Source organism: Takifugu rubripes, unplaced genomic scaffold (genome assembly GCF_901000725.2).
Source record: "Takifugu rubripes unplaced genomic scaffold, fTakRub1.2, whole genome shotgun sequence".
Classification (NCBI taxonomy): domain Eukaryota; kingdom Metazoa; phylum Chordata; class Actinopteri; order Tetraodontiformes; family Tetraodontidae; genus Takifugu; species Takifugu rubripes.
Window position 1 is genome coordinate 403 of NW_021821646.1, and position 70,582 is coordinate 70,984.

A 70,582-nucleotide genomic window follows, 5' to 3' on the forward strand; every position below is an offset into this window, starting at 1 on the left:
TCTTCTCACTCTCTGTCCTGCAGATTGACAGTGTGGCTGACATCTTTGTTCCCCCCTGCTTTTCAACACACACAAAAGGCCTCTGAAACAATTGGAATCTATCTGCGGTGATTTGTTTCCCTCCAAAATATCATCAGATGAATAAAGCGGCGCCGCTCGTGGCCCACAGCGATGGCCAGGCTGTCATAGTGTGTTGGGTCATAAAAGGCTACGCTCTCAACACTGTCCCTTTTCTGCTTGTCACATGTCGACAGTTACGCACCCGGTGTGTGTGTGTGTGTGTGTGATGCCCCTCGGGGCTCTGCAGCAGTATGAAGAGAAGTTTGGGCTCATTGGTGAGCGTCCTCCCAGATCCAGGAGCGACCAGAACGCTACATGTTTCTTTCAATCTTCCCTCTCAACTTGTAGCTTCGGGGGTGCATTTTAGAATATCCTCTTGTCCCATAGCAAACATCTCATCTTTTCTGTCCTTAAATCTAGCTCTTGCATTCAGATACACACTCATCACACACACATGTCTCTTAATTTTGCATGAAAACACACCACATAGGGTGAGGGAACACATGCCACTGACAGCTCTGCTTTATTTTGTGCCCCTTGAAAGGTGCTGGAATACTAACAGTTCCTGTAAAGAGGCCAGAAGGATGGTTTAGAGTTACCCCCCCTCACCTGTCAGTAAAGGTTTTGTCTGGCGGAAGAATACAAGTTCATCTGTCTCTAATTGAAAGGAGACACCACTGGACCTAAAGCGGAAGGATGAGGGACGGAAAAGAAGGCAGACAGAGCTGAAATAAACAATTCCCAGGATGCCGCGGGGCAAACCCGAACGGCCTTCAGGGCTCCGTGGCCTCTCGGGCCGTGGCAGAAGCCAGTCACACACATCACATAGCATTACCCGGGATGGGGTTACAGGAAAATGTCAGCCGACGCATAAGGAGGAACCATCAGCCCATAGGATAATTCGATTGCCCGAGGGAGGCGCGATCTTGCATTCCCACGATTCCTCTCTTTCCACCCACACCCTCTTTTCATTGTATTTCTGAATCTATTTTTCCTTTCTGAGGTTGTTTCATGCTTCCCTTTCTCCCCTTCGCTCTGCATCCCTGTGAACGGAGGCGTCCTCGCGGCGGCGCCTCCTCCTCTCTGCGCGTGGGAATTTTGAGGCCCGTCGTTTTGGAGCGTGACCTCCGATACCTCGGATTACAAGCCGAACCTCATCCAGAATCTCCTGACCCTGCTACAGTGTCTTGGAGCATCGCCCCCCCCCCCCCTTCCCCTTCATGCGGGGTTCCACGGGGCATCTTTTGGTCCAGATGTGGTTAAGATGCAATAATGTAAAAAGGAAGCGATGGCGCAGGAGCGTGCAGCTGCAGCTCTGTGCGTGCGCCGGGCGAAGACAGAGAAATATGGAGAGAGCAAAAGAAGGATAGACAGCGCGCAGATATGTGAGTGCGTCTGACAGAGAGGACAGCCCCGCAGGCAGGTCCCAGCCCTTCAGCACCAAAAATGACACATGACTGCTTTGACTTTTGTCATCCCCCGTCTCCCTCCGCCCCCAAACCCAAGCCTGCAACAAACACCAAGGCCTAGCTCGGGTGCACACACGCACGCACGCACACACACACACACTCTGAGACACACAGTCACACACTGTATACTGCTTAGATTACATTATCTTTATCCCCGGGACATGAGCCCTCCTTGTTGGATGACATTTGGGCTTGTGCAGCACTAAGGTTACCTTTCTTTGCCCCTGAGTTATAGATGGCTGTCTGCAGAATGCATTTGAAATGAAGGCCAGGGGTGGGTGGTGTGTGTGTGTGTGTGTGTGTGGGGGGGGGGGGGGGGGATCAGATGAGAAAGATTTCCAAAAGCACTTTGATCAGAGGCATCAACAGTCACGCACAAACTTGTTAAGCAGTATGTAAATTTGGGCTGATACTGAATAAAGTTGCCAGAATGGCATGAATCCATTGTGCTGCGATGATCAAAATAAAAGAGGGCTTCATACGCTGGGGGGCAAGAAAGTCACAGACATGAAGGTTTTTTTCCCCCCCTTCCCTCTTTTTTCTACAAAGGGGCTGATGGGATGCAGAGAAGAGAGGAGGGGAGGGAAATGAAAGATAGGGGGAAAGCCTGGAAGGATCTCAATCTAAATTAGCGCAGTAGAAGTGAGACTCTGCTGAGTGAGACGTATAATTAAAACCAAAGTGATGAAAACATCAGCGCTCATCCAGCCCTCCACCAGATGAGCTTTTCGGAAATTGCCGGCGCGGTGATGATGGGAGAGCGTTCCGAGGCCGTGGGTATTGTTGGAGAAACGGCGAGCCGCACCTCGGCGCCGTCCCCGTCTCTCTGCCCCGTCTCACCTTGGCGCTGTCTGACACCCTGAGATGAATAGAAGCTGTCACCTAAACTCTTGTAGCCTGTCAGCTTTTAAACAAACAGCAGAAGAAGAAAAAAAAATCACAGGAAGGCATCCGGCGTGAGAACTGGAGGACTCTCGCTGTGATTGAAGACGCGGCCGCGACCCCGAACTTGGTCGGTCACACCTCGCCGCCGTCTAACCAGGACGCTTAATCACGTCCTTCTTCTGCGCCCGTGTTGGAGCCCGTTCCCCCCCTCCAGTGGTGTGTTCCTCCACTAAATCTGTCCATCTGACGACAAATGTACCTGCACCCAACAGACCTTTCAAAAAACCCCCACAAGTCTTACTTAGCGAGGGGTAAAAAAACCGCCAGGCCCCTCAGGTGTGTTCCCTCTCACGCTGCCTGCCTGCACCTGCACAGAGTCTCTCAAGTCCTCCGTGTGTCTCTCCTCACAATGGAGACGTTGCATCGCCTCTGGGTCCTCTCTCCAGCTGAGAGCCACCTCTCTCCAGAGGACAGGGGAGGAACAACCGCCAGCGCCAACAACTGATCCAGGCAGATAAAGGTGCAGGAAGGGAAGGAGGCGGCAGTCTGGGCAGCGCCGACCTTCCCCGATTCCACCGCCATCTGACCTAATCATTCATGACGCATGACAATGATTCACCGCTTCAGTCAAGTGGTGCTAAAACCAGAGCGTTCTGGGAGGTTCTGCCCCAGACCGGATGTCAAAATACCTCAAACTGCCATAAAAAGTGAACCTGCTTTGCATTAAACTGGCTCCGTGAGAAAACACCAGGCTCCCGAGGTCCCTGGAGCCCAGCGGAGCTGGCGGAGGCAGGTGACCCACCCACAGATCGGCGCCCCCTAGGGCGGCTGACTGGAACGGCGGTCGCAGCGGCTGCAGCTGGAGGCCCCCGAGGTTAAAGAGGAGAACGGCGATGCTGATGCAAACCAGACTTCCGGGGTTCCGTATTCACCAGGACTCCGGGTTTGGTTCCTCGGTCATCTCCTCCTGGTCTCAGTCCGGCTCGGGAGTTCTGGGAAAGCCGAGCAGCAGCGTTTGTCCTGACAAAGACCTCGATACGAACGGGGGCCTGAGCGAGAGTGCTTATTTATTCTCTCCCACGCCGCTGCGGGCGATGGCTGTATTAATGCAATGGCAGGGATCTTTGAAGTTGTGACTTTATGAGACAAAAGCTAATTTCCTTTCCTTTGTTCATTATCGAGGGAGACTTCCAGCAGGGCGGAAAGCACGCTGTGCTAATTATTCCGTTCTTGAGTCGTCTTGAAAGTGTGAACTGGATTTTACTGGGCCTCTCACAGGTGAGCGGGAGGATCCGATGCACCAACATGGAGGGACACTGATGGCCGACAGGTCACCTCAAACACGGCGTCCACGCCACCGAGTCGCTTCCCTTCAGCTCCAAACAGAACTTCCCGATAGCAGCACGCTCACAGCCTCCCCGGACCCAAAAACCTGATTTTACCTGAACCCAATCTTGCAAACGAGTTGCAGAGTTTGTGGGGCCAAGTTTGACACGTGACATAATGGGATTTCCACCTTTCCCTCAGCCCGAGCTTGGCAGAGCATGAAGGCGAAGCCGCGCTTCCCGTTCCGTCTTTACGGCGTTCCGAGATGCCGCCCACAACACCTGAGCGCGGCCCAATCACGGAGGTGTTCCGTGGCATCCAGACGGGGTCGCACTGAGCAGGAGAGGAGCCTCCTCCTCCTCCTCCTCCTCCTCCTCCTCATTTGTTTGTGCTCATTTCATTCCGCGTGCAGCCTCCTGGCAGGCAGGTCAAGGTTTACCCTCGCACCACACACCATTTCCCTCACACGCCGCCGGGGGGGAGGAACACTCGGCGCCAGAGGCAAGGGCAAAGCCGCGCGGCTCACACAGCACCGCCGCCATCCCCACCTCCACGGTCGCTGATAGAGAGGCAGCTTCCACACAATCAGCGGCCGCCCTGTCTTTATTTCCCCCATTTCCCCTCCCCCGTCCCTCCTCTGCCCCCTGCCCTTTATCTGGCTGTATATTATTGATTTCTGTCAGTGGTAAGGTATATGTCTATTAACCGACAGATTTAATAGAGCGACAATAGAAAGCTACTCATTTGTTCCCCCTGTAGTGTAAGTGTTCATATTGAGAGTGTGATACTAACCCTGGCTAGGAGCTAGTGCTGGATTTTTAGCTGTAAATTGAAAACGCCTGTGGGCTTTTCATTTTCTGGGCCCAGACGTTCCCTTCATGGTGTCGGAGCCCTTGTGTTCACAGAGTTCATGTTTTGCTGCAGGGCTTCTCTCTTTTTTTATTTTTTTTTATTTTGTTTTATCTCATAGCTTAGACTAGCAGGGCTTTAACTCCCAGAGGACTCCTGCGTAGCAACCGCACAGATCAACAAAGTAAGTTTGTTTATGTTGGCTGTGTCCGTATGTTGTCGACTTATACGTTTCTCAGTCTCCATTTCCTGCCTCTCCTTGCCCCAGGGGAAAAGAGCCCTCTAATTGGATCTTGTTCTAATTGAGCCTAATACTGGAGCTAACCGGAGTTGGGCCCTGTGGCTAACGAAGAGCTGAATCAAAACTAGGCACTAAAACTTTGACTGTGCCTGTGTGTGTGTGTGTGTGTGTGTGTGGTGTGTGTGTGTGTGTGTGTGTCCCTGCTTTTTGCTCTATATTTTAACATGAATGCATCACACTGTTCTACAGAGTAACACATGCCTTGCTGCTGACTTGGGATTGATCAGCGGTGCGTCTCCGGGTTCCTCCGTCATTTCTAATCAGTTCTGATCCAACGGTGGTCAGTGGGTGGGCACCACATTCTTGTCAGTCAATCTGTGAACATCAAAAAGGAATGAATCATCTTCAGCTGTGTTCCTGTCATAAAGATACTCCACAGCTTTACCGTATTTTGCATGTTTGGGCCTGTTTAGTCGCTCCGGATTTGTATGCTAACCTCGCTACACGTCTCACTGGCAGCTGCTCACATTACTCACGCAGCCTTTGAAGCTTGTAGTGTTAGCGAAGCTAATCATCCAAGTTTCACTTTCACCTCTGTGATCAACGTGGTTGGTGGGTTTCACTGTGTCCTGGAGGATTAATTTTGACTTGTATAACATGAAATTGGTCTGTATGTCAGGCTCGTCCTACATTTAGCTGTGCTAGCATGTCGGCTATTCTTTCGTAGACTTTTTTTTGCCTGGACTTTGTTGTCCGTCCACTTCTGGTAACTTCTTTTGGTCCATTTTCAAAGTTAAATTTTGAACTTCAGTAAATTATTGTTCTTCGGCACATGTTGGGGGAATGTTTGGGGTTCGTGGAAAGTTTTTTCCTTGAGTAGTTTTTGGTGGAAGTGGATTTTAAACAAATGCTGAAATTTCTTGCAGTGGAAAGAGGCCATTGGCAGAGATGCTTGATCCTGGGTTCTTCCCACATCTCCCCCCCCCCCACCAGAGTCTGAAGACCTGCTCACAGCACATTTCCTGACTGAATCTGCTTATTATTCTTACTTTGCTTGGCTAAACATTGAAATAGACAGAAAGAAATGGAAAATGAAGGCCACCAAGTTTACTGCCGGGGGGGCTGGGGACCAGAATGACTTCTCCAGGTCCCTCGGGCTAAAATCATTTGTTTGTGTGTATTTATTTTATCTTTCTGCTGTATATCTCAGAAATGCCCAGGTGTACAGACACGCTGCACATCCTCACAGTTGAATGTACGGATATCTAGCTACCCCCCCCCCCCCCCCCCCCCCCCCCCCTAGGTTTGAGGCTACTTTCTATCTCCACGTCAAAACTCAAAGACAAAACGATCATTTTGCCACATCTTATTTAGAGTCAACGAGGTGGCCAGTGGGCAGCTGTTTCCATGAAACGACACATAAGTCAGAACTACAGTCGCAGTTTCAAAGTCAAGTTAAACTTTGCTGTTTACATTTAATAGATTTCATGCCAACCTTGGCACTTGCAGACAGCCCTAACACATGGCTCATCTAACCTCTCACTTCTTTAACTGGGAGTCTTCTTCTCTGGCTCGTTATGACTACGAATCAATTTTGCACCGTCTTTGCGTGGATCCTCCAGGTTATTTTAGGGAGTATTAACTGGCAAGAGTTGTTAGCTTCAGGTGTTGCTGCTATGAAGCCATTAGCCAGTTAGTTCTATGAATAAATGCAGCAATAGTACGGTATGAACTTAGTTCCACAGCTTTTTTTGTTTGTTTTTCCACCCAGCATCTCTTCTCTGCTCTTAAAAACATGATTTTAATAAATAAAGATGACTGAAGTAGCTGGGGTCCCACTTTGAGCCACACAAACTGGCTGCAAACTGGACTTTCTGAGGAGTCGCTGGGATGCAGGCGGTCGGGGGCGGGGCTTGGGACGGGGATTCGTGGGCGGGGCTTGAGGGGGGTGGAGTCAATCGATTGCACCCGGAGCGTCACAGATGGAGGCTCAGGTAGCTCCAAGTTGCAACTCGCCCCGGGCGGCTCTGCCGCGTCGAGAGGGTGACACGTTGTTCCAGAGCAAATTTGGTTTTCCAAACGTCCTGCCCCGGGATGCAGCCTGGAGCGGACTGGGAAGATCGGAAAATGTTGATACTGGGAAACTTTGCCGCGGCTCATGTTTGCAGAAGCCGCGGATCAGAATGTTCTCGTCGTTGCAGGCCAGAACAATTTTGAGGAAAAATCTTCTTTCTTGACGAGTGTTCGCGCACCTGTTGGGAGCTGAGCCCCCACACGTGTCCAGCGCTCCTTTAACCCCCCCCAGCTCTCGTTTGTCGACACTCTTCATTAGTCCTCCGTTGCTCAGGAGGGGCTGGAGTGAAACCGTGCGTGCCCCCTCCTCCCTTTCGTCCTTGAGCCCTGCAGGATTCTCGGGGGTTCCTCGTCGCCCCCCCCCCCCCCCCCCATGTCTCGGAGGTGAGAGGGCGGGTGATAATTGAACGCTCGCTGGTACTTAACAAATGCACCGAAAGACGGAATCGAAAAACCTGTTAATGAGATTTCCCTCCCCAGGCCCCGCTCGGGGATATTATTCTTATAATTTCTTAATCTAACGAATTACTCAAAGTTTATTTTCAGCTCTATTTCTTCTTCTCACCCTATAGGACTCATTTTATTGTCAGTTTCTGCTATTGACACAGCATCAAACCGGTCTTAGCGGAGCAAAACTGGGGGAGCGCCGGCCAACCTGGGCCAAACGACGGCGCAGACGCTCGTGTTTAGGTTTGTTTACCCCACAAGATGGCTCCTGGCTCGCCGAATGGACCATGAAAATGGCTGCTCTCCGGTGCCTCCGGCGCTCTTTATAGATTGAGGTTCTTCATGTGGCAGTTACAGGCTGCTGGGAAAGACACCCCAGGGGTCGCACTCTCATTAAGGGCAGCGGCTCCGGGCGCTTTCTGCATCGCTTCCTGTGGCCACTGACCTCCATTTCACCTGTGGGCTCGCAGCTCCTCTCCTCGGTCTCCCTGTCGCTCGCAGCGGCGCCCTGAGGGTCCTCACGCGGCCGGCGTGGCTCTTGACCGGCCCGGCCCGGCCCGCCGACACCCCTCCCTCCCTGGAACGATCACAAGGGTCACGCCTGCCCCCGCCAAAATGGCAGCCATGTCCTTGGGCTTTTAGAGGAGGCATTTTCCGAGGCGAGGAGCTAGGATAGCGCTGAAAGTCTGACGGTGAAAACACCAACAAGCCATCCGTCATTTGACCGCGTCCCCGAACTCCTTCAGCCGTTTCTGCGGCCGCCTCCTCGCCGCTTCGTTCTGGCCTGGGCGCGCACGAGGAGCACCTAAAGGTGATCTCCACCAGGTAGTTAATCATTGATCAAAAAAATAAACATTACTCTGGACTTGCGGCGCCATTGTGCCTGAAGAGCGCGGAGAAATATCAATAAACACCCCCTGATCTTTTTTTTTTTAATTAAAAGCCAAAGGCTCGATGCCCCCTCGCTCTTGTACTTTAATCGACTTTAAAGCGCTTCGGCTCTCCGGCTCCAATTTTGGGAAAACACGACCAACAAAGAGCCGAATGTTTGCCGAGATGCTAACGTGTTAGCACGCCAGCCAACGTCGGCTGAGGAGACGCTGAAGGGCGGCCCCCCGCACGTCTTACTGGGGGATTGAGATATCAGACCGGTTCCCATCAGCGAGACTTTCACCCGCGGGCGAAACAATTTTGTCCTCCATTAGTAAACAATTAGATTATATCCAAATGCACGTGCACAGTCTCCACAAACTGTAGGTCCTCTGCCTGCACTTGTGTGCGTGTGCTGACATTAGGATGCAAACAGGCACGTGCATAGGTATAAAAACACACACACACACACACACATGCCCTGCAGGTATAAGGTTCCAGTTGGTGTATCTCTGTCTCTAAGCTCCAGTTTGATGCCCTAGTCTCATGGTATCCAACCCCCACTCTTCCTGCTCCCCCCAGGGCTCCTGAGTGTGTAAGATGGCTACTGAACCAAGAGGGCATTGTTTCTCTCCACTGGGGTTTCATAATTGAACGTTCACATTTATGCACTCCTGCACCAAAAGTAGAATCCGAGCACGTAACCAGATTAAACACATGAATTATCACGAGTGAAAAGTCCGACCTGAGATCGCACTCGCGATTACTGACGCGCGGCAGCAGCGGCGGCGGCGGCGCGTGACTCCAAAATGTCGGACGCTTCCGCGGCGGCTAATTACATTTGCGAGGACTGGCGTCTTTCTGCGGGAGGTGAAAACAGCAGTCAGCCCGCATCAGGTTGTGTGCTTCTTGGGCACACGTGTGAGCGGAGCGGGGAGGAGAAAAGACGGCGGGCAGCAGGGACAAACCCGTCAGCCACTCAGATCGCATCAGGTCTGTCGGGACACATTGGAGCACAGCGAGCCTGATGGGATGTGCCCCCCGGGGTTGCAAAGCAGGCCAGATGACATACAGACGCAGGGGCAGGCAAAGAAGGAAGGAAGAATGGAGGACGCCACATCCTGCCTTTAATGCGCAATATGCTCCATTAGCGGGCACGCAATTACGAGCGCTAACCCCGACTAAATAATGTACTGTCATACAGTAAAGCAGCCGCTGCGGATGTGCACGTGGGCGCCTTTCAAGGCGGCGTCACCGCCAACACACGGCGTGGGGCGACGGCCCCGGCTGCAGCTACGTAAACACACGCTCAGGGATGTAGCCGCTAACGCGTAGCCGCGATCTCACACCAGATAACCTACATGTTAAACAACATGGCACATATGCTAATGTGAAGACATCGTGTTTATGAGGCGCGCACAATGCGTATGCCCGCGCGCGGGTAAATGCACAGACACGCTTGGGTACATATGTCTGCAGGGGCACAACAGGAAATAGACACTTTTCTTCATGCCTGTTCTTTAATTGGGGCATTTATTGTTTTGCCGTGGTGTTTACTTCATTAAACGAAGGCGGTCTTTTTGGGGGGGAATGTCTCAAGGTTTATATAAGCAAAACGATGCTTTCAGCCATTAAGTTGCAAATGAACGTATCCTTATGGCTGAGGGATATGCCCGTCCAAGCTGCGTTTATATTTCACACTAATCAACTTGACTTTAACGTGTTGGATTTCAGTTTGATTTTCTTTCACAAATATCGCTTCCCCCCCAAGGCTGTGCATGTGTGTCTGCATCCGCCAGCGTTGAGTGCGCATGTGGGTGTGTGTATAGCCTTGTGTTAGCTGTCCATGGCACCTTCATGTCTTCCACCTCTCCCTCTCTTTGTGTGTGTGAGGTGGGGGTGTCACAAGGACAAAATGAACTAATGTTGAATATTCCGTATTGGTTTTACTGTAATTCTTTTCTAATTCTTAGTTTATTCAATTTCATCTCCTTGAGGCTGGTAGGTATGGAAATGAGGCCTGTTCTTTTTTCTTCTTCTTTTTTGCCTGTGTAAATTGCAGCTATCACCTCGAGCCGTTCGAACAAGATTACCCAGATGGCCTTGCGTGGTGCGCCTGAAGTTTTATTTTCCTCCTCTGCCTGCTTTTCCTTCTTGGCTCCAGGGAAGAGGCCAGGGAGCTGGGAAGCCTCCTGAAGGCTCTGGGCGAAGCCACGAGGCAGCAGCTGTGGCAAAGAGAGATCTGGGGGAGGAAGAAGAGGAGGGTGTATTAGCGGGGGGGGGGTGGAGGGGACTGGTGTGTGTGTGTGTGTGCACATCTGCAGGGAGGAAGGCAGTAAAATCTGAGAACACCAGCAGTTAAGAATGCTACCCCTACTGTACCTGGCCTGGCAGTCAAGGGGGGGGGTGACTCTGAGGGGGGCTGAGGGGGTGGGAGGGGGGTGAAGCCTTTCCTAGATACAGGAACGTGTCTCCAGGTTTAATCATCTCAGATGGTGACACGAGAAACACGGCAATGACCTTAACGTGACCTTCTCTGACCCCCTGTAAGAACAGGCTTCCATGTGTTCCCCACATCCTGCATCCTAGTTCAGTACCAGTGCACCACCACGTGCACCACCATGTGCACCACCACGTGCACCCCACGTGCACGTGCTGCCTCCTGATGGGACACAGGGCTTGGGTGGGGAGCACTACTCTTCACAGTTCATTATGGGACACCTCGAGAGCACTAAGTAGGGAGCAGGAGTCAGACTCCGCCCACCCTCGTTAGTGCACTATATAGGGAATAGGGGGTAATTTCATACCTGGCTGTGACTGCTGCGTTCCATCTGTGCCCGTTTGTCAGAAGTTTCAACTGGAACCTCCCCCCCGGGGTCAGTTTCCTAATCAGAAAGTTGGAGGTTCCTCAGAAGCCCTGAGTTGACTTTGAACGATGGCTGCACCCCCCCCCCCCGAAGAGCGAGGAGCTTCTGTCTGTTGGGGCTGTTGCCTGACTTGTTCTGAGGCACCAAATCAGCCGCCTGCGTCGTCTCGTTCCCTCTATGTGTGGAAATGCTGCTTCAGTACAGGCTAAGCTAACGCAAATCCCAATTTCCTGGTGTGGTGGTCATGTGACTGAGACAGGAAGTGACCTCACTAAACTTGTAGCCTCCCCTGTATACTAAAGTAAAAGTTCTGTCATGCTGTGTATTATATTGAAGCTGTTCTTTCCAGACACATTGATGGGGATGAATAGAAAACAAATAAAATAACTGTAACATGTGGGTAAATCCTGAAATCCCAAATTTCAGCTTCCGACTCACGTCGCGTTCATCGTCGTGCCAGGTTTGTCGTTGGGTTTCCACTCGCCCTGGACATAATCTGCTGCTGGTTTTCTGCCCGGAGGAGGAATATATTTTTAATACATTAAGGTGGCCCAGAGATAGGGAATTATGCATAGTTAGGATGTTCACCTGTTTATTATTCCAACACGCAACAGCCTCTATCCGCACTAATCTCCAAAAGAACACACCCAACTCCCAGATTGCTGATCTTGGCTTGCAGGCGAGGGTGAAAGGAGATTCTCTTCTGAGATACGTGGAGTGGAGGAGCGGAGACAGGAGCTGCATAAGGAGCCTAAAGAGTCCAGACGTCGACAGACGCCCACCTTAAACACACATCTAATTTACTCCTATTACAATATCGGACAATGCAGCAAATGCCCCCAGAATGCCCCCCTCCCTTCCCCCGGGGTGACTTCACTGACGCCCTGTCAGGTGCTGCAGCCAGCCAGTCAATGCTAAGCTATCCCTGTTTGTTTCCACTCCCTCCATTTGTTTGTTTTGTTAAAGTTTTGCTCTCCATCATAATGAACCACTTTTTTTTTTTTTCATCTCGTTCTTATTTATTCTCATGGCTGGAGGTGGAGCGCAGTGGTTGATGAGGGGCTGAAATGAACTGAGCCTTAGCCTTAGCCCCGGGGCCGGTGCATATCTTAGCATAAGTGATGGCCGACCGGAGGGCTAGAGCCTCGCTGAGAGCGCCCCTAGGACAGCAACTCTGACAGATCGTGTATTTATAGGTCTGTTGAAAGACCTCTATTGTGTCCCACATAGCCCCAGAGCATGTCTGTCCTCTGTATTATAATAAAGCCGCCGGCCTTACCGCGATGATGGATGGGTGGCCCTCGAATGGCAAGCTCCAGAATCATTAGAGTACTCCCAACATTCAGGTCCACTGATGTAAAAGACCGCTACGAGGAGCGCCGCTGCCAGTGAGCAATGCGGCGCTGAGGAGCTTTTAATCAAGGAAAGGTAACTGTTATTAATTATCTGCTCACGGTGAGGGAACGGGGCGAGGGAGCTCTTCTTAGGGAACGCCTTTGCATTGGGTTGGCTTTTAACTGAGGCTTAACACCTTCTGACAGTTAGCATTGCCGATAAATGCTAGCATTCCGCTGCACTAACTCGGCCCAGAGTGGCTGAAAGTTTAATTGAGCTCAGCCTATTTGTTAGGAGATTGTTGAAGAAACTATTTCCGGGGCGGGGGGTGGTAAGCAGAAGTTGCTCAGAAATGTTCTACAGACCCTCTCCCCTGAAACAGCTTGACTTTTCTGTGCCTAAAGCCTCACGAGCAGAGTGGTGTTTGAGCTGTTTCCCAATCTCGTGTTCTTCTGTTACCTCTGGAGTAGAATATAAATGATTCCCTCTCCGTGTACAGTGTCTGCCAAGGGGCCTGCAGCCACCACGGTCCGGTCTAAAATTCCTCACTGCAAGAGCTCCATAACTCAAGGCCCCACTGATAAATAAGCAATGGAAAGCCTGGCGAGTTGTGGGGGCAGTACCTGGAATCCTCCACTTGGAGCGATGTCACGTACTGCATCATGATTATATCACCACAGAACCGGTCCAAATCTGGAGCAAACAAAGAAAATGCCTCAACCGTTGAGATATCTGACGTTTTTTATTCTGTAAAATGGGCTTTGATCAGCCTATCTGACCGATGATTTGTTCTGTATCTCGGCGTTGTTTTCATTTAGCATGCTAACGTGCTAAAATTCGACATTTACTCGCGCTCTGCGGCGCCCAAACTGATGTTTGCGGGGCTTTTCTCACTCACTAAAATGTGATATACATAAATCTTCAAGGAGAAAAAGTGCTGCCTTTTTAATGCTCCCAAAACTTCCTTTCTGGCTGAACTGACAAAGTCGTCAGCCTATCGCAGCTTACTGGGTTAAAGCGCGCCTCGGGCCTTTACAGAGGTGGCAAACCTGTGGAAAAATGAAGGCGCACACGTTACTATGATACCAAAATAACAACAACTTCTCCACTTCGCCCAGTCCTCCTCCCTTTGGGTGCCGAGCTTCCCTTTCGACCTCCTCAGCAACGGCGTCGGGGTGACACATTACTCCACCGGTGAATATCCATATATTGAGTTATTAGCCGTCTCCGGATTGTCCGTCCAACAATGCTCGGAGAGCCCGAAGAGCGCGGCGGCATTCATCACGCGGATGAACTAATTTTCCACTCGAAATAATTGCTGGAAATATGGGGGCCATTATATTAGAATAAAGGTATTTATGAGCCTTCAATCTCATAGTCTCACTGCGAGATATCTTTGAAAATTTGAAATCAGCTCCAGAGGCTGAGAGCGAGGGAGAGAGCGAGAGAGAACAAGAGAAATGGCAAGGGAGGGATGTGGGAGTTGTGTTTTGCTTTTTCGCCACGGGTTACATTTATAATTATCTTGCTGGCATAGAATGGCCAGGAGGCTTTTTCAATAAAGGTAGGAGGCACATACAGAGCAGAGCGTTACCTACAGATCAACACAAGAGAACCGGAGAACGGGTGCAAAGTATGTCCACTAATAAGTGGATTCGTTAGGACACCCATTAGCCACCGCTTGCATGGCGCCGATGATTTGAAGAGGAGGCGAACGAGTCCGTCGGCCGACCTTCAGCGGTGGTGAGCCAGCGGGGCCCGAGGAGGGAGAGGGGAAGATGGCCACGCTCGTGTCCTCCGGGGCTTCCTTCTGCCTTTTGATGAGTGGAGATAATCAGCAGAGAGCGCCGCGATGAGCGACGCGATCACAGACGCGCCACAGAGCAGGATCTCCAGCCGCTTTCATTCTCCTCCAAACCCCCTTTTGTCCTCTAAGTCGCTCGCTCGATGCCATTCATCTCCGCACCAACAGGCTGTGTCCGGAGAGGAGGATATCTGCCATTCCTTTTCAAGTCGCTGCCAACGCAGGGGAGTGGGAGGAGAGGGCGTGATGGGGTCTCATTAAACTCACGCAGCCCCCACAGGTTATCTCCAAAATCACCTCGTTTGCACAAAAACGGCTGCTGATTTGAAGCTCAACACGCCGCCGCCGCCGCCGCTCTCGCCTAGCAACCTCGCTCACTGGAGTTCAGGAGAATAACTCCGTGAAGATGTGAGGCCGTTTCTGTTCTAAACATTAATGCCGCGAATGTTCGGCGAGGGTGAAGAGCTGAGAAGAGGAGGTCAAAGTGGAGCTGCTCCTCAGGGAGAGGAACCGAGAGGAGCAGGACCATCTGCCACGCCCGGGTTTACCTTCCTCATGTAGCTGTGGAGCAGCCCACGGGGGTGGGGGGCGCTCAGGTCTGACATCATCAGAGGATGATTATTGTGATCTGATACCGTCGCATCCAGGATGCAACAAGATGGTATCTTCCACGTCCTGATGTCTCCACTTTAGCAGAAATAAACGTTTTATTGATCTTTGTCCAGTGTCAGAGGCGCTGGACTATAGCTTAGCACAGCCTAGCTTAGCGCAACTTAGCTTACCTTAGCGAATCTTAGCGCAGCACAGTTTAGCTTAGCGCAATTTAGCTTAGGGGTAAAACTAGCTGTGGTTGAAATATGACGTCCCTGGTCTTTCTCACCTGTAGTTTTTTTGAAGGGCTTATTTCTACTTCACAATAACAATTTGAACATGTGACCGGGAGCAGCTCGTGCGTGGTGCACCTCCGCACGGCGTCAGTCAAAACAGAAATCGAGGGCAAGGAGGCCTGAAGGGAGAAATATAGCATAAACCGCAGATAGCCGACGAAAAGTGGAGATTCTGCCAAAAGGGATGAAGACAAGACGACAAGGCTCTGTTGTGGGCTTTCACTTTGGATTTGGCCCTCCAGGGGTATGTGGAAGCACAACTGACAGGACTTGCGTGGAGAAGTCGGCTCTATTCAATATAACTAAGTAAAAAAATGCCCCCATGCAGCTGCTGATGCACCAGCATAAACCCTGCGAGGGCCAGCGCCGCCCTGGAGTTGGCTGCTACCTCTGTGGTGGCAGGGAGGCGGAACACGAACCCGTCACCTCCTCGTTTGACAGTAAACACGCGGACAATGTCGGAAAAGGATAATATTCAGCGATTACGGCTTCAAAAAGCCCATCGGAGCTGTAAATGTGCTGTCAACCGCGGCCCCTCCGGCAGCTAACACAGTGAACCAACACCACGGCAACTTGAGTTGAAATTTATTTCACATTTTTCTGCTACATTCCTCTTTGACTCAAATCTGGGGAGCGTAGGTGGGTCCGTCCTCTCCGAAACACTCTCTATCCAACTTCATATCAGCGCGTGACTACAACTAAAAGTGATCCTGGATCGGGGTGGTACCATAAGCTTTAATCTGTTCAGTCATGTCGGCGGCGACACATTTGCTTTAAAAGATTAAATGTGAAAAATGAAACACAAACACTTATACAATGAAAGGAAGTTACAGGTCATGACTCGGAGGAATATTCTGATCTAATTTCATGATTTCCCAGGGTGGAACGGGAAGGGGGGGGGGGGGGGGGGGGGGGGGGTTAAGTTCCCCACTCAGCCAGAAATGTGTGACATAATAATTTACTAAACTGTGAAAATGGGCAAAAAAGTTTGATTTTGACCCCACTAATGTCAGTCGTACAACATGACACGATGGATCAAACCATAAAAACACGTCGTCTGGATCACAATGTTCAAGATCAGGTGGATCAGAAGCTGCTTTGTTGAATGTGTTTATGACAACTCAGACATTCAGAAGGTTAAGCGTGATCTTTTTACAGGGTGGGACTGGAATAACTTAATCAGATTAGCAGTGAGATGTCAAAATAGGTAGGGTATCAGCGTCAAAAGCCTTTTTATAAAATTCATACGGATGGAAAAGAACTCATATTTAACCTAATGTAGGCTCTAAGTTTTAAAACAAACTTTTTGGGGGGGGGGGGGGGGGGGGGGGGGATCCAGCACATATAAATCTGTTTTCAAATTGGTTTGTGGGGGTTAGACAATCAGACACGTCCGTGTATCTCAAACTGAATCGTCTTGTATCTTCTTGTGGCAAAATAAAAAAAAAAAGAAAAATCTGGTTGATGGTTTTTTGAGTTTAAGAAAACTAAAAACATCAACAAACAGACTCAGAGTCCAAAAGAGCTCTGCAGCATTCGACCTTTGGCTGCCACAGGAAAGTCTAGCGCCCCCTACTGCCCGGGAGGCCTCTAGTCCAGCTGCTCCTGCTTTATCCTGTTGGAGTTGGAGCCTCGTTGGCTCGGCCTCCTCAGCTCCCTCCTCAGGACGTACTCGCTGAACTGGGAGGAGTCCACGCCTCCGCCGCAGGAGCCGGCGATCTCGAAGCCGCGCTGCTGCAGGCGCTCCAGGACCTGCAAGAGAGGGCGGGTCAGAGTCACCCCGCTGACCAGCAGCTCCATCAGCGCCCTCGCTCGACCCGCTAAACCCGAACGTCTCTTTAAAAACTGGGGAAATCTGAATCCAAAGAGCCTCCTCCCAGCAATCTGCTGGCTCGCCTGCGTAAAGTGGAGCATTGGAAACAGATTTGGGGGCTGCTGTGATGGGAGTTTCCATTGTTTTCTGCTGTTTATGTGTGGTGGTGCCTGATCTGGAGGCCCTGCAGACATCTCCTGACGTGTCCAGGAGCTCTGTGGGATCACATTCCATCGAAGAGGCCCCCCGGGGAGCGTGGCGGCTTTCTCACCGCCACTTGGCTCGGCGGCGTCTGCTCAGCGAAAACGCCCCTCGCCCCCCCCCCCCCCCCCCCCCCCTCGCTTCCAGCCCCGAGCCTCCACCAAAACTACAAAGGTCCCCCTACTTGCTGGCAGCTCTCTCTGCCCCCTCCTTCCTTCTCACAAACCCCCCCGTCCTGCCTCCATTAGACGCAGATACAGCATCCACCGCCGGCGTGCTTTAATAACCAAACAGGATTATGGGCCCTGCCCGGGGACAACCTGCCAGGGAGCATGCTCACTCGCTCTCTTGCTCGCTCGCTCGCTCTTTGCACAGCTCACACACTTCAGAGACGAGCTTGTTTGTGTGTTTTGTGGAAAAGGAGGTGCAGGGTTGACTTTCTCGGATGGAGACACAAATAATTGTGAAATCTTTTCAAACGTGTCCCCCCCCACCGCCTCATGAGTTATTGATGCGTCTCTCAAGGCTCTGGCAGCACTAACTCAGGGGAACGTCACAGGCTGCTTCCAAAACACACATTTAAGTCCTACAGACACACTCCGTGCACATGTTGTCTCTTTACATGGAGTTAGCATGTATCTCCCCACGAGAGCTAGCGTCGCTAAGCTAACGAACACGCAGGCTAACGAGAAAATTGCTCCTACACGATAAGATGTGAGGAGGGTGTCAGTCAGCACGTGCACGAACCCCAAACACCGAAGGAGAGGAAGACCAGTCTCATACTGTGTTTTTGTGGGCGCTCATCTCATACTGGTGGTGAACCAGGCAGCTGTGTGTGATGTGTCACTCGGATCTAGTTTATAAGCCACAAATAAATGAATAAATTAACCCTAAACAAACTCAGCATGTTCAGTTAAGTCAGCAAAAAACCTGAACCCAATCTCCCATTTTCCCTCGGCTCCTGGAGGATGGAAATGATGGTTTTTATCTTCACTGACAATTTCAGAGGTTTGTTCAAAGACTAAAACTGGAATGTGAAATAAATCCCTCCGCAGGAGTGACAGATGTCTGGTGAGGAGAAATAACAACTTTTATATCATCGTCACGTAAAATCGTTAAATGTTTAACGAGATTTCTGGAAACAGATGATTAAAAGGGAGGAAGAGGAGGAGTTGATGAGTGCTTCCTCATCCTGCCACCAGAGGGCAATCCAGACCAACTGAGTCTGAGTTTTCAGCTCTTCATTTGTTATTCTGTCATCGGTGACGTTTGGAGAGCGGAACTGTCGTTTAAACATCACGTGACCGAAGCAAATCAGGAAAAACCTCAACTGGGATGATTTTATACGCTGGATTTCACTCCTGTGAAGGAGGTGAGATTATTAGTTAATGTATTGACTCCTCCTAATCTGTTTCTATGGGATTCTCCTTTTCCTTTAGAGGACTTTTCCACCTCTGGAGTCCTGGTTGGAATCAGTATTCCGTTGAGATGCAGTAAAGGAGGCGATAAGCTTGAGTAATCAGGCCTTATTAAACTGACTCTTTGCTCTTTTGAACTCATCAAAGGAGCCATTTTCTGCCAGGCGGTTCTTTTGATTCCGCTAGATCTCAGAGCGAGATGAAGTCAGACTAGAAGTGCATTAGCTGAGAGGACACCGGCTCGGCGTTCCCGTTACCTGGACGGAGTTCAGATGGCAGTAGCCGTTGAGCGGGAAGCGGATGACGTGCGTGGAGTCGTGGTTCCAGCCGGCGTTGACCGAGTTGCACATGACGTCGCCGATCTCCGGGAACACGTCCTCGATCAGGGCCTTGTCGCCGCTGAGCGTGATCCTCTCGCCCAGTTCGGGGGCCACGCGCACCACCAGGCACTCGCAGGGGCGCAGCACCCGGCCCAGCTCCTGGTCCTGGCGCCAGCGCTCCAGCTCGGCCAGCATGGGCTGCAGCTGGAAGTAGCGCGCCTCCTCGTACAGCAGGCTGTAGTCCTGGAGGAGGCAAGGAACAGTTTAAATCTGGGGGGGGGGGGCAGCACAGCGTCTAGGTCTGACTGTGGCGGCGGAAACGCAGCCTGGAGGCGCCCAAAGACGCCGACCACGCGGTTCCTCATTTCCTGTCGGCGCTTCATGATAATCCAGTGACATTCCTGACAAGAGATCAGATTCGCTGATATTCCGACTCCCAAAAAGTTCCTCCCCAAACTAGCGTGAGCTTTGTGAGTGAGCTCATGTGGAGAATGGCGTAATCGCAGCTGTCTGGCTGATTTTTATCTATTTACTAAAGCAGCAACAGCACATACGCCCGCTTCTGTTTCAGCCATAAAGCTCATGTATCCCCTCCGGCAGAACCAGGGAAAAACTTCTCCCTTTTCTGAGCCGATATGAAAGCAGCTGGTGACTTAAACGTGGCCAACAGTGCGTCGGGATACTGCAGATCAAAATAGCTATAAACGCAAAGGGCTAATCGCCTCGCGCTCCTATTGGGGGGTTGTTTTTTTCTTTCTAATTTGGAGCCGACCCAAGAGTGCAAAACAGGAAGAAGTTTGGAAAAGCGACGTTTCTACCCGAGTGAGCAGCGAGCCGAGCGGAGGAGGAGGAGGAGGAGATGCGGAGGGACGGGCAGCACAGGGCTGTGTGGGGTAGAGCGGCGGATCTGTTCCTTGCAGGACTGCAGGGCCTGAAAGGCATCACAACGCAGTTTTCTCAGGCTCCTCTCGCCATGTGAACGTGGCCCGGGCCTGAACCGGGATCTGTCTTGCGTCTTTGCTTATTTTAGCTGACATACTTTCCACTGATTGAGTCACTGTGGACAGTCCATCAGATAATACGCTTATTTGTTTTCTCCTGAGGCGAGTTAAGTAATTACAGACTAAATGACACATAAGAATTTTTTGAAGAATAGGTGGGGGGGGATGCTAACGTGTCACATGCACGGAGCCTCAGCCTGCGTGGACGCTTGGCACGAGAACATAGAGGAGGCTCAGCCAATGTCGCCCGCTGTTTATTTATGGGCGAGCGCGATGGTTTTTCCTTTATTGTAATCTCAGGATCGGGAGGGAGGCTCTGGTTTTGCTCCAGGTCTCCAGCGTGGGAGCCCAGGCAGAGGTCTGGTGACCAAAGGCGCGGCACTCAGCGTGCACGCCGCCTTCGCCGCCGCTGGACGTCCACTCACTTTGAAGTCGTCCGGGATGAGGAGCTTGGACGTCCTGAGGAAGTTGAGGATGTAGCGGAACATGTGTCCATCCCTGTCAATGAAGTAGTGCTGCTTCAGGCTGTCCAGGACTATGGGCTCCGTACCATCAAAGAGACGGCCGATTCTGCCCACAGAGAGGGGAGGGGGAGAGATGGAAGGGGGGGGGGGCAAATGGGGACAATACGTCAAGAACAGTTCACACAGCAGAATTCCTGCTCAACATTTAGAGACGACACAAGACCTCAGCGCTAAAGAAAGCTGGAAAACAGAGGTGGTATGAAAGGGTGAGGCCAGCTGGTTGCCGGTTGCCCGGGGCGACCAGCCAGCCGGCCTCAGGCCGCGGCCTGGGAGCGTGGCTGCGGCCTCTCGGTCTCCAGATGGCCCAGGCCCTTTGGTCCTCCGCTGCTGCTGTGACATCTGTCATAATAACCAAGTTGCTTTTGTCTGCACGCTGCACTTGTTTACGCCCCGAAACGACTGTGGGGAAGGATGGCGACGGGAAGGCGGCTGAATCCGGAGCGTTTCGGAGCGTTTCGGAGCACTCCGTACACCGGCTACTGTCCTGTCCACCAGACGCACGTATGGGACGCTTTAGTGATGTGATGGGATGTGACATTTGGCTGTTTAATGTCACAGGATGACATTAAACATTAAACAGGCTGACATTTTGATACTGATAAATCTGGCATGAAAGCTTTAAGAAATGTCTCCCCCGGTTTGGGGAAGCCACTTCACACACACACACACACACACACACACAGATCTGTGCTCACCGGGATTCTGGGAATTTGGTTAAGGTGGCCAGGCTGCTGGTGTACATGTGTCCGCCCACGTCGATGTGCACGGGGGCGTTGGACTTGGTGAGCTGTGCAGGAGTCGGGATGCCCTGGTTACTCAACGGAGACACCGGTGACCGTGTGATCATGGGTCTGGACATGCTGGAGCGATTATCCTGTAAAACACAGCGAAGCCGAGGTAAGTCAGACAGGACGAGGAGGCTCCTTCCTGATCCAGATGTGCCGATAACGCTTTGGAAAGCCAGCCTGGGGGGGTCTGTAATTAGGATTTAGATGATTTTCATTCCAAAGATTAAACAACAGTCTGGTTAACAAACAGCAGGAGTGAGGGGGGGGTTTTCTTCTCTGCGTGCTGGAGCCGCCTGACCTTGACCTGAATGTTGCCACATCCACAAGCACCCATTCCTGTGGGCCATAATCTCCCAAAACCAAATTAATTTTCCGGCATCAATCTGAGAGTCTTGGAAACGAGCAGTAATGAGTCTTGATTGGAATTCTGTAATAGGATTTGGAGAAACCGTCTCCGGTTAACCTACAAACACCATTAACGGGCAGATCTCCTTGGAAATATTACTCAAAAGTTTCAGACACTTTGTGGAAATTGGAAACACTCGAGGACGCCCGTGCGTCGCGTCTGTCGGCGGGAGACCCCGCTCAGGTTCCACGCGAGTAAAACAAGACCGAAAAAAAAAACCACGTTAAAAGATTTGAAACATTTATAATGGTGAAGCAGGACGCGGAAGAATAACGCGCCGCCGGTGCGCATTCGACGAACACGCAAAGCTTCCAGAGAAGCTCCGCGCGTGTGTCACGTAAACGCGCGCAGTCGGAGCCCGACCCGAAGCCCCGAACCCGCTTTGTTTCCCAAAACGAGCGGATGAAATGTTGGCGTTTACCTGCGCCGGCATCACTGAGTTGGGAGACGAATTCACCGGGTGGTCATTCTGCTTGAGAGACGCTGCGGGGACCGGCTCTCCCCGGACCGCGTACATGAGCGAGGACTCCCTGCACTCCGCCGCTCGCATCGGGAGCCGTTTGAGGGACGCGTGCACGGACTCGTCCGCGGAACTGATTGGACGCGGTCGTTTTCTCGCCTTCTGATGCGTTAAGTCCATGATGTCCGTCTCGTCCATGGCCGCGCTCACTTTAAAGGTGCTCGGATCGACGCGCTCGCCTTCGCTTCCTTCCTTCCGATGCCTCCGCAACACGCTGGTGCCAAATGTGGAGCTGGGCAGGAGCGCCGTGGCTGTCAGACGGAGCGGCTTCCTTCGGAATGGCTGGGAGAAGTCAAAGCCCCGACAACATTAGCATCGCGGCGCCCGCGGCTCTTCTGGGCTGTCGCTGCTGCCGCGGCAGGTATGAGTGTCGCATTTTTATATAATGAAATAAATCGCGCCTCGCACGGCTCGATGCCCCCACTGCACGGCAGCGGCGCGCATCTGGACACGCCGCAGCTGGCCTTTGCCCTTTCGGGGCAGCTTTTCTGCCCCCCCTTCCCCATATAGAGGTTGCATTAAATGTCCAGACCCAAAGGGTCCTTAGCTTCTGGGATGGTGACCAGCCCACTCACACACCTGGACAAAGGTGTCCCTTTAAACGCCCCCCCCCACCCACAAACACACGTCACTCCTCCCATCAACTTTTTAAAAAAGCCTTTTGCTTTTTTTCCTTTTAATTAGAATCTCGACTGAGTGATTTAAAGCCGTGCACAGGCCACATGCACAGATGTGCCTCCACTGTCAGCACCGCAGAGACGACTCCAGTGTTTGAACTTAAAGTCGGGTGCTCTCCTCAGCTGCACCTTTTTTTTTCATACAGAGAAAAAGCAGGGAATCCACAAATTTTAATAACATTCAGATTAAAATTAATTAGTTCAACCGCTGGCCTTAAAACATCCACCCTTCTGCTTCTCATTGGCAGCGCGGGTTTCACACCTAGCTACCCAATTAGCAATTAAGCTTGCCTTTGAGTGCAGGCCTCCAATGCGGTGTGTGATCCTGCTCTGATTTGCATGCCGCTTGTGCATGCGCTGATAAGCGCAGGCAGCAGCCATACATAGTTTTAAAATTCAACTCCAGAAATCCCTCGCAGAAGGCAAAAGGACCCGCGGGGCACGAGGGAGAGAAATCACATGGCTGCTCTTCAAAAGGGGACCTGTGTAAGGCAGCCGGCAAAGTGCGTGGGATCACACTCAGAATGCAGGTAATTTGTTCCCTGACTAATTTGTGGAGATGGTGGTGGTGGTGGTGGTGTGTGTGTGTGTGTGTGTGTGTATGGGAGCCTGTAGAGAGCAAGTTCTGAAAACAGCTTGGTGGAATTGGATTTCCTCAAAGCCTTGTCATCGCAAAGGTGGATTGGGTGTAAAATCTGTGAGGCATTATGGAAAATTGCAGGGGAGACAGAGGAGAGGGTGAAAGAGCGGGTAGGTGGGAAGTGGAAGGGGGTTACAGGCACGCCGCCGCTATCACCCGCCGCTATCTGGAGGTACACAAGCACACCTGCAGCTCGCTGCTTCACACTGGGAGCTGATCTATCAAGCCCCAGGTGCTCGTCACCTGTTGCCCGTTGACGGAAGATCCTGAAGTTTCCAGCACGACTAGAACAGAAAAAAGCCTCAGACTCTGAGAGCGGGCCCGTTTGGCCCGCCTGTGTTGTGCCACAGTATGCAAAAACAAATCAGAAACAGGCACGCCGCACCGGAGCCCGCAGCCATTTGGCTGCTGCGCGTTACTCCACCGTTTTCCATCTGAAGCCTTTAAAGCCTGACGTGCAAAATCATCACTTCGCCGTCTTTGCAACTTCAAAAAAGCAAAGAAAACAATCCGGGAAGGAGGCACCTGCCGGCCGCGGCCGCAGTCGAGGGCCCCATCCAGGGTTTCGGGTTCGCGTCCCACAGTGCAGCTCTTTAGAGCTTCGACGTATCGGAGAAGATGCAATTAGCATTTCAGACCGGAGCATTAGCATTCAGTTGGGGGACCCGTATTTACATAATCTGGAAGGGCCGGCGCTACGCCGCTGCCCTCGGGCGTTTGCTTCAAACGTCCGCATGGAGACAAATCTACAGATTCTGGGTGAACTTTAGTCAAAGCCTGCAGGGCAGAAAACAGGTAGCGAGACTCCAGGAGCAGAACATCACGTCCGCTGACGTGTGCAGCTTTAAGGTTTCGGACTTTTGGCTTTAATCGATGTCACAAAACTCTGTTTTAGAAGAGCTGCGTATAAGTTGGTTGACACCGCCTAAAAGAGCTAAAAGACCCAAAGGAATCAACCTTCCCTCCTCTGTTGTGTGTCAAAATCCTCAAAACTGACAACCTGCAGTGACACAAAAGGCCACAAAAGTGATACAGGTTTCCCACCAGCGACTTCCTTTAGAGACGGTGGTGCCGGGTCACTGGAGACCACGATGGGGCCAGTAAATGTCACGATGGGGCCAGTAAATGTAACGGACCCGCTCTGAAAAGTTCGACTTGTGTGTCTTTTGTTCGGTGCAGTTTGTGTGTAAACGCCGGCGCGCAGCGGTTTTGTTAGTAGAGCGCCATCTAGTGATCGTCCCTGACAACTCCACCCCTTTCGGTTTATCCCCTCACTTTTGTGGAACTCGGTTAAATTCGGCAAACTTGAAGAAAACGTGAATTATTTGTTCACAGTGTCACCAAAAATAAATAAATCGAAGTTTGAGTTGTTAAGGTATTTTAGTCGATTCCCACTCGGACTTTGGAGTTGGTTAGGCACCGAGGGGGAAACATTTCCTCGATATCTTCCTTCATTTACATTGGAATTTATATGTGGAGAAGGCTAAATGTTGGGTTTGGTGGCGCTTCATCTCTCCTACATTCACGTTTGCGAGGATTCGCCGCCCCGAACAGAAACACAAATAACGCCCGCGGCCAAATGACTCCACAATGGCGTCTTTCATTAAAGGATCTGGGGCAGTCAGGAAATGGAGCGCTCGCACGACAAAATAACGCTCGGGACCACCTTTGGGGAGACGACGGAACGCAGGTCCGACTAAGTTGGGCGCAAGTTACAAAGCAACAGCGGCGCGGAGACGGTAACGCGTCCGCCACCGAAATGCGCCAGCAGCGAATTCACGCGGCGGAAAAAACCCGATCAGAGCGACCGGATCGAATTCCAGTGCGATTTTTTGCTCAGATCAGAGGTGGCCAAGGTGCGTGTGATGCACGCGCACCCACCCGTGCCGCGACTATAGAACAATAGCAGGAAATGGTTAAATATTTCTTTAAAGAACTGCGCCGCTCGAATCGTTTGGCACATGCGTAAAAGCGGCTGCGCCTCGTCGTCCCGGTCCACCCAGCCACGGAAACAACAAACCAAATAAAAATCCCCGCTTACCTGAAACATAGAGCAGCATAAAGTATCTGTTGTGCACCTTTTCTCTCCGTTTTGGCCCCCTGTCTGCCTCGCTTCCTACACCAGCGAGAAATGCAATAGCTTGGCTAAGGTAGACAGAACAAAATACAGAGAATACTTGCTCCGGGGCTCCGAAACCCCTCAAGGCAAAGATCAGGATACAATTAGCTCATGTCTCTGCCCCAGTCTAAACCAGTCTGCAAAATAAAACTCCGAGCAGTGGAACAGATCACAGGACCGCTTCAGCCTTTTGTTCAGTTTATGTTTTTATAAAATCAAATAAAGAAATCTGCCTTTTGAATTTATTTTTTTTTCCACAACACCCTCACTCCTTGTGCCTCCAACTTGCCTCTTCGCTCTCTCTCCCTCGCAGAGGAGCTGATTTTAATCGTTATGATTAGTTTTGATGTAACGCTCCCCGGGGCCATTGCTACAAATGGATGGAGTGTTTCTTTGCCAGGGAGGAAAAGCAGCAGATGATGATAATTATATAGATTGTTGGTGGAGTCCTTAGATTCTCCCCTTCTTCTCCCTCTCGGTCTCCCAGTCCAAGACACGGCTCCGTCTACTACATTTTTAAAAACACTCCTCGTGCGTGAGACAACTTGTTGATTAGTCCGCGGTCGACGTAATAATTGCCGAGATGTGATTAATGAAGGTCTCTCTCTGGACGTTGTAATTCTTTTCCTCCCTTTGGACCCCCCCACCCCCCTTCCCAATGACGTATTGTATAAATAAGCACTTGAAGCTTGCCTCTATGCCCAAATCAAGTCTGAATCAGCGCCTGCGGCTGATGTGCGAGCTCATTTCAGATGTTCAACCATGCATGGATTTGGAAAGATGGAAGCTTTAAGATTTCAGCACTGGGCAAAGGAATTCCATGTTTGGAAAATTCTTCACGTGGACGCGGGTTATTATTAGAGGGTGCTTTTAAATCTAAAAATCTCGCCAATTAAAATCATTTTAAGTAGTTATTCTTGAATAAAGATGGCACCGCCCCCTTTGGCGCCCCCTACCGCCCGCACCACGAACTTCACTCGTTCCAGAGGAAGAAGTTTTGTCCTCTTTGTTGTAACTCTGCACAACATCAAAAAGGAGATCTCACAACACAAACAGGGCGCACACAAAACCAGCCTTTGACTAAATATTTACACACAGTCTGTGTACCAAAATCCTCATCCGAGGAGAAGCTCCCCCCCCCCGCCCACCCACCCGATCCAGGACCGTTCTCAAGCTCAGGCCGCGGCGGAACGTGTGTCATCGCTGATGGAAACAAAAGATTTTTCCTAATTGTCTGCATCAAAGGAGCATCCTCCGCGGATGACAAACAGGACCGCTTCATCCCGGCTGATCCAGGAACCATTAAACTTTCCACTTTTTGTTTTTTTGGAGCAACAGGAAAAACAAACACCGGATTAAAGTGTTACCATGAAGTGATTTTTCCCCTCAGAGGTTACCAGGCTCGCGCACGCTGAACCTTGACTACACACGATTTGCACACACATGCGTGCGTTTTTATACCATTATTCTGACAACAAAATGGCGAGCAACCCCCTCCCCGGGCCTCAGAGTCCCATACGTTATCCATTTTCCACACAAATGGAGCCTATTCCCACTGGAACTCTCTTCCCTTCGGTATTCACGATACGAGTCGGACGCTTTTGAAGCGCTACCGACACACGTGCAGTTTGACAGAGAGATCGAGCGGTTCTTCTGGGACCTGCGGCGGTTTCCCCTCAACGCAACGGCTCCGGCGCCGGCGGCGGGCACGTCGCCGCCTGGCTGCACCGTGTTCTGGCGGACAAACGATCCAGATTGGTTGCAGATGTGAGCTAGCACGACCCCGATGACATCATGGGCTTCCCGAAAAGGAGCCGTCTCTGTCTGAAACTGCAGCCTTTTAGCGGCGTTCTAGCTCCACTTGAGCTTTTGTCAGTCCAGAACCGGAATGTTCTGCTCCATTTGGATCATTTTAACAATCTGTGACAGCCTGAGACAAAGACTCGATGATGATTTCCACACAATCAGTCATTCCCGGACGGTTCCCTGCTCCCCAGCCACTGCAGCAGATCCATGTAGCACATGCTAAGCTAGCCTCCCACCGAGATACGAGCGGTTGCTGCTGCCGCCGCCCTCGCCGCGCTCGCCGCGCTCGCCGCGCCCCTCTCATGGCCCGTGGGCATGCGAAGGAGTGGGTTAGATAAAAGGAAAACACTGAGGCTGCTCCAGAGCCTGACTCACTTCTGCCCTGCGGGGTCGCACCGTTTTAGGCCAGACTGTTCATCAAATATTATCTTTGGCAGCGGAGAAGATGGCGGCGGAGCGTCGCCCCGTCGCTGCCACGCAGCCCTGCCACACGAGCGGGTTCGGCTCGGGGACGTTAGGGCAGCCTCTCTGCCCGCTCTTAATATGAAATTTGGGCCCGTTTTTCCTCGCGGGGGCACACGCGGCCCCCTCAGCGTGCCGAATCTGGCTAATTCACTCCTGAAGAGTTTCTCAGTGCGACAACAAGTGTGTGGCAAAGGTCAGGATCGGCCCCAGATGCCCCCTTCCCACCCACACTGGACACAGGAGTCAGTGACACTACTGTAAGTGGGGGGAGACAAGGTGTGTGTTGTGGGGGAGGGGGGGGGGCTGCTTGGGTAACGCTGGGAGGCTCTAATAAAATGTAATCCTATTATATGGTTCCCACTAGAGGGCAACAATAATAAAGGTTTCCCTAATAACAGCAGCACACCAAACCCAAATGGAAAACAGCTCCTCGGGTCACATCCCGCACTTGTACATATATCCTCTCATTAACCCGATCGCTGTTGGGCCACATTACACCGACGGGCCTCCGAGATTTAAGCCGCGATGGCGCAGCAAGAGTTAAGTCAAACAAATGTGTTTCATCAAACTGCAGTTTGGGCTGCTCTGCATAAAGGAATTGAGGCAGGGAGGAGGAGGAGGAGGAGGAGGAGGACTAACGGAATGTGTGCGGGTGGAAAGTTGGAAGCAGAGCCCCGAGGAATCCAATCAGAACCTCCCCACCCGCCCTCCGCCTGTCCAAGCCACCGGGGTCTCAGGTGTGCGCTCCATGAGCTAATACCTCCCAAACCGGATTGTTTGTGTTGGAGTAATCAGGGTTCTGTAATGACGGTCCCGGAGTCACGGGGCGCTCGCACCCAACCGCCCCTGACGGTTCATTTACCTCGCCGGCCAGTCCAGGCGACACAAGAACAGAGCTTCTGATTCCACCAGATGAGCCTCCTCCCAGAGCAGCTCTGCTCCGGGTCAGCGGAGGCGTCCGGCGGAAGCGGCGGGAAGGCGGCCGCGTTCGGGCGAGGAAGCGGCGCCTCCACTTCCTGCCGCCGTACGCAAACGCCCTCCAATATTCATCATAAGTGACAAGGTGAGTGAGGAGATCCATCACATTCTCAAGACAGCCGAGTTATTAAGTGCGCCGGTGTAACAGCATTACGGAAGCCGGAATAACAAAGTTATTCCTCCCTCTCCGTCTCCGTCTGTCCCCGCACACGCGTGTGCACGTGTGTCTGACAGCATCAGATGGCGGGAGAGCGTCGCACGCCTTCCTGTTCCTGCACCACCCTCCGAGCCCAGAGCGGCTCACTCAAGGCTCTTTCCAGAATCAAACAATTTCACGCAGCTACTGGAGGAGGAAATGAACTGAGCCCAGAGCAATAATAAAATTATACAAATGTTATTACAGACTCGCCTGCTACTGTCCTACTTTAATTCAAATTTGGACACTCCAGGCGCCGCTGGTGGCAGAGACCTTCCTGAATAAATCAACATTAGCTTACGTCTAAATTATTAAGGAAGTGGGAGACTTTCTTGTTTATAGTATGAATTATTAAACAAGTGTTTAACGCTGTTTTTCCCCTCACGAATCCCCAAATATTATTTGCTAATGATCTTAAAGGTGTGTGTTTTATCTTTCGCCCCTTCTGTCGAGTGCTGGGAATTGAGATTTGAGTTTGCTAGCTGCAAGAAGCCCGCCTGCTGTCGGCGCCATGAGGGCGAGGAGCGGCGGCGGCGTCGCTCGTTGGCGTCGTTATGATGTGCAAATGAGACGCGATTCCCATCGCCGGCGATGTCGGCGTCTGCTCCGCATCTGTACGTACATTCATCAATTATGGAGGCGCCGCTTGCGTTTCAGCCTCCTAAACGGACAAACGCGCGGGTTAAAAGTGTTTTGCTGCAACCTTGTTGCTACGCGAGTGTCACAACTGAAACTTCGAGGGGTCGATTCCAGCATCCTTCAGCCTGCAGATTTATCACTCCATCCCCATCTGAAACCCAAACCGGCCCAAGATCCCCCCCCCCCCCAACTGGGACCGTTCTCCTCACTTTCCCTCCACCGTTTAATCTTGCGATGGCCCGTTGTTGATAAATCTGAGCCCAGGGAGTCCATTTCCCATCATCCCGAAACATCAGATTTATGTGCTCGTTTATTTTGGCTGTAAAGATGATGAAGGGGAGCTGAGGGGGCGCTGGCCTCCAGCCACTGAGCCCTTCAGGAGCCCAGGCAGCGAGCCTGCAGGTAAAAGATAACGCTGCAGGAATCCAACATAAGGAGACCTGGAAGGAGAACATCAGTAGGTTTTAGAGTGGAAGGACAGCAGACATTATTTTGATGCATGTTAATGGGGGGCAGAGTTGCACCGAATATAAGGCTCTGACCAATTTCAAAATCCAGTGGTGCTCAGACTTTAAAGACAAACCCCTGCTGCCCCCTGACATTAGTGCAACCTTCACGTGCAAGGCTCTTGGCTGCCCTCCCCTGGAGAACAACAGATGGGACCGCGATCGCCCGTAAAGCGGTTCTCAATATGGCCGCTAGATGGTGCTGTTGGGACGCAGCACAGCGAGAGGCGGACGTGGGAGGTTAAAATAAATACGGTCGGCCCTGCAAACGTAGCCGCAGACCAGGAGGTTGGGATCATTTCCTCCACGCTGCAAACCGAGATCGACTTTTTCCTCTGTTTCTTAGTGCCGGAGACAAAAATACAAAAAAGCTCAGGTCTCTGGCGTTCCGGAGTGGGGGCCATTTCCTTTGCTGATGGGATGAGATTATGTGAAGCCACTCTCTGAGGTCTACCTCAATGTTGTCGGGAGATTAAAGGTAGATGAGACCATCCATCATTGATCCGCAGTTTTAACCCCCCCCCCCCCCCCCCTTCCCCCCAGAGGCGCAGAAACGAGTGCACGCAGTGAAAGGCATTTTATTTCAAAACAACTACGACAATCATCACAGAGGACTGAAAGCCTGAACCAAAACGCTTCATTATCTCAGCAGTTGTTCAGCTGGGATCAGCCCCCAAAAGGTCAATCATTTAAATTCTCATAGCCTGTTGCATCAAACACGATGGGAAGAAGAGACGCCGGCATGACGGATGCACTGGAAACAGAGAGCGACAGGACGCAGCTGGGAGGACTTTCTCCCAACTGTCCCGTATTAATTATCAGGGGAAAATGTCGCCCATTATCACGCAGCCAATACACGGAGCAAACAAACGCGGAGGCCACTGCGGCGACCCCGGCGTAATTGGCTGCCCGTCCACATATTTCTGGTGGCCGTTTAGCAGCGTTGAAAGGAACCTCTGTCTAAATGGTGGTGGGGGGGCCCCCGGAGGAGCGGCGGCCGTTCCCAGACGATTCTGAGTCCAAGTGATGAGATTCACATTAGCTCGGTGACAATGAGGGGAACTGGGGTTCGCCGTGGAGCCCGGCGGGCAGGAATTTCACTTTTCTCCGAGGTCCTGGACCAAGATGGAGTCGCCAAACTTTGACCGCCCCTTCTACAGATTGGTCTCTACTTCCAGCGCACGTGATAGTCATACGGAGGACAGCACTTCTCCCGCCGTGTCCTGGAAACACTCCTTTTTCTCGGCTTTCTCCAGATGGGAGACGGTGTGGACAGAGCCTGGTTTGATGGCGACGTCTTCCGCCTCCACCTCCCGGTACCTTCCCGCCGAGTCCTTGTGAAAGACCGTCTCCAGCCTCTTCTTGAGCTCCGGGTCGGGGCAGTACAGGTACTCGTAGAGCCCGGCAGCCAGGATGGCCCCCAGGATGGGTCCCACCCAGTAGACCTGCCAGGAGCAGCAAGAAACCCCCCATTAGTTGGCTGGACATGTGTCCACTCTGGCCCTGCCCCTTCCTGTAGGCTCCCCGGAGCTTCATCTGACACCACAGAGACAAACGTTACACAAACGTTATTAGCACAGCACCAACAACACGACGCCGCGGTTTAACACCCCGTCCGGCCACATTCCATCAGCGTTCCACGCTAACATGCTGCATTTCCTTTATTTCCTGGAAACAGGATGTGAACTGATCCATCCCTAACCGATGGAAATGCATGGACTTTTCCAGGGATCTCAGCTTCCATCCACGGCTGCCTCAGCACTCCTGGCAGCGGCGCTGGAAATGTGACCTTCTCTTATTTCACGGTGGTGCTGCGCTCCAGTCCACCCTCTCCCAGCCTCGGCCACAGCTCATCATTGACGATGCATCCACAGGTTCAACCAGGCCACATATGCATGTATACATCCCCAGCTGGACGCGTCTCTTACCCAGTGGCTGCTGAAGTTGAGTGTGATCAGGGCCGGTCCAAAGGAGCGAGCCGGGTTCATGCTAGCTCCGGTATAGTTGATCTAAGAGATAACAAACAGTTTCACACAATATCGTCATCAACTGTTTTCCATAGGATGCCGACTGCCTGTAAAGTGGGATCAACGGGACTCCTGATGTATATATGTACATGCATTGGTAAGACAGATGCAGGGGGAAGACAACATCCATTTCCCCGAGCGGCGGTGCGCTCGGCAGGTTCAGGGAAGCCCCAGAGATCGGTTGCTATGCGATGGCAGCCTCCAAATGAATGTGCACGTAGGTGTGAATCAGTGAGAAAGTGCACGGTGCGACACACAGAACAACACTTGCTTTTACAGCCGCGCCGCTGCGGCTCCAGAGGCCAGGGCGAGGTTCTGGTTCCGGGGTGTTGTAGAAGAGGGCGGAGGGATATTTAAATCACCGCTGTTGGGTCGGGGGCACGAGAGGTGTCAGCTGATGTGAGGTGGGAGAACATTTGGGGCGATAAATTTATGAATCAGAAGGTTTTTCTGAGGGTGGTTTAGAAGAGGAGGAATTTCCTCTGGGACGAACTTACGGCAAACAAGTGTCCGATGGCAACGGAGAAGCCGATGGCGAGGCTGGCGGAGCCCCCGAGGTCGGTGCGTTTGGGATCACAGGTGGCGAAGATGGTGAAGACCAGCTGGAACGTGATGAGGAGCTCCACCAGGAGGCCGTGTCCGACCGAGATCTGAGAGTTCACCTGGGGAAGAGACTCCCAGTGAGACGAGCTGCACGGAAGTGCGTCAGCGAACGGGAAGAGCGGCGGACCCGTACCTCCGTGACGCCCAGGGAGCCTCTAGCGGCCGCAGGCGTGACGAGGTGCAGGACCCCAGCGCCGGTCACAGCTCCCAGGCACTGAGCCAGCACGTAGAACAGCGCCTTGGCCAGGCTCAGCTTCCTGGTCACCACCATCGCCGCGGTGACGGCCGGGTTGATGTGTCCGCCGCTGATGTGGCCGAAGCACTGCACCATGGTGGCGATGCTCAGGCCGAAGCACAGGGAGATGAGCACCAGGTCGGCCGGGGGAGGAGAAGCCTCCCCCGCTTTCCAGCTGATGGTGGAGCCCAGGCTGAGGAGGACGAAGATGAAGGTGGCCAGGAATTCCCCGGACACGGCCCTCCAGAACTCCTTGGTCCAGATGCCTTTGAAAGCCGCCATGATGTCACAACGACGCAGGAACCTCCTGGCAGAGATAGAACACAACACGGACCAACGTCAGGGCTTCAACCTTCAACCTTTTCTTCCGAAGCTAACGATCAGGCTCGGAATTCCTTCAAGTATCCGCGTCCGTGGCTGCGGCCGCTCGGCTAATTCCGTCATCTCTCTCGGAGACTCACCAGAAACGTGAGCACGCTCCCCCTCCCTGTGTCCCTGACCAGCCCGATGTGCTCTCACTCATGAGTCCGGCTACGCACCCGGCGGAGACAGCTCTCCCCTCATGACAGCTAAAGGCTGGAACGGTTGCCGGGGTACTTACGGGAGCGCGTCGGGCCACGGGAGCGCACGAGCGGAGCAGGGGGCAGGTCTGTCAGAGGGACGCCAGCCACACATAGTGGAGCTGGATCGAGTACAGCAGCTTTATTAAGTCACTAACTGGGCATCACCTCTCAGGAGTTAGGCTGCCTGCAGGGGGGGGAGGGGGCGGAGCCATGAGATTTGCCTGCGGGGCAATTAGAGGCGCAGTTGCACTCGGCAACGCAGCAACTCAGGCAACCTCAGTGTTGCAGTTGGAGCAGAGCTAACGGAGAGCAAGAAAAGACGGGCTGAGTCTTTATTTTACTGTCCCCACGTCCCCCACGTCCCCCACGTCCCCCACGTCCCCCATCCCAGAGACAGGATGGACACATGTGGCAACATCTGTGCTAAGCCAGCAAATAATAGATGGATTGTATTACGAGAGGACGGGAAATGGGCCAGCAAAGAGCCATAAAGAGGCAGGAGACGTGCTGGTTGTATTCTGGGCGGTATGAAGACGCTCTTCTTCTTCTTCTTCTTCTGGTGTTCTCATCTTCTGCCCTGGTGATCATCCAAGGTTCTCCAGGAAATGTCCTGTGTCTAATACAGTGGTGGAAGCTAAAAATAAAGGCACAACCACGAAGGCCGACTGGGGGTCCATGTTTTCATTGGACACACGTTTAGCATGGTTGCTGATGGCGACGAGCTAATGTGCTACGATCGAGTTTTTAATCCACTTCCTGTCTCCACTGACGCGTGCAGTGTTCCACCAGCACGTTGATCCAGCCGTCCGGCACTAAATCACCATAAAAACAAATGAAAAGGTTCAATTAACTCGGAACTAAGATCCTAAGTCGGTGCTGATTCAGTCATAAAAGAAGAGAAAGTGCAGCGTCGCCCTACAGCTGCTCATGAATCAGCAGATAAACACGCCGTTCTGAGGGGAACAGGCAGTTTTTGGGGACAGGCTGTGGGCGCCACAGTTGCACCTCAGCCTGCTGAGCCCAAACGTGCGCAACGTGCGCTGTTTTCCCTTTAATATCAGCATGCACGGCATGCCTGCACCACCTGTACGGTCCTTCCTGCCAACATGTGACTGACCTTGTTGTGAAAGAGCCATTCCAGGGCTTTTCATGTGCTATCGTTTAGTCATTACACATTATTTTGAAGGCTCCTTCACGCTCCTTTAGGCAAACACAACGGGGCAACATGTGGAGCGACACGAGTGGAGGCATTCAGATTTGGAGATAATGAGGCCTGATAAACTCCAAAGTGCTTTTGGGGACCTTACTCTCGCTAATTCATGCCCCAGCTCTTTACCCCATCGCTAACAATCACAACTACCAGATTTTCTGGACTATAAGTCGCACTTTTTTCATAGTTTGTCAGGGGGTGCGACTTGTACTCCGGAGTGACTTATATGTTAAATAAATACATTACAGAATTTCACATGTTTGTTATTTTAACACTGACGACCACAAGAGGGCGCTCTAGGCGTGTGTACCTGAGGAACGAGTTCCTTTAGCAACGCAGAAGAAGAAGCGATGCTTCGTCTCTGGAGTTGGACTTGATTGTTTGGTAAACTTGCTCGGATGTTCTTTATGCTATAGTTATCTAAATTAGCTGAATTTGTGACGTTAGCATACCGTAACCCTATTGCTAATCCATGCTAATTGCCTTTCAAGATGAAATGTATGTTCTTGGTCTCGGATTTTATCAAATAAATTTTCCCCCAAAATGCGACTTATAGTCCAGTGCGACTTCTATCTATTTTTCTTCTTTATTATGCATTTTTTGGCTGGTGCGACTTAAACTCCGGAGCGACATTTAGTCCAGAAAATACGGTAAATGCCCCATAAACACCAAACTGAATGTCTTCGCTTTGCCAGTGAAATATCAGTCCTGATCCTTGTTCTGCAACATGTGCGAACACACACACACACACACACACACACACACAGAGTTAAATATATGCTATCACCAGAAGTTACTGAGACCGTAACCTTTGCTTTAACCTTTGACCTTAAGTGCCCTGCTGCTCTCCGCTCTGGGCTGGAACGTACGTAACGTCTCGCGTTTCCTCCCGTCGACGCGCTCGGAGGTTAATGAGCGTGCACGTCGGCAACAAGTGCACGTCTAATTTTTCGAGGAAGGCGTGCTGAAGCGCCACAGTCTTTATTTTTAGTGCTTCCTCGTGTTAAAGGTGATTATTATCGCTCCGCAGGTGCACGTGCACGTGCATGCACAGCGTGAGATAATCACTTACACACCCTGATAATTATGCACGCGCTGCGGCTTTGTTTACAGTGGTAAATATGACCACTAGGCTTGTTTATTTTACAGCAACATTAAAATCCCGCACACTGTATCAACTCGGAATCATAATGAGAGACATGAAACGGAGAATCTTGTGCTTCCTCCAGGCAGTGAATGCATCACAGCAGTTCCTCCTTCACTAATTAAAAGGTTGCCTTCATTTTTCATTGGTGCCCGTGTTTAATTTACAGTCAATTAATATTTGTGGACAAGACAGGAATCCTGTTGTGTTAGACGAGGCTGTTCGGTGTCATGCTAGCTCAGTCGTGAGCTAGCATTAGCTCTAAAGGACGTTTGTGTTGCTCAGAAAGAGCAGCTCCAGCTCTAGCGAACATTTCCTACGTTGCTACGCTTCGTTAGCCAGCCCGCTCTGCGCAGCGCCAAGTTTTCGGCATTCCACAGTGAAGAGAATCCCGAGGCCGTTATTTAGGCCTGATTTAGCCTCTTCCTGAAAAAAAGGGACGTGCGAAAAGGGTTTGATGCTTATTGGAGTAAATGAAGCAAACGGGAATGACCTGCTTGTGACAGCACGGTTAACCTCTGACACAGAAAAACAAGCGTCTGACACTACTCCACCCCCAACACGGGCCGTTCGGGGGGTGGGGGGGGGGTGCGGGGGGGGGGGGGGGGGGGGTATGCAGCATGAGAGGACGCTGATCCGCAGATCTGGATGTTCTGGAGTGCTTTTAACCTACGCTATCTGTGTCAGCGAATGCAACAGCTGCACATCGCAGATTTGGACTGAGTGTAGACGGAAAACATTCCCGGTTATTCCGTTTACGGCCACTGGAGGCGATAGAGGACCGCTTCCTCCTGTTTTCCTCTGCTGAGCCTGATGTGAATCAGTTTCTGTTGACAGTCAACAATAAAATCACCCAAAAACTGGTGATTATCGTCTCGTTAAAGAGACGCATCCGGAACACCCGGTCCGGGGTCATCGCGCCCCTCCTCCCCTTTGCCCCAGATCGTCTTTCAGGCCTCGGTTCCGGATGTAGCGGAGGAGAAAATTTTACAGGAGTCCAATCTGTGGATTTCACGGCTGAGGGCAGGAGTGTGTTGAAATGTGATGAAATCACAGCTCAACTATTAAATATTAAACACACTGGCTGTTTTCACATATCAATAAAGCTTCTGACCGAAATGTCATTAGTTCCAGTAGCTGCCTGCCTGTGCTAACGCTACGCTCAAATGAACAGGAACACACACACACACACACACACACACACACACACACACACACACACACACACACACACACACACATACACACTCCGAAGCACCCAGAAGACCTTGAGATTATACTGCTGCAAAAACAACTTGACGAGGTCCCGATGTTTTCTGGTGTGTGTGTGTGAATGTGTGTGTGTGTGTGGGGGGCACATTCCATGTAAGCTTCATTGCTCCTATTCAATCATCTACAGAGAATAGTGACATTTTTCATTTCTCCCCCTCTCTGCCGAAAACACGCCGCTGTAGAACCCAACAATAAAAGTGCACTTTATAATTACTTTTTATCGATTTCTTTCGGCACACGTGGGGGGGGGACTACAGCAAATACAGCAACTGATTATCTCATTTGAGCCACGCCGACGCACAGCGCAGCGTCCGGCCGCGCGTTAGCTACGAGCATCTTTCAGCGCCACCCTCGTTACTCCCGGGAGTCGCGGAGCGTCCACGCTGTGGTCAACCCCGGCAAAATGGGTAGCAGCCGTTAGCTTCAATACAATATGCCACCGGCAGAAGCTAACGGCTTTTACGTGCAAGCACGCGTTAGCAACCGGCTGTTGCTACAAAGCCTGGCTTCGTGCCTCCGTTTGAGCTGGTCTGCAGCCAAAGACACGGACGAGTTCTTCCACTGCTGCCGCGTTGCTATTTTTAGCAGCGCTCCGCGGGCAGTCCGTATCGATTTTTCTTGTCTTAAAGTTCCGCAACTGGCTGCTGGACTTCAGTTAAAGATTTTGAAGATAGTTTTATTTCAACATTTGCGGGCGAGCTAGCAAGAAGCGGCGGGTTGCGTTAGCGACCGCGTCCGCGGGCCTCACGACCCCTCGTGTCTGCGCGCACTTGCCTAAAACGGAGCTTTGGGGTTGAGTCTTAAGGAGGGAAAAGAGGATTGGGCCTGTTTTCATCTGGATCCTGGTGCCAGAGAGTCTGTCTCTCCTCCTAATCATCACTGGAAGAGAAACAGGGCGGCTATTGTGAGTAATTAGAGATGAAGCCGAGTGTGAACGTTCTTTATCGGGAGGCTGTGCAGGACAGAGAAGCTCCGGGTTGTAGCTCCAGTCCTGTTGGACCGTCCCAACGTGTCCCTAAAGGACGCCCCGCTGTTCCAGTGAGCCGTCCTACGTGACCACAGGAACCGGAGCCAGCAGCTCCTTCCCTGGTCTATCTGCCCTGGTTATGTTCAGCGTGCAGGACTTAAGGCGTCACATGACAACACCTCGTGTTCCAGACCCCCCTTTTTGAGGAAAATCCCGCCAGTGGCGTAAGTCATCACCTGCCTGGGATTTACGGCGCACGTCGCTCTCTTCCCTGCTCCTGTCTCATCCCTGTGGACTTCAAAGAGCTTCAGCGTTCCACCGCTGACACTGAGAATTACCGCAGGAAAGTGACGCACACGAACGTTACGGCAACACACGGAGCCTCCAGACGGGGGCATGGCGGCCCCGTGTCGGACCGACGGGGGTCGGGGTCGTCTGAAACGGCCCGCTCGTAAACAGGAACAAACGTCCGTTCCCGTTCCCTCCAGATGGGAACGGCTCATAAATATCTGGCCTCCGCAGCAACGCGGCACTGCCCAGCAACTCCGAGGACATCGGAGAGACGCTGGAGGGGACGGAGCACAGCAGCGCCGTCACGGAGCAGCAACCAGCAGCTCGCCATCAGCGTTCAGAGCCTGAATTCAACCGTTGACCTTCAGCCAAGGTTAAAGGTCGTGGGACCGAGCGGCGCCGCTTGTTGCCGCACCTGTGTTGCCTCCCACAGGTGAACAGCAGAGGTGTGGTGAGGTAGCAGCGGCGGGGACGCGCGTGGACAGGACGGGGACAGAGCGTCTCATTACCGAGCCGTCGCGGAGACGAGCTGTCAGGTTAAAGCCCCCAGGAAGCGGCGCCCGCAGATGCTGCCAACGATCGCACGCCAGCCTCTCCACCAACAACAGAGGACGTTTGCGAGCATTAGAGAGGAATCATTGAGGGAAGGGGGGGGGGGGGGGCTCTCAGGCTGCCTCCGCTTGGCTGCAGGTTCACCAGGACGGCGGCGCTTCGCCGCTGGTTGACCCACGCCGGCGCCGGCGTGGACCGATGCGATCAATACCTTCTTATTATGACTAATAGGGCGTTTCTGGGATACGTATGGATCCCACTGTCAAGGTCCCGTTAGCAGGACGCGCCTCATCCTCGCCTGTTCTTCCCTGTGAAATCAGGTTAATCCACCAGGATGGAGAAGAAGGGCTTTTCTTGTTGTTACCCCCCCCCCCCCCCCCCCTTCCTGGGGGGCAGGTCACGTCCACGTTTACACCAGAAGAACCGAGAGCTCGACCTCCTTAAATCCAAACTTTATTCCAAAAGGCCCCAAAGCCCAAAGATAGAAGGAAAGAACCCCTGAATCCTCTGTGGGGGGGTGGTGGGGGGGGGGTTCCTTTAGTCGGACTGGTCCCTTCAGAAAACATCAGCCTCTTCTTCAGAGACGGCGGCGCTGCGGCCGTGACGCCGTTCCGAGGGAGCGCGTGTTGACAGAACAAGGTCAATCGCTGGAAACGTGAAAGAAGGCCGCGTGTTTGGGAATATGGCCCCCAACACCCCCAACTACACCTGACTACTGCCTCCAGGGCTCCGGGTCTGGGGCAGTATTCTTCGAGAAGAGTCCATCACACCCACTGGGAGCTCTGGGGGAACCTGGAGGAACCTTCTCTGGTCACACTTTCCTCATCAGGAGGCGTCTGAGCCGCAGAGGGAAACGGAGGCTTCAGCCCCCGGAAAGGTTCGATTATTTACCCCAGCGGGGCAAATCTGACTGGAGCTGCTGCTGCTGCGGACCTGCAGGACGGGAGGTTCAGACCCTGGATGGTCAATCTGACCCAAACAGGTTGTAGTAGTCACATTTAAAATATGAATATAGCAACATTTCTACCGGGGAGGGTGATGTTTCTATACGCTAAGAAGAAAGGATGCTTCTGAAAGGAAAGAAAATAAACTCTTATTTATAAGCTAAGATAAGATAAGATAAGATGAACCTGGAACCTGGAACTATCCTGGAACTATTTTCTAAATGATTTGTGAATCAGAGGCGTGTTACGTAATCACACACTGAAAATAAAATGTGCGTGGAACAGACTCGCGCCGGCCTTTGCGTGAGATATTATAATTCGTTTATATATATAGGTTTAAAAGATCCCGGAGGTGTAATGCTGCGTGCCGCCACCGGGTGGTGCTAGTGCGCTTTGAAACGCAGAGCTGAAGCGCCCGCAGATCCCCGCACAAACCCGCAGATTTCACCGTGAGTGGCAGCTCTGCAATATTAATGTGATGGTGGATGCACCGAGCACTCTCTCCCATCCTTATATCTGCATTAATGTCAGGATTTCCACATCACGACAAAAAAAGAGAACAAAAACATAATGTTACAGAAGCGGCGCACATGCATTTTAATGAATCCCATCATAAAATATGGATCAGAAGGCACTTAAGATTCACGTGTTTATGTAGTTCCAGCATGTTAGTTGAGTTTTTAGTTTATTTTAAATCTGTGACTCGGTGCAGACATGCAGCGTTTCTGAGGTCAGAGGAACATCTGGTGTTTGCCAAGAGGGGAGATTACAAGATCGATAGCAGAAGGTAAATACAAGACTAGAGCCAGTAGCTCGTTGTTGAGGGGGGGGGGGGGGCACGACCTGATCTGCCCAAGGGTAACAAAACCCACCTGCAACAATATGCTGAGATGTTACAGGACGGGAACCGGATCCTTCCCTGCAGCCCCCAGTTACGGAGATGAATAATCCAGGTTTTTCTTGTTATTATAATCAATATCTTCCTTCTTCAGTATGACGGATTAGATCACAGAATCTGTAGGATCACATACGTCCTGTAGGATCGTATAGGTCCTGTAGGATCACATACGTCCTGTAGGATCACATACGTCCTGTAGGATCGTATAGGTCCTGTAGGATCACATACGTCCTGTCGGATCGTATAGGTCCTGTAGGATCACATACGTCCTGTCGGATCGTATAGGTCCTGTAGGATCGTATAGGTCCTGTAGGATCGTATAGGTCCCGGGATCTGGCGCCTATTGGAGCTAAAACAAATGAATTCCTCTCCTTCCAAACATGGTTTAAGGATAAAGAGCAGAAAATAACTCTTCCCCACGGAGCCTCGGAACCCCCCCAGCAGAAAAAGGTCTTCGCACTTCTCGTGTGTTGCCGGCTATTTCTTGCTCTGCGCGCGCGTGTGTTCGCACGCACGGGATGTGCGCGCATTTATTGTGAAAAGCCCAACCATCCCCCGGGCATCCAGGCAGAGACGTATATTCCTGTGTTATTCCTCCAGTATATTTCAACACTCCAGGAAACCGGTATTGATATTTCATACTCATAAAATTGGAGGGTTTTTTTTTTCTTCTTCTTGCACGTGCACGCGCATGCTGACAGAAAGGCTGCGAATTCACAGAAATGGAACCTCAGAAATGCGTGTTTTATTTTTTGTTCAGGAAAGTGGGAGCTGTGGAGCTCAGGAGTCGCTCCCCGGTGTAAGTGGATGTGACAGCTCCTCGCCCAGGAGAGCGCTTGTTCTGAGCACACACTGGGGGCCAGCGGGGCCACCTGTCACGCGCATCTGGGACGGAAGAACTCTATTAAGCAACAAACGCCCCGCGGTGGCAAACACGCACACCCGCGCGCCCCAGATCGATGTGCGGGCGAATGACCGCGCGGGGTGATTAGGTGGGGGGGTCATAAATATGGCGGCGGGTAAGAAAAGCCGGGATTGATGGTTGTTTCCCAATATAAGTGCACGTTTTAATGAGATTATTTCCTGCCTGTCACTGCTGGGTGTGTGTGTGTGTGTGTGTGTGTGTGTGTGTGTGTGTGTGTGTGTGTGTGTGTGTGTGTCTGGGGGGGGGGGCATCACTTTAAAAGGGCACTTTGATTTACAGTCGACAGCTGAGTGATGAGGGAGCTCATTTTTTAGTTTTCAACCACATTAGCTGCTTCTGTCTGCACGTGCACGGCGACCGCGGTCAGCAAGGACCAGCAGGGCCCTGAAAAGCTGCACGGCCCTCGCTCGCACGCACGCTCGCACGCACACGTGCGCTCGCCTCCTCCTCTCCGGATTTAAAGGAAATGCTGTCAAACACTGTTTGTGCGATATAGGTTCCTTAATGTGTGGAGATCCTTCTAGAATGAGATAGCCGGAGGAATTTTCCACACTGTCACTCTGCTTCGGTCAGGAAAATAATCATATTTGACACTTCCGCATCCTCTGGAAAACCACGACAAGTCGGGCTGTCGGGGCTCTTTTGTCCCCGAAGCCTTTGGCGCCTTTTCATCTTATTGCTCGCTGCCCCTGGCTGCTGTGGCAACGTTTGATTCTTCCAACCAAACGGCCGTTGGAAAAACACCCGTGAAATCAAGGATGATCTCTGCTGTCCCCCCCACCGCAGGCGGTCACGTGGCGCTCTCGCTGATCCAAGGGGAGAAATTCGTGGGAACAGGTGGAGCGTATCCCATTAGCGAGCCTGCTAACGGATGGTCCCCACAGGAGGAGACCCTCGTCCCCGTGCACCACGGGCTCAGGCCTCAGATCAGGGCTGAAATCTGCCTCCAAGGGCGGCCGGACCGGCACAGAGATCCCACCTTATCCTGATAAATAGGTACAACGCACAGCGATGCACTTGGAGCTAAAACTCCCCCAGCCTGGATCTGCAGCAGGACGGGGCGGGGGGCGGGGGGGGTGGGGGCTGGCATGTGCGGGGGGAGCATGTGAAGGGCACGCGGCTCTTCCTCCGGCTCCCACTGGCTGTGATGCTCGCCTCTGGCGTCATGACGCTACCGACATGCTAACACATGACGGCAACACCCTCCCCTCCCTCTATATATAGGCCAGACACAAGCGATGGGAGACGGTTACTTTTAATCAGCCGGGACGCGTGTGGCGGCGATGAGACGTGGCTGGCGTGCACGTCCGGGCGCATGACTGAGACAGTAATGGCTGTTGCGACAACCTTTCCTGCAGACATCCCTCATACGGCCTTTCAACCAGTGGAAATGGAGGGAAGCTAATGGGCAAACACCCTCACGACACGCTCTGCATCCGCGCGCTCATCCTGGGGGCGAAGGCGCCGCTCGGCCTGGACGTCGCCCGCGCAGGATGGTAAACGCCGGAGTTTTCTCCGGGCATGCTGACAGCAAACTCCAGCTCAATCAGGAATGTGCAAACAGGCGGCAGGGTTTAACACACGCGGAGAATTTCAAACAGGAGCTGTCAGAACGCCGACTTTCCGGGCAGTCGATCCTAACGAGCCTGCGTAGGTGCGTGGAAAAATATACGTTAGCGCTGGCGCAGCTGCGTCCGTCAGGCCTGATTGTCCAAAAACCCCTTTGTGCTCCCGTGTCCTCTGTCAGGAACGTGGTTTGACTGTGGCGGAAACACACACACACACACACACACACCCACACACACACACACACACACACACACACACACACACCGCTGGATCGGGTGTATTTACTGAAGGTTGGCAGTAGAAAAGCAGCAATTGACAACACAGAGGACGTCCACGGCGAGGACACGACGGGTCTGTGGACGTCATAGAACAGGAGGGAGGTGGAGGTGATTGTGTGATGGGTCGCAGGTGTGCAGAGGGAAGGATGGGGGCGGACCAGGAAGCAGCGACGCCCATCTTGGGAAGAGACAAACAGGGAAAAGACTGAGACACTAGAGAGGACTCCTAATGACTGGAGAACGCTGCGATGTTTCCTTCACTGGAATTTTATTCAAAAATGGGAACGTGGGAGCATCAAGCAGCTGTCCAGCTCCGAGCCACATCAAAGCAAGGCGGCCGTTCGGCGCCGCTCACATCTGGATGCATTTCAGCCAGCTGTCTGATCAGCTGAAATGATCACTCCTGGCACGGGAGGTGTGGGATAGGATGGGAACGTTTTTACTGCTGCGGTCGTCCTGCAGATACGGACGGATGCAGCCGAGGGGAGGGAGAGCAGAGCCGCACGTTGCCATGGAGCGCGCAAGTTAGGGAGTGTAGCATCCCCGCCGCTCCAGGAAAACAACATCAGAGGGCTGCAGAGTCCTGCGAGGAGCCGCACAATAGCACCATTTATCAGGGGCGGGGAGCTCTTCCAGCTCCGGCAACAGGTTGCTCTTGTTCCACCGGCGGCGGGAAGTGACTGCTGCCGAAAAAGCTAGCAAAACTGGGCGTGAGGGAGATGCCCCCCCCCCCCCCCTCCCCCGATGGGATGGGAAAGCATAATTAATGCTTTGTTTTAATATGGAAGAGGTAATTGACATCCTCACATACACACACATTCTCGTATTTGTGTCTTTGCGGGGACGTACGTAGACAAAATACATTATCCTGCTTCCAAGCCCAACACACACACACACACACACACACACACACACACACACACACACACACACACACACACACAGGGAGTAATCTGTATCATAACTGCAATTAGAACGTCTGGAATGGCTCAGCTTATTAAGCGGGAGCGTTTGCGGCCCGTCGATGGGCGCCGTTCTCGCGTCCCCGCATAATGAGGCGTGTTGGTGGTGCGCTGGGAAAGTTCAAGCTCATTGCTTGACCTTTTGTCTGAATACTCCCCCCGAGTGTGTTGCTAAAATCGATACCTCACGAGGCGCCGCTTGTTTCCCCGCAACAACGATGCCCGGTGGCTGTACATATTGTGCACTTGACATAAAAGGAGGTGGGGGGAGCGGACGCCGCTGCGACGGTGGCGGCGATGCAAACCAGGGTTTTATGGGATTTTAATCGCAAACAGACTCTTTTCTTTATAAGTGAATCGATAAACGCTACAAAAGTTCAGCCGTCTTGACAAGTTGATGGAAATGGTTTTATGGCTCGCAGCTTGTTGGCCTAATTAGAACCAGCGGTACGAAAAAAAAAGCTGTCAGTGATTCATTTCTTTTAATAATTCATGCCTTTCGTCTGCGGGCTTCTGCTGTTGCTATTGGTGATACACATAAAAGACCAGAGACGCCTCAACGTTCTTCAACCAACACATATTTTACCCATAATTCCTGCGGGGAGGCACCTCCGCAGTAACGGTGAGGAACTGGGCGGGGCCTCAACTCTTCCTGGACTTTAAATATTTGGCCAGGGGCCCAGGAGAAGGACCATAGTTCAACCAGAAATACAACTCAGACAGCTGCACCGGCCTCTGCCCCCCCCGACCGCTCGGCCTTGAGCCACAGCACAGATTTGTGCTTGCAGGCTGTTTTAATGTGCATCCTCATCCGTCTGCAGACCGTCGGACCGTCACCGAGGCGGACCTGTTAGCAGGCAGCAACAGCTGCTCCCCCCCGGGGAGTTAAACTGTTGGCCCCCACGTGCTCATCGCCCCTTACTGAGCACAAGCTCGAGTTAGGTCACCAGGACCTCCACGTCCAGGTGGAGCCGCTAACAAGTGGTTAGCGTCGATTCCTCATAGCAAGGAGGGTCTGTGTGCATGTTGTCCTTCTCTTCATGGGGTAACTTCCATCCAGCCCCACGAGGGGAGAAGAAGAGGAGCTCCACGCTGATGAGCTTCGTTATCTGCTGGTGTGGGCCTGCGTGGCCCCGCCCCCTCTTCAACAACCTAATACCAGGTGACTCTGATTACAGGTGGTTATTTATGGGAACTTTACCGTGGTAATTCTCATCTCTGAGGCGGTCTACCTTGACTGTTTGGTAGTTTATAGAAGAGCTAGCCTGACCAGCTAGGCTGGTGGAACCCTGCTGGGTCATGGAAACTTTCAGCACCCTCCTCTCGTGCTCGTGTCACGTTAGAAACACGCCACGGCACATTTCGCCCGGGTCGAGCATCGTCGCCATGAATCTTGCAGGACGGCCGCCGAGAGTCGCCGTGCTCGGGGCCGGGGAGACGATGGCTGTGCAACCAAAAATATGACCTGTTCTACACGAGTGTGTTCATTTCTGTGTCGGCGGATCCCTGGGAAATCAAAGCCGTGGTTTTATGGGCTGTGTGATGAGGCCTCCACCTGCTGGAGGTGTCCCGGGTGTCCGCGGAGAGCCGGGAGGAAGGAGGAAGGACACCAACAACCCCCCCCCCCCCCCGTGGCTGCACCTCTTCAGCATTTTGAGTGACCGTAAAATGTAAATGTGCACTTAAAAGCGCAGCGCGCCTCCCGACCTGCTCTCAGTACTTTAATAAAACAGAATTACATGAGTCTAAATGGGCGCTCGGTTACGTGTAAAAGTTGGAGGGGGGGGTCTGATAGCAGCAAGTATTGGGGGGAATTTCATTTAATTAGTTCCTGAACGAGCCATTTGCAGCCAAATCAGAGACTCGATAAGCTCCTCTGCCTCCGTACTGTCCAGTTTGGAGGTTACACATCATAGATTTGATTTATTCCGTCTCCGTTTCTCCTGCGACACACTTACGGCGTCATAATACAAAATATTGCTGCTCTTAAAGGCCACAAACGGCGGAATGTCGCATGAATAATGTCTGGTTGATATTTCCTGAGTGAAAGAGGAAGTTGTCTTAAATAGAAATAGCAGTTTACTCTGGGTTAATGTGACTCAAATGAGGCTGGAGGAGGTGCTGCGTCAGCAGGTCTCAGCCGCCATTTGAGTGCCATCAGGCCGGTGGCGGTGGACTCTCTGCTGACGACCTAATGATAGGAATCGATAGACGAACGCACGTGCAGTTAATCCCAGCGGGGCTGGAGCTCAGCACGGGATTATTCACACAGAAACAGCCGCTCGCCGTGTATCAAGCTAGTGATTTTAGCCATTAGCAGGTAAACTGGTGGGAATAGGAACTCTTTGTTTCTCTGGCGTTGTGTTGCAGGATATCAGCCGTCATGTTTGGCTTCGCCGGGAGTGTTTCCAGTCCGCCGCTGTCACACTGATGGAAATACCGCCCTCGTTTGCATTGCATTAAGCCGTGGCATCTTTTCAGGCCCGTTAATTGAGTCTGATGGACGCACTTGGAATTAGCCGGCGAGCTAAAAGGACTGACGTGGCTCGAAGGCGCCCGGTCTGGCCTCAGTCCAGCACAAATATACGGTGTTTATGTGCAGAGTCGAGTCCACGGCGGCGTTCTCCAGCGCTGAAAGGGAGCGCGGCGGGCGGATCTGACGTGCTCCGACTCGGGTGGTGAAGCACGAGGACCTTGACGCCCAAGACGGACGCGCTGCTGTTATTGGGTAAGACAGGACGCGTTCACTCCCATTTTCCCAGTCCTTTGTCAGGAGATGCAAGGCGACGTCCACGAGATATGTTTTTCTTCCCTTTTACTTCCCTTTCAGGATTGAGAATAATTTATTGGCTCCTGTTGAGGAAATCAGTTTGTCGGTGAAAAATAGCCAGGACACACTGATAAGGGAGATTGATGACTGAAGGGTGTAATAAAGCAGCGGCGGATCTGGGCGATTAAGAACTTCCCTCCTCCCATCACACCTGTTACCGCTCTCATTAGAGCAGCCTTCAACGAGCTGGGATGAACCATTCGGTACCACCCACAATTCATTTACTAATAGAGCCTAGCATTAGCGTTAGCGCAGGTATGATGTCAGTAATACATTTCAAGCTTTTTTTTTTAATTTTAAATTTAATAAGACTATGACCACGGCAGGATCCAGCCTTGTGGGACTCTGGAGTATTTGATGTTTGCCAGTATTCCGGAGCCCTTTCTGCCCACTTTTCCTGTATTCTGCCGGATGCTTTGTCTTTATAATCCCGGCACAGATCCCCGCCTGGATACGAGCCAAGATTACACCAACTGTGGGGAATTTGAGGACAGGAGCATTAGTTTAGCATCCAGGAGTAATGTGATTTTATTCTGTGACAGGATGGGATCACGTCAGGACCAGCGCCATGGCAACGCAGCATGGTGCGTTTTTTGAAACTTGGAATCTTTATTTTCTAAGTGCTTGTCAAATAACTGAGAATATCATATTTTGAAGCACCATCATCTAATGCTAATGAAGCTTCGCTTCCACAGTTGAGACAGATGAGGAAGCACTTTGGACCGAACAAGTAAACTCTTAAAACGCCTTCGGAAGCCTTTGGTCTTATTTGCAAGTGACCCCTGGTGCACTTCGCTTACAGTGGGAATGCAAAGAGACGAGCAACCGAAGAGGATGTGAGGTGGCAGAAAAGAGGGAAAATGCCTTCTGAACATGAGCGCGTTGGCGGCTACATGAGCGTTTAATACGGCTGGCTACAGAAGGGCACCCGTGCTCCAGTTGGGATCCCTGCACAGACACTTTGGCCCAACACGCTGATCCTGGGCCCGTTTGAAAGACCCGGCTGGACTGGATCGACACTAATGGAGATTAGTCAGATCATGACCGACGATTAATGCAAGCTAACATAATATTCTCATGCTACCTCAGCTTTATAGGAACAGAACTGTATGAACCAGGAGGATAAATGCAGTGAGGAACAACCGTCTTACAGCCTGGTGGGGGCCAACGGGGAGAGATGAACCCGTCCCTCTAACTCTGCGTTGAGCTCTTGGCCTGGGACCACTGGGGGACCAGTGGAGGACCACTGGGGGACCACTGGGGGACCACTGCAGGACCACTGGGGGACCACTGCGGGACCACTGCAGTACCACTGGGGGACCACTGCAGGACCACTGGGGGACCACTGCGGGACCACTGCAGTACCACTGGGGGACCACTGCGGGACCACTGGAGGACCACTGCAGTACCACTGGAGGACCACTGGGGGACCACTGGAGGACTACTGGAGGACCACTGGGGGACCACTGCAGTACCACTGGAGGACCACTGGGGGACCACTGGGGGACCACTGGAGGACCACTGGAGGACCACTGCAGGACCACTGCAGGACCACTGGAGGACCACTGGGGGACCACTGGAGGACCACTGCAGGACCACTGCAGGACCACTGGAGGACCACTGGGGGACCACTGCAGGACCACTGCAGTACCACTGGAGGACCACTGGGGGACTACTGCAGTACCACTGGAGGACCACTGCAGGACCACTGGGGGACTCAAAGAAGGACTCTTCCAGCCCAGCAGCACCTCTGATACAGGTGAATACTAGTGGAGAAAAATCCGGTTTCACATCGTGCGTCATGGATCCGGCTGAATCTGGTTTCCTCTGTTAACGTCTATTAACGTCGCACTGATTTGACAGCTGACGTCTTTATCGCTTGTGTTCTTTTCACAAACGTAAACAGGAAACATTAAATTGGTGAATTACAGCAGTAAAATTGTCAGTCAAATCGCTTCCTAACATCGTTAAAAGGTTCTAATAGAATAACAGAAGGAAAACAGACAGAAGTCCGTGGAATGGCGGCGACGGGCCCGGCAGCTCGCCGTGCTGCTGGAAGGCCCCGGCGACCTGTGGAGCCCCCGTGCACGTCAACATGGCAGCGCACGGCGTAGCGACAGAGAGCTGATGGCAGGAGGACGGGAGACGCACCGACTCAGCCGCTGACATCAAAACAAACACAGGAAACAAGCTGTGGCGTCGCGTCAGCAAACGGCTGTCGACCGTCGCCACGGCGGCGAGGACAGAGGAGCGGGGGAGGAGGGGGGCGGAGCTCGGGGGTGTCGGGGAGGGAGGGGACACATCGGCAGCAGGAATGACGGAGCCCCGGGATCGTACCTTATCTCCAGGCAACGCTCGGCGGGTTCTGCTGGCGGGCACATCGGCGTCCTCACGCACACGTCCTCAATCTCAGCGTTTCCTCCTCCGCCTCCCCGGTTATTGATTACGGAGCGGGAAGAGCTCGACGTTCCCGTTATCGCCCAGAAAGTTAAATTCTCATTCCCCGATTCCATCTTTATTTATTTTAATCTTTTGGGGGGAGGGAACAACGCAGCCTCTGCTTCCGACAACATTCCCGCTCCGAAACGGATGCAGGGACGTAATTCCCCGTCAGGTTTGCTGACTCTTGATTCTGCTCAGGCCCTTTTTGGTCCGGGACGGGGCCACCGGCCCCCCGCTCTGCCACCAGAACCTTGTGGAAGGACGTGCAACCGGGCCGCCGCCGCTCAGCAGCTGGTCTGGGACCAGCGTTGAGATGATGTAAGGCGTGTGTGTGTGGGGGGGGGGGGGGGGTCGCTGCGATGGCGTGAGGATGCAGACGCTGCGGCCGTTAGCGGCCTCACACGTGATGCAACCAGACTCTGATCGATGGCTCCTTTACATCAAGTCCTGCCGCTCTTCGGCCGGCGCCGCCGTCGATCGGACCGCAGGGATGGCGAGTAAACACTAACGTTAGCTGATGGGCTAATCCCGCAGCCCGTCCGTCTCAGATTAAAGGCACATCAAAGGTAAGAGGGAGATCGCCGAGGAAGCTTTGATTAGCTGAAGGTGCTAAAAGCCACAGCGGCTACAACCCTTCATGGCACATCGACCACCAAGCCTCTTTCCGTCACACCGCAGACGCCGTTTGGACGTCATTGATCTCCACAAAAGCACCGTGAACCATCCCGGCGACAGCGTCACGCCGGGGGGGGCGTTCCAGGGCGGGAGCGGGACGGATCCTGGAGAAGAGGCTGATCCCACGTGCAGGGAATTCTGATTTCAAACTCACTCCTTCCTCGCCGGCTTCCTTTCACTCTCTCGTCGTGCAGCAGTATTGACGTCCAGTGAATTCTATTACGGCTGGTTCCTCGGGGGGGGGGGGGGGCAGAGGCGGGTGGGGGTGGGTGATTTCCACCGCTTCCACAGTGGCGTCACTTCACCGTCAACCTGCTCGCTCACATCAACAGCAGCTGAAATGTCTCCCCGACCGACCATTAAAACCTGCTGACCCCCCCCGACTGTTTGTGGTTGATTCAGCTAAGGTGGATCTGGGGGGGGGGGTTCTGATCATTGCCAGTCAAATAAGAACCAGGATCACCAGCACCGCTCTCATTTTGTGCTTAAGCAGCGTAATCCTGGTCGCAGCTCATCCCTCCATATTCATCATATTAATCCCCCCCCCACTTCACCCCCCCACCCTGGTCAGCTGACTGTGTCCCGACAGTCGTAACCTTAATTTAACTCATGAGACGTCTCAGAAAGTCCACATCTGATTGGTTCTGAGAGCTTGTTTCCATCCACCCTCCCAGTAGAAGATGTGATAACCCCCCCCCCCCACAGATTCCCTCGCCCCAAAGTGTAATGGAGGAGTTATAAGAGAGGCTGCATTAAAATATGGGGGGGGGGGGGGGGGTGGTTAATGATGCTTCTCCTGCTTTTTCATCTGTTTTTAATGGGTCCGAAAAGGTCCCTCCCATTTAGGATGACACTGGCCCACGGGAGAGAATGTTAAGGTGGAATTCCGGAGCTCTTCAGAAGGCCAGTGTTTCCGCGTCTTTTGCTTCATCCTCGGAACGCCGCTAACAGCAGTTTAATGGGGGCTCCAGCCGTCCGCTCTGATCATCCTCGTGGCGCTCGCTGCCATCTGATCTTCCACAGGAACGCAGACGGAGGTCCTGGAAGTGCGTAAAATCCTGAAGGAGCCGGGCCTCTTCAGGGATGGAAGCTTAACGAGCTCAACAGCCTTTGAGTTGCCTGGGGACGGCGGAAGGGTTGTAAAGCAGCGAGGACGGGACGAGAGGAGAGCCGCCGATGCTCCGTCTAATCTGTGGGCGCCATGGCGGCGTCTCCGGGGAAAAGCGGCGAGGAGCCCTGAAGAGGAGGCGCGATTTGGGATCAATAGCAGCTCCGCGGAAGCGTTGACATTTAGATAAAGCCCGTTTAATGCCGTTCCCTGGCTTAAATCTTTAAGAGGCGATCCTTCATGAGATACTATTGGAGGGGCTGAGGAGTGACATTTAAAAGTGCACGAGGCACTCGAGTTCTTTAATTACAGCGTGGATCCCACCAGACTTCCAGGATGGACAGTGTCAAATCCCGGGAAGAGGCACCGTGTTGATGGAATTCAGCATTTATGACTTCCCAATAAGTCCTGAGAGCAAAGATGAGAAACCTGCTGGGCTGGACTGCACGGATGGATGGATGATGGATGGATGGATGGATGATGGGTGGATGGATGGATGGATGATGGGTGGATGGATGGATGGATGGATGGATGATGGACAGATGGATGGATGGATGGATAATGGACGGACGGACGGATGGATGGATGGGCGGATGGATGGATGGATGGATGACGGACGGATGGATGGATGGATAATGGATGGATGGATGGATGGATGGATGATGGACAGATGGATGGATGGATGGATGGATGGACGGATGGATGGATAATGGACGGACGGACGGACGGATGGATGGATGGGCGGATGGATGATGGATGGATGACGGACAGATGGATGGATGATGGATGGATGGATGGATGATGGATGGATGATGGACAGATGGATGGATGACGGACGGATGGATGGATGATGGACGGATGGACGGATGATGGGTGGATGATGGACGGATAGATGGATGACGGACGGATGGATGATGGATGGATGATGGGTGGATGATGGACGGATAGATGGATGACGGACGGATGGACGGATGATGGACGGACAGGTGGATGGATGGATGGATGACGGACGGACAGGTGGATGGATGATGGATGACGGACGGATGGATGGATGACGGACGGACAGGTGGAGCTAAGCCTCCTGGCTTTGATGGATTCATTCTAATTCATGACACGATGCAGCATCTTTATTGCTACCCAATATTGACAGGTCAAAGCCCAAACACCTACGTTTTGATATCTAGCGGGAGCAGGTTCGAATCCCGCTCGGGACGTGTGGTTTTGTCCCCCCCCCAAATGATCCCATCTGATTCCACATTCGAATGCTGAACCTCTCACAACATAGCATAGCAGGCTAGCTTGTTAAGCTAGCTGCGAATGTGTGTGTGCAGCTCATCACACGGCTCACTGACAGTCTAAGTGTGTCACAGACGCAGAGTGGAAGTGACACAGACACGAGAGAAGGGCTGCAGACAGGTTCCTCACTTACAGCTGAGCTGCCCCCCCCCCCCCCCCCTTACTCAATCTCCTCACCTTTATTATGTTTCCATTCACTTCTGCTAACACGCCGCAGATGCTATTGCAGGAATATCATCATATCATAATTGCAGGGACGTTATGGTCGCAGCACTGACATTTCCCTCTTCCTGAAAGCCATGTTCCATTACGTTTTCATTTTTTAAAAAGGTGAACAGTTGATGTAAAAATGATTCCCGGGGATATTTTCTTTCATTAACTTTTGAACCGCGTTTGCTTTTATGTAGTCAATGCTATGCTGTATCCCCCCTTCTATTCTAAATAGTCCGTCTGGGTGTGGACGCTTTGCCGGGTCGCCTTTAATGAGAGCGTACCGAAGAAAATGAAACAGTAAATCAGAGGGAGGAATAAAAAAACCTTGCAGATGATCGAGTGGGCTCCATTCCCGGGAGGAAAATACGGCAGAACCGCAGACCTCAGATAATTTGATTGGCATCTATTTTGATAGCTGCTGAAGTGTCCAGGTGCCCTCTTGTCTAATTCTCTGTTCGGCTGGGAGGCTGCAGTCCATAATAGCCTCGTTATGGAGGCCCGTTAAATTCATTATGAAGGGAGGAAGCGGGAGCGGCGGCGCGGGCGCGCGCTCTTGTTCCGACATCCGTCTGGCCAGAACTCTGCGGGGGGAATAGTGTTTCTCATTTTCATTAGATCTCGTTACCAACACCCTGTTTTCCACAAACATTGGAGAAGTTGAGATCCTCGTTCGCCCCTTTGCCGTCCTCTCCTCGTGCCGGAGACGGCGCTATAATCGTATTAAGTGCTATAAATCATCTGAGCGGTGGAAACGTGCGCGCTCTGCGGCTGGACTGTTGCTGAATCGGCGCCACAGTCTGCAACACCTCCTGCCGCTGCAGAAATTAGCATGATTCCAGCCCGATGGAGATGGCGCGCTGTCGGAATAGAATACGCGGGATTGGGTTTGACAAGGTAAGACCGTGTTACTGCCTGTCAGGGCCGGCGCCGCTTCCCGTTGCATCAGGAAAACACATTCGCAGCCACGACCGCGCCAACACGAACGCATTAGCGGGTGTGTGTGCTGCTAGCTAACAAGGAGATTTGTTGGTAAAATCAAAGATGTAGCGCCGCAGCACGTTGACATACGTGCACGCGGGCAGTGCTGCTCAGCTGCAGATGTTGGACAGAAAGCTGTGTGTAGGAAGAACGGCCACGATCGTGACGCTAGGTTAGCCACCTGCGCGTCAATCACAGCAGCTACGTGCACGTCCACTTGGCACGCCAGGGGCGATGCCTTCAGGAGCAATTTGAGGTTCAGGCTGTAGCCCGAGGACACTCTGACGCCGTGGATCTGACGCCACAGCTGACAGAGGTGGCCGAGCTCCATGCAGACAGCACCCAACGTGTAGCGCTGGATCCCAAACAGGATGTTGAGCCATGAGGTCAGAAGGACAATGAGACAAAACTAGCAAAAACAGCCGGAGAGACCAGAAGTGCACACGTTAAAACGTGGTTAAGCTTCCTCGTTACGGCCGTCTCCTCCTCCAGCAGTCAGCTGATCTGCTCTCTGGTCCATCCAAACACCTCCACAGTTGCCCCGCCATCACAAATGTCAGCCGAATTAGCAGCCAGACTTCCTGCGAACGTCAATAACACGAAGGCAACGCGCTCGGGGCTCCGAGCTGGAAAGCACGTGCACACGCCAGTCAAAACAGGCACTCGCTCGCACCTCTGCTAATCAACAGAGGTCCTGACAGGCTGCTACAGCCAAACGTGCATCTGTTGCCGTGGGAGGAGCCTCCAGTGGGAGGAGCCTCGTGTGGGAGGAGCTTCCCGAGGTTTATCCACTTCAGGTGTGTGTGACGTCCATGCTCGTGCCCGGACGCATGAAATGGCCTTAAAAACGACTCCGCACCTCTCTCCGTGACACCTTTTCCATAATTCCTGCAGACGATTGTGGCAAAGGCCCTAATTTACGCTTCATAAGGCGACTGTGACAGAACGCAGCCCTGATTTTATAAGGCGTGCGTGTCGACCACGGCAGCCATTATCAGGGTGAACACAGCCGAAGCCGCCGTTCCAGCGAGGCCAAACTGATGCTGCTCCTCTCAGTGACCCCCCCCACCCCCCGCTGCTGTAAACAACAACAGGCCCCCTCCGACCCTTCGTGCCTCAGCTGGACAGTTCCAGACAGTCGGTCTGATGTGGCGTTCCATCGACGCGGCGGCTCCAACAGGTCTCGTTTACGGAACAAAGATCCGAGCAGCTGCCAGAATGGCGGTGGGAAAAGGCCTCCAATCGTGTGTTGTCAACAGACAATGAGCACGATGAAGCCGCTGGATACGCGCTCGCGCTGCTCGTGCAGCCGTGGCGCTGATGCAGGGAGCCGATTGTCATTCCGGCCCGTCTCATTCCCAGCAGAGACTTCTTTTCCCCAGAGAGAATCCTTCTGGCACATCAGTCGAGTCCCTCCAAATATCCGTTTCATTGACTAATCATCGCTCTCTCCTCTGTTAAACTGGGACGGAGGGACGAAGGAAGGAGGGACGAAGGAAGGAGGGACGCGGCGCTGGGACGGAGGGACGGAGGGACAGAGGGACAGAGGTCAAAGGCACAGGGGTGTTTTTGCCCCAACCCCCCCTCATGTCCCAGCGGGGCAGGAGACGCAGGACTGGTCACTGGATAATTTTAGCACGCGAGGCCGAACGCTCGCGAATGATGCAATAAAGCGAAACAGTGTTTTCATTATCGTTAGCTGCTCATTTCTAATCAGCGGCGCGTGGGCGCCGCCGCTTCCGCTCCCATACAACAGAACCTAATTAGGCGCGTGTAAATGTGCAGAACTGATAAAACACGGAAGCATAATCCGGAATGCCGTTTCATTCCTCCTCCCTTCCAATAACGCTGCTGCTTAAATCCATGCATCCCTCATTAGGGCCCGATGAATATTTCATCTCAGACGCCGTCACTTTAGATGAATAATGGAGGGGGGCGGGGGGGGGGCAGGACCCAGGCCACTGGGCCTGGATGGTGCACAGGGATGGTTCTCGTCGGAAATGTCAGGGTCAGAGGTCAAACCGCTGACGTTGACGCACCAATTATCCTGAGCACCAATTATGCTCGACGCATTCTTCCTTGGAATAACGAAGCTCGGACCGGCTGGATCATCGGGTTTTTATCCAGTTCTGACCCGTTTTTTGTATTTTATTTTTCTGCCTCTGCTGGAGCTTCAGCCTGGACCCTGTGATGTCTGATGTAACTCTAACCTCATGCTGCCTTCAGGCGCCCCGTCCTTAAAGACAGCGGGAGCAGCCAACAGGTGTGTGTGTGTGTGTGTGTGTGTGTGTGTGTGTGTGTGTGTGTGTGTGTGTGTGTGTGTGTGTGTCCTGCTGTGTGCAGGGGCCTGAGATGAAGAACTGCCCCTGGAAAAGAAGGTTTGGAGGCTGTTTTTGTGCCACATGCGCAGGTTATTCCAACAGTCAATAACGTCTAAAGACAAAAGGACAAACTGGTCCCAGAATTGTTGAAGCTGAAAGGCGTCTTCCTCTGTCCAGCAACGCGCCGCGGAAGCTTAAGCGGCAGTTTGAAGCCCTAAATGAAAGCGAAGGATTTAAAATGGAAATCTTTGAGTCTGTAAGCCAGCAGATATATAAGAACCTCCCGTGGAGCACGTTCTGGTTGGCTGGTTTGGCACCACAGATACAGTCCTCGGCTGTAGCACGCCAGCAGATTTTAACCTTCGGGATTTTCACACACACACAAAAAAAAAAAATCCACTTCCTTCCATCTGAACTTCATCGAAATTAAGATAAGGGTTCTTTTCAAGTGCGGAGCGGCGCCGGGTATTACGCAACACAAGGTCAGATCCAGTGTTCCTGTAAGATTATGGAAATGTCAGGGCTCCTCCTCCTCCCACTCATTAGGAGCGCTGACATGGAGACCAGTGGAGAGCCGGATGAGGAGCCTCTCCCCCCTTCGTTTCGGGTCTTTGACACTCAGACTTGAGGCTCTGACTAATTAATCTCCATTAACCTAAAATGCTGCAACACGTTTCTGAGTTAGGGACGCTGCAGGAGCGGCGATATGGCCGTTAACCCTCGGCGCCCGAGGCTTTGCACGGAAGTGCTGCTCTTTAGCGTCGCTCTCCTCAGTCGGGCGGGCTCAGAACATCGTAGCTGGGAAAATACAAACACCTGAAAGGATCCATTTTGACCCGTATTAAGTGACCTTTTGACCCCTGGAATCCATCAGCCTCTTAATCTGGAGGAGTGAGTGATGCAGATGTGGGAAGGTCTCCTTGGAGCCGCTCCTGCTCCTCCATCCTCTGATGGAGAGGCCGGCTGAATGACAAACTGTACTGTTCTCTGCGGATCAATGGCTCATAAGTATAAACCAATTTCCTTTACAAACTGCACTCTGGGAAATAAAGAGACGCGGCGCCTGAGGAGAAGCTCTGGCAGCAGATTAGTCATCCGAAGGTTGCAAAACTTTTCCGGCTGATCCCGACAGTCTGGCACCGATGGCAGGGTGAATAAAGTGGAATTCAAATCATCTTTAGGGTTAAATAATGGAAAGATGGCCATCTTAGAACGACAAAACGTTTAAACAAACGCAAGGTGCTTCGGAACGGGGCCGAGCTTCGGCACCCGGAGAACAGGTGTCCCGCAGGGGTCCGTCCGAGGTGCTCCTAAAATCCGGATTTGTGATAGAAACTGTGCCCCGGAATGAAGAGATGTTAAAACAAACCCGGAACAGCTTCATTAACTCCAAACACGAGCTGGAAATTAAAATAATAATAACTGTTGGCTGCTTATTGAGCGGAGCTCGGGGGTGTTCAAAACCCACTTCATTTCCACTGTTGTGGCACTTTAATCATCCTCAAACCTCAAACACAATTAATAACATCTCTGTCAAATAATTGGCTCATGTTTGATGTCTGATAAGTGGATTTATTCAAAGTTCTCTTGTTAGCCTGAGTTAAATTGATTTTCCTTCTCTAGTTTTGTTCCTCTTCCCCCATATGAGCCTGGTCCTGCTCAAGGTTTCTTCCTGTTCACGGGTTGCTGTTCCTGTTGACAGCTTGGCTTTTGGGGGTCCATCCCATAATTCACTGGCTGCGTGTCCTGGAGAGACACGGGAAAAACGCCGCCCAGCCCTGGGAATAGCAACCTTTCCCGAATAAGACCTGGATTTGAACCCAGCACCATCTTGCTTGGTGGTGCGACTGTGCCGCCGACGCACCATAACGACCCCCCGCCGGGCCCAGATCGTCTCGTGTAGAAACGGAGTCTGGCTGTTATATCACGAATTGAAAGAGCTCGTTAATATTTATCTGGCGTTTCAAAGGCGCCGCTGGATCGCTTCCTCCACGCTGTTTAGGTACGTTTAAGCAGAAATTTGCCCACATTTGTGCGATAACTCTTTAATGACGACTCGGAGCCTCCGGTGGGGGAATTCTCCCCAGGAGCCGTTAAATGGAACGGGAATTTCAGCTACTTATCTCTTCATCTGCGCACACGCGGAGCAAGATGGCAGCCGGTCTGACGGATCACAGGCGCCCTCGGTCCGAGTTGTGCGCGTCCGCGGCGGCGTGAGCTTGATTGGAAACGCAGCGTGCAGGACCTCCGTTAAGGGCGAGTTCTCGTTAGCGTGATAATTATTACGTTTAAAAAGACGTTTGGTTTTGGTGGGATTTTTCCTCATGACTGTACTGTTGCCCTGGCGTCTGTCGCAGGACAATAAAAGACAACAGACGGGCGTCAGAGGTCAGAGGTCAGGCGGAGTCCTCCAGACACAGCCTGACCTCTGACCTCTGACCTCTGTCAGCACAAACACAGGCTGGAACGCTGCATCATTGAATAAATCCCAGGTCTGCTGGACACAAACACGACACCACTCTCGTCGCTCCTGCACGACTCCCCACCTCGACGGTTCCTTTGTTCTCGTCGTGCGGAGAAGCGGGAACGCCGCACGCCGGCCTACGCGTGTCCTCCCGCCTAAAGACTTTTAATTGCTCGTTGTGACGAACGGGAAAACAGGAAGAGGACAGAAAGCAACGTTCCTCAACCGCGGCGTGCATTTCCACGCGGAGATGGAGACAGAAAGGAGAAAGGAATCCAGGCACTGGCGGCGGGAAGGTTTTGATCTCCTGCGAGTCGTTTTCTCTGAACCTCCCACTTAATGTTTTGACACCGTTATCCGTGTAAACGCTCCGCGCGGCGCTTATGAATACTGAGAGCTCTCGTTTGCACATGAATTGCCTGAGTGGTTGGAGATCATTTAATTCTGTGGAGATGGTGATTAACACAAGCGTTTATTTCAGGTTATGCTCCGCTTTGATGCCAGGGAGGGGGGGCGGAGTGGGGGGGAGGGGGGCGGAGTGGGGGGGAGGGGGGGGGGTGAAGGTAAAGGGAGAGCGAGAGGAAAAGAAGCAGGACGGAGAGAGAGAGAGCAGGAACGAGACTGGCTCATCCCTCATAACCATGTGACTAGAAGCATAAATGCCTTTGATAAAGCTGGCCGTGCACGTGCACGTGCATCATCAGCCCGCCTCTGAAGACCAGCAGGGACCAGCATCCATTTGCTGCATTCGCGGTCGCTCCTCTAACGGCGACGGTTTAAGCACAAAGCAGAACGCCGGCGTGCAGGAAATGGACACGGGCGCCTGTCTGGGGGGGCCAGCCCACCTGAACCAAAACGTGCACCTCAGAGGGAACGTGCGGTGGAGGACTGAGGCACGAGGGATGCGCGCACGAGACATTTGACGGTGGCTTTGCTGTGTAATTACGAGGCCGGGGCATTTAGAAGGCAGCCTTTATCCCCCGATAAGGCCGCCAGCTCACGCGGGTCGCCGCCGTTTCCTCCGTTCATAATTGCCAACACCTTCCTTTGGGTAAATTCCTCATTGTTTTAAAGGTCACGTCCCAAACTGCGACCCAGAAAGGGCAGCCGTAGTCACACAGCAATATTCATCTTTCCACAGTAGCTGTAATCTCCTCAGCCTGCCTGCGTCTCATCCGAGATCCCGCCCTGCATCCGGTCAGCGTTCCGTCTTTTTCTCTCAAGGCGACGAATTACAAGGCGTGTGAAGGTGTCAACAGGTGTTTTTGTTGCTGTGTGGTTTTACCATCAAGTTGAAATGGTTCTGAAACAGGATCTATACTTCAGCCTCATGCAGCAACCTTCAAAGAGCCTCTTCAATATGTAGTAAACAAACTCCGAACGCTCCGGACACAAAGAACCAGCCGAGTTTCCGTGACCACCCATTGATCCCCTTTGAGAAACATTCAAGTTCGACGCTTTTATCTTCCCATTAGTCATAAAATTGTTAATGTCACTGAAGTAAAAGAGTAAAGTTAAAACCAATTTCAGCAAAAGGAATCAGAATTAAATCGGCAACGACGGAGGGAGAACGCGAGCGCATAAACTTTACCACTTCCTGTTTTAACACATCCGGCTCTCAACAGCTGGAATAAGTGTCAACACGTGCAAGATGCTGGTTGCTGGAAGTCTGTTGGGGTTTCTGGATTGTGTTGGTCTTTGTCCTGCAGGGGGTGGTAGGGGCACCTGTGGGAAATTTGCATCTCGTTGCCTCTTTAAGCAGGTTGTGCCTGACAGTGCCGGGGTGTCTGTTGGTGTGGGGAGAGCGTCCGTTTGTCTAGTGTGGGTGTCTGTTTGGGTTCCGTGGTGTTTGTAAGGGTGTTCGTGGTGAAGCTGTTTGGTCGCTTCCCCTGTCGTGTGTTGGTGCTCTGCGTTTCCTGGAGTGCCGCTCCTGATCCCGAGCTTCCAGTTTTTCTGGAGGGTTGCTCCTGATCCCGAGCTTCCAGTTTTTCTGGAGGGTTGCTCCTGATCCCGAACTTCCAGTTTTTCTGGAGGGTTGCTCCTGTTCCTGTGTCCCTGTTGCCCTGGAGTGCCACTCTTGATCCCAAGCTTCCAGTTTTTCTGGAGGGCCGTTCCTGTTCCGTGTCTCCTGGAGAACCGCTCCTGCTCCCCTCGCAGTCTAGGAGGACTGCCCCTGTCTTCAGTGTCTCGGGGTACGTTCACGGTCTTCGAGTCATTGCTGGACCGGTGAGTGTGTCGCGCCGGACTCCCGAGTTCCCCGCAGTCCAGGGAGACTGCATCTGGTTGAAGACTCGCCGATGGACCTGTGACGGGCGGACGCTGCCTCCCGATCCCCCTGCGGTCCAGGAGGACTGTATTCTGTCGTCAGTGTGTGCTCCCCTTCCCTGTAAATGAAACTGACCACTCCACCATGGTGTCCTGGCCTGCGTTCGGGTTCTGTACCACCACGTATTATAACAAAGTCTATAGTTAAAAACTTGATGTGACCAGGGACCTGTGTGTGATAAGGGACCTTGATGCATATATATCTGTACATGCACTAAGCCCCTCCCCCAACCATCTCAGTGGTTGGCTGGAACATGGTTTGTGATGTTTTGGTGCACGTTTGCGCCCCCATGTTGTCTCCAGAGGTAACAGCGTCTTCAGCTAGCAGACCATCGCTCCGAAACTCTGGAGGAGCTCATGGTGCACCTTAAAGACCTGTGATCATTTTGCTGGAACACAGACAACGTGAACATTCCCTGAAGCTGAGAATTCCCCTCTCAGATCTGCTCTTTTCTGCCTTTTGTAAAATCCCTCTGTACTGTCCGACTTTTCTGGAATCTGTATTCTGATCCGATCCACCTGCTCGGAGTTCAGGGACACGCGGAGCTGGGCCGAGCTGGGATCGTGCCGCTTTGTCTGCAGGTGCATCTCGGAATCGCGTGTATCGACAAAATCAGGCGACATTATGTGGCTTTGGAGAAGCGCGCTCCGAAGAAGCCTGTTGATTACGCTCCGAGGCCGGTGTTTATCCCAATCTGCCGAGTTTGCTGTGGGGGATCTTTCTCTGGATTAAAGTGATACTTCTCGTGCCGGCGCCCTCTTGTTTGGCAGCTTTATTCTTTAGGCTGCAGCTAATTAGCCGGGATTGTCTACATTAGCCGCGCTGCTACATGCTTGTTTATCTCCATCATGAATCCATTTGGTAAATTTTGTTTTGAATAAGTGCGGAGGGATTCCAGCTGCATCTTCTCTCTATTTTTAAGGACTTTTCTCTGGTGCAGCTCACAGAAGCTGGAGATCAGCTCAGTCTTTGATGCTAACAAGCTGAGCGACCGTTCAAAAACCACGAGATCATTTAAAACATCAGAGGACCTCGGACCTTCATGAGGGAGGAAAGACGAAAAACCCTCGCCCAAAGATCTGCTGGACACCCCTTAAAAGGAATAGGAAGACTGGAAGTTCTGGAGTAGGGAATGAGACGGCAAACACAGCGTCCCCGGTGTGAAAGCTGGTGCTGAAGGCTCAGCCTGTGTGGGAGGTTCTCTGCCGCAGGTGCACGAGGACGGTCTGGAGAAGGTTTATTTTCCAGCTACTGGAGTTGCAGCCAAGTTTCTCCAGCAGCATCCGGCACTTCTCTCAACTCTGACAGCTTCCCAGAAGGCTGATGGGCCCCTCCTGGAAACTCGTATTCAGAAGTGTTAGAACTCGCCGTCCTTGGAAGGAGACGTGCACGACGTGCACAGCGTGGCGGTGGTTTTGTGGACAGTTCCTCCTCCAACTGTGCCGACGCTTAAACTCAGAGTTCAAAAAGGCAGCCGTAAAATATTGTTTTATCCATAACTTCAAAAATGTCGCCCCTGGTCCCGCTCAGATGAGTTCTGCAGAGCTTTTTTGGCCCGAGTGAGTCACAGAATTATTTATATAATTCGGCTCCAAATTTCACCGCCACGGTGAGTGTTGTCATGTTGCCGCGGCGATCCGCTTCCAGCCTGTGTACTTTGCATCTTTGATAAGGATCAAAGGATGACGCTGAAATATTTAGGACTGATGAGACGTTTGGGAATTTTTCCACACAAACTTCCTCATTTGTCACGTTGTGCATGTTTCGGTGTTTCCAGCCGTCTGTTAGCGTCAGCGTTCCGGGTGGGAAGCTGTGGCACGTGGTTCCATAAAAGGTTGGAGGTTTGATTCCAGCATAATAAACTTGTGTTGTGAAGCGGAGGAATAGGTCATGAATAGCGCCGGCACTTCCTGTTCACGCTGAATGGGAGGGGCTGAGGTTAATGAGCAAAACTGCCTCGAGCGTTTTGTTATTCATGGGATGGCTCCTCAACTCACGCCGGTTTAAGTCAAACCGGAACGTGGTCGCGCTCGTCTGGAGAAGCACAAACTCACCCGAGGTTCATTTGTGACGTCACGTTTTTAGACACGTGACGCTTCAGCTCAGGGTCGCCACACTTTCAGTGGTTCTCATGCGTTATATTAAAGTTTTCTTTGAGGTTTTAAAGTGCAACTGACTCAATCTGAGGAATGCTTAAAGTGGGTGGAGCCTTCATCCAACGCCTCATGACGTCAGTGACGCCCTCTCTGGGCCCTCTACCCAGCTACCCGCCATTCTGGAGGCAGCTTGTGTCACGAACCACCGTGTTGGACCCCGACTGAGTCAGGACCACCTTCCCACCGTGAACTGATACGATCTGACTGCACCGCCTGGCAGCTGTTTTGAAAGAGTGCATTCACGATCAGGAGCGTCTTTATTTTACGAGCTGCTCTGACCAACTGTAGTCTCCATAAATCCGTCGAGTCGGCGTCCTTGAGAGCCGGCGGTGGTTTTTGCAGAGGAACAAATGCAAATAAATGTAAAAAGAGTGCATGTCGGAGCAGGGCGCTCGTGTGTGTGTGTGTGTGTGTGTGTGTGTGTGTGTGTGTGTGTGTGTGTGTGTGTGTGTGTGTGTGTGTGTGAAAACACAGGAAGACGAGTGCTAAATGTTATCGCTTTTGAAGAGAAAATTCCATTTCCCCTTTCAGCAGCCGGCTTCACTTCTGCCTGCTCTTATTTCCCATAAAGAAAATAAGAGGCTGATTTGGGACTTGGGGAGCGGCGAGAGAGCCGGTCTGTCACTACCTGTGGACAAACTGCGTGGGGACGAAGGCGGACAAAGGAGGCGATTAGTTGGACCGAGTGCTCATAATACAGTCCCGGGGGGACAGTAAGTCAGGGATGGATGTTGCATCCAGGTTCACTGAGCAATTAAGAGTGCCAGGAGAGTCAAAGTGGCTTAGTCTGATGCTCCGCAGCTCTGGAGAGCAGAGGGTCACTTTCAACCCCTATCAGTCCAAATGTGCGTCTTAATGCACCCGTCCACACTGGCCAGATGAGCCGAGGACGGAGCCAAGGGGACACGGCGGGGCCAGCGGGCTACACGGGAGGAACTATAATTGTGTCTGACACATCCACTGGCTCCCCTCCCAGATCACTTGATATATACATTTTTCTTCGTGCCCTTGTTATCCTCGGACCTTTAATGAATAATTTATTATGGGGAGAGTGAAAGAGGAGGAGAGCATTTCCCCTCATAGTAAACATACCAATAAAAAGAGAGATGAGTGCAATAAAATGATACTGAAGGGATCACTTGCCCTTTAACCAAAATGGCTCTTGAAGTGGGCCGAGCACCATTTTTAACATCAAAAAAGGGCTAAGCTCTTTTGGCGGATGATTCCGAAGAGTCAGACAGAGTCAGATTAAATTTTAGAAATGATTATTGGGGATTCTTTGATGTAAACGCCATCATAATTCAGTTGAACTGTAACAGGCCAGGTGGCTACGCTAGCACGCTTCATTATATCACGTTAAATCTTTTGATCTCCAAAACAGCAAACATGCTAATCAGCTGCCGCTGGTATCGCCATTACACTTTCCCCAAAGGTGCTTATATAATTCCTGTTTAAACGTTCAGTGTTAAATGTTTTAATTTCATCTGATAGTGGACTCTCTTCCCTCTGCTAACAGCTTAGCAACAGTGAGTTGGAACAACGTGGAACAGAGATAAGCACACATGCAAATGTGCCTATGTCCGTGTCACCAGTTGAGGCAGGAAAACACACACACACACACACACACACACACACACACACACACACACACACACACACACACACCTTAGTGTCTAATCAACTGTGGGGGGAACCAGAGATCCTGAAACCACGTATAAAGGCTTAAAAGAACTCAAACCTGGAAAATTGAGTATAAAGTGAGTATAATAATCTCCCGTTACTGGGGAGCGTTCCAGCTATTTCCCCCAGCATGTGGACGGCTCAACGTGAGCGTTTGAGCTAATGGCTGGATCAGGAAAGATTTAAGCAAGTATCAACACAGTCGAGGGGGAAATGAGGGGATAGACGCTCCGTCCCGCGCTAGCATATATGAGGAATTCACCAGGCACACACCGACCTGACAATCAGTCCAGCCCTGGGACAATCCTGGCTATTTTTTAGGTTTGCTTTTCCCCTGCCGCCAGTCCACAAGACAAGCAAGATTACAAGAGCCAAGGCGGCGGCGCCCGGAGGGGAACATTTTCCAATTTACCAGCAGCACATTCATGAACACTCTCTCATATAAAGGCCCTCAGAGAAATCTGTTCTCCACTTTACAGCTTCCACAATAATGTAAGAAATAAGTGTCGCGAAATGAGGAATAAAGCTCTTTGTTACGTCTCATTGAGGAGGAAGCTTCATGGGAGGATATCAGGTCTGAAATTGAACGGCACTGGAGGCCTGCTCGTGCGCTGCACGTTGGACTCCGAGGTGTTAATTTAGAAGGCTCCTTCCACCATTTTCGCCGTGGCAGGAGAGCAAGTTCCTCATCCACCAGCGCTCGGTCAGATGCTCCCGCTGGTGGAGCTCTTTCTGGAAGAGGGCAGTGATGCGGCGGAACAGAGAGCTCCTAATTAAAGTTGTACGGAATAATAAAAAGAGGGGGTCATTAATATTTGATCAAAGAGCGGCTAAATTGAAACATGTTTGCATCAATTAATCATCCCCCAGATGCCACTTATCAGCCTTTTCCATTGCAGCATCAGAGCAATCCAGCAGAGTAGTGGTGCAGAGCCAGAACCATCACTCATCGGGTCTCGCCTGCTCGTGGCGTCTGCGGCCCAGTGATTAAAACACGGCTGCCGCCGTCGAGCGCTCGCTCCCAGCCTCCTCTGAAGATTGGTCTGCGCCGCCAAAACCTGATTACCATGTTTTCCACCCGTTATTGATATTTTCTGAACTTCAACAGGGGCGAGGCGGCGTTTCAGAACCGTCTGCAGCTACGCTTTCACTTATCGGCTCGTTTGGTTCAATCACTGTCAGGTTACCTCACGGGGAGACGGACGCCCACCAGCGCTTTGTGATCAATACAAAACAGACTTTAACACAATGAGCGTGTGTTTACTGCCCCCGGGACCGTCGGCGCGCTCGCGTCCTTCGCCTCAAATCCATCATTTGGCTAAAATGTTGCCAGAAAGCAAGTTCTAACTCCTGACCCGGCTGAGGTTGCACAATGGAGCGCTACTTTGGTTCAGTAGGTGCAGATTAGACCCCTAACCTAGCTAGCAGGGAGCTCCTGTTAGCTAGGAAAAAAGCTATTCATCTCCTCAAAAGACTGAAGCGTGAAAAGGTTCTGAAACCCAGAAGTGTTAAACGGAACGGCACAGAATACGCAGCGGGAATGCACAAGAGCCTGAACATGAAAAACGGGGAATTCTTTGAGGAAAAGGTCAAGTCAGAAGAAGAATTCCTCCCAAAGGCTCGACGAACGCTAAAGACACCTAAAGCAATTTGTCGGCTACGGTTTTCCGAAAGCAAAAAGCACCTGTTCATTATTCCGGTTGTTGTCTCCGACTCCCACATCCAGCTCTCCTCGTCGCCTAATGGCAGACGTATAATTGAAGTAAGGTCGCGGCAAAGACGGCCGTAATTGTGTGTTGGCGGCACAACGCTGGGATCCAAATGTGCTGTTTAGTTTGGATTAATGACCCTGCGATGTGGCGCAGGAAGCAGAACATCAATAATTTCCTACATAAATGATATTTTCATTACGACGGTCGACTTCAATATGCTTCCCGACGGGAGCGTCCCTCCGGAGGATAAGGTCGAGACGGACGCGATGAGCTCCAGAGTCACCTCGGTCTAATCTAATCCTGGAATCAGAGTCTTTGTCTTTCTTTAATCCTTCAGGAGCCTCGTGGATATTAGCGTCCGTGTTCAAGGCTTTGGAATTCCATAAACATCCCTCAATGACTTCCAACTCCTCTCAGGAATTCCCTTTATTTCCAGTAAAGGCAGATGACGGTGAGGAAAAAAGAGCTCGAACTGGAGCGCTGATGAACATCTGGTTAATCCAGACGGGATTAGACTTGCTGAGATGGACTGCTGGAGACGACGCTCCCATCTGAGGTTCCTATAAGGAAACGTTGCATCATCTGTATCTAAGCGGATCCCTGCTCCGTTTCGAGGATCCGAGACGTGATCCGTGGCAGCAGATCAGCTCTGGATATGCATCATGTGATGAACGACTGCCAGCTGTTGCAGGCTGGTCCCAGCGACGACGTCATAAATCACCAGTATTCACAGCCCCCCTCCAACCCCCCCGCTCCCGGGAACGTAACCCAAATGAATGCTGCTTCATTTCCGACCGTTTAAAGGGAAGCAGAGTCCTGTTGACGGAGGTGTGCTCCGGTCGGATGATGAATTAAACATGAAATTTAAGAGTGCAAATACGACGTCCCGGGGGGGGGGGGGGGGGCGGTCCGGCGCTAATGAACACCCCTAAAAGCTTCCCAACAACAGACAAGACACCGGAACAAGTTCAGCAGACCAACAGTTGATGAAGGCTGAAGTCTGTCCAGACCACGGCGTTGCCGTGGAGACCTTTCTGCCCTGGTTGGGTCCATAATTGCAAGTTCAGTGCAGCGTTTTCAGTCTTTTTTCACACTGAAATGGAAAATCTAATATTGTCTAATAACTACTTCTACGCCTCCATATTCAGAGCCTTTACTCAGCATCTTCAGCAGCAGCTCCAGCCTCCAGTTTTTAAGTGTCCCCCTCCTGGATTTAGGGATATTCTGATACTGCAGGATATTCTAGGCTGGTCAACAAATGTCACACACTCCTAATATGTGGGCGGAGCCTCTTCAGCTGTGATCAGGACACACTCCTTCCAACGTTGCTTCCATGAGCTTCTGGAAGGTCACTTTTATTTCCCTCCCAGATCTTGTAGTGATGATGGGAGAGTCGGACCTCTGAGCAAAGCTTATCCAGCACGTCCCAAAGGTTCTCAGGGGGTTGAGGTCTGGACTCTGGGGGCCCGTCCATGTGTGAAATGATGTCTCATCATCCCTGAACCTCCCTCACTATCTGACCCCAGGAATCCTGGAATTCTCATCTTGGAATATGCCCACATCATCAGGGAAGAGAATGTTGCTGAACCTGGACCTGAGGACCTGCAGCAGCCCCAGATCAGAGCTCTGCCCCCCAGGCTGGTCCAGTAGACACCATGATGGGAGCATGGGTTCATCTGCCTCTCTTCCTACCCTGATGCCCCATCACTCTGGAACAGGGCCAATCTGGACCCATCAGACCCCGTGACCTTCTTCCATTGCTCCAGAGTCTTTATGCTCCCCAGCAGACTGAAGCCTCTTGATCAGCCTCCCTCATTACTGCTTTTCTGAAGGCTCCACAGCTCTTCAGTCCCTTCACATTGTGCACGTGGGAATGTTCCAACTCTCACAGTCCTGAGTTCTACTGGTGCTCTTCTACCCTCTGAGCCCACCAAACCTTTGAGTGACCACTGGTCACCATCATTCAGGATGGTTTTCTGACCACATTTCTCCCTCTAAGATGATGGTTCCCCACTATCCTCCCCGTTCTGAATGGTTGGACAGTTCTTAAGCCTATTTTAGGAGTTTCTTAGATGTTTCCTCTGGTGGAGGCAGGACAATGCTGTGACTCTTCTCAAACACACCAACATCTTCTCCTCCACCACAGAATGAGTCCTTAACATGATTGTTGAAGAGCTGAGACGCGGCCGCATCAGCTGGGCTTAGATAAGGTGTTACCAGCTGAACGCTAACGACCCATCAGTGGTGCTCCAGCAGGTGTGTCTGACCCGTTTGCCTCGTTAAATCCAGGTGGCCAGACGGTGAACGTCCCTCCCCCGTCACTCTCATCGTCGTCACCTGGGCAGGAGACTCAAGCAGGTGTGGTCCATCACCATCGCCAGATGATTGTGCCTGTTAGCATCTGTGCGAGAACTTAACTTACTGTAGAGTTTTTTAAAAATAATAAACTCACTAACGTGTGGTTTCCTACACTCTGGGTCTGACCTCCAGCTGGGCAGGTCACAAGTGTGTTTCCACTAGAGGAGCAGCGGTAAAAAGTTCCCCCAACCACAATCTTGCTCTGAAAATAGTTCCAAGTCAACGGGGGACCTTCAGGTTACTCGGACGAGGGAAAGTCCTGGAAAAGAGAAGTTTAAATAAATATAAAGCCGCGGGAGGACTGTGGTGTGGGGGCCACGTCAACCCAAATTACAGCCTTTCATCATCTTATCAAGCCATAAAACATGCGGCAACTGTAAAGAGTAGCGCAAAATGCATTCAAAGAACACATCATTAAATGTGAAGACATCATACTGATTTTATTCCTTGATTTTGAGCCAAATCAGAGATGTTATTAGTTCAGGGAGCTTTCAGAGCTGTGTAATATTTAATCAGCCCTAATTTACATTCCTGCACGTGTGCACCGTTAATTCCCCAGATTTCACAGGTGATTACGAGTTTTTGGAGCCAACGTTCAGCATTAATCTGGAGCTTTGTGAGAAGATGTTTGTTTTTTACCTGTCTTGGAACAATAAACACGGAATTCTATTCCACTTTTTCTCTGCCACATTTTATTCATCAGCCATCAATAATCCATCGTGTGGCCACATTAACTCTTTAATGGCAGTAGAGTAGCAGGGTCACTGTGGGGGGGGGCACCTGTATTATGACTATATCCATCTTGTTAGGGATTGGGTTTTTACAGGACCCAAAAACACACTGGTAAACAGTCCAAAATAGGTTTTATTAAACCAACTCAAAACAGCGGTCCTCCTGGACTGCAGGGAAGCACTCGTCTGGTCTTCCGGGGCGCACCGCGGCGCCAACACGGGAGTCGGGTTCTGCACGTTCACTAGTCCAGCAGGACGGCCTGGAGACCTCAAACATGCAGGGAAGACACCAAAAGCGAGATACCCTCCTTAAATAGGCGGCCTGATGGAAATTGCCGACAGGTGCGCTGCTGCCTGGAGTGCCAAAAAAACAACCCGGAACCCTGGACCCCAACACATCTGAGCTTTACACTCGTGTGACAGGACAAAAAGTAGAACTGAGCGATTCACAGAGGATCATAACTTCATTACTAGCAGTTACACCTGTCACCCCTCCCCCCCCCCCCCAGCATGAAGAGCTGCTCTGGGATCCATCATATCCAGGCCCAATGGGAACCCAACACTAGCTTAGCAGCGTTCTGCCACGTTGGTTTAGAACTTTTAAAGAGGGAGCGCAAACCTGCCTGAGTCTGCAGACGGAGCTTCAAATCAGAGGAAGTCTTAAGAGGAAAGGTCTCTGCTGCACTCTCGGCATCTCCAAAGAGCAGTTTTAGTGTTTGATT

General features: G+C 52.0%; 2 protein-coding genes and 1 long non-coding RNA gene across 4 annotated transcripts; all 3 read right to left on the reverse strand.

Moving 5' to 3' along the window:
- Positions 1–5,020: 5,020 nt before the first annotated feature.
- On the reverse strand, positions 5,021–11,305 carry LOC115248657 (uncharacterized). The gene is made up of 3 exons (XR_003887444.1): positions 11,028–11,305; positions 10,314–10,462; positions 5,021–5,205 (listed from the first exon to the last, which is right to left on the reverse strand). It is a non-coding gene; the product is annotated as an uncharacterized lncRNA (long non-coding RNA).
- Positions 11,306–16,480: 5,175 nt separating this feature from the next.
- Positions 16,481–26,137, reverse strand: LOC101064957 (BTB/POZ domain-containing protein KCTD1). 2 transcript variants are annotated; one of them, XM_003977658.3, is made up of 6 exons: positions 25,463–26,137; positions 22,006–22,386; positions 21,086–21,264; positions 20,292–20,436; positions 18,803–19,108; positions 16,481–16,865 (listed from the first exon to the last, which is right to left on the reverse strand). In XM_003977658.3, the coding sequence occupies exons 1-6, from the start codon at positions 25,469–25,471 to the stop codon at positions 16,704–16,706; spliced, it is 1,182 nt and encodes a 393-aa protein (XP_003977707.2). In that variant the 5' UTR covers positions 25,472–26,137; the 3' UTR covers positions 16,481–16,703. The 2 variants fall into 2 exon arrangements, with proteins under 2 accessions (XP_003977707.2, XP_011617138.1); XM_011618836.2 differs by lacking the exon at positions 22,006–22,386 and having other exon boundaries at positions 16,486–16,865; positions 25,463–26,131.
- Positions 26,138–30,692: 4,555 nt separating this feature from the next.
- LOC101062510 (aquaporin-4) lies at positions 30,693–33,756 on the reverse strand. Its single transcript, XM_011618835.2, has 5 exons — positions 33,597–33,756; positions 32,894–33,302; positions 32,655–32,819; positions 32,059–32,139; positions 30,693–31,575 (listed from the first exon to the last, which is right to left on the reverse strand). The coding sequence occupies exons 1-5, from the start codon at positions 33,668–33,670 to the stop codon at positions 31,321–31,323; spliced, it is 984 nt and encodes a 327-aa protein (XP_011617137.1). The 5' UTR covers positions 33,671–33,756; the 3' UTR covers positions 30,693–31,320.
- Positions 33,757–70,582: the final 36,826 nt, after the last annotated feature.

Excerpts from the sequence above, each read along its gene's own strand:
- LOC101062510 (XM_011618835.2), bottom strand. The coding sequence starts at position 33,670 with ATGTGTGGCTGGCGTCCCTCTGACAGACCTGCCCCCTGCTCCGCTCGT. Across the intron at positions 33,303-33,596 it reads CCGTGGCCCGACGCGCTCCC|GAGGTTCCTGCGTCGTTGTG; the intron begins GTAAGTACCCCG and ends TATCTCTGCCAG. Across the intron at positions 32,140-32,654 it reads CCATCGGACACTTGTTTGCC|ATCAACTATACCGGAGCTAG; the intron begins GTAAGTTCGTCC and ends GTTATCTCTTAG.
- LOC101064957 (XM_003977658.3), bottom strand. Across the intron at positions 21,265-22,005 it reads ACTCAGTGATGCCGGCGCAG|GATAATCGCTCCAGCATGTC; the intron begins GTAAACGCCAAC and ends TGTGTTTTACAG. Across the intron at positions 19,109-20,291 it reads TCATCCCGGACGACTTCAAA|GACTACAGCCTGCTGTACGA; the intron begins GTGAGTGGACGT and ends TGCCTCCTCCAG.